Source organism: Lygodium microphyllum, chromosome 5 (genome assembly GCF_053477565.2).
Source record: "Lygodium microphyllum isolate KBCC chromosome 5, Lygodium_microphyllum_v1.1.10, whole genome shotgun sequence".
In the NCBI taxonomy this organism is placed as follows: domain Eukaryota; kingdom Viridiplantae; phylum Streptophyta; class Polypodiopsida; order Schizaeales; family Lygodiaceae; genus Lygodium; species Lygodium microphyllum.
This window is the reverse complement of record NC_141139.1, coordinates 99,421,146-99,493,234: the sequence shown is the minus strand read 5'-3', so window position 1 is coordinate 99,493,234 and position 72,089 is coordinate 99,421,146. Positions and strand designations below refer to the sequence as shown.

Sequence of the window (72,089 nt, the reverse complement as noted above, 5' to 3'; positions counted from 1 at the left end):
TTCCTCTCTAGTCTCCGTGTCATCAGTAATAACTAAAGCCCAGTTATATAACAAATTCAAGTCGTGGACCTTGGTCCATTTTCATTCTAGCTCAGCTAATAGATCACGTAGAGGTTTTAAGTTAGTAGTAGCCGAGTTGCCTTCCAGTTTATTGGTCAGATACTCTACGATTTCCTGAAGCTCTAGTTTGTTGTTGGGGATATGGAATGAGGCTGGTTTGCCTAGGGGCTGAGTGAGCTTTTTGCCATCATGCAGAGTGGCACAATTGGCTCCTCAATTGGCACGGTTGCGGCTTTAGCAGCCTGCCGATATAGTTCTTCCTCATACGAGATTGGTAGGTCAATGGTTGCCAAAACGTGCATCCAATCCCTCTCATCCTCAGGGCAAGGAATATATTTAGTGAGTGATCCATAGGGTTTGGTCGTTTGAGTACCGCCTTTCAGCATAGCTGAGATGGCATCTAGGTCAACAGGGGTCGTTTTCCAAGTGTCCATCTCTACCCTTACTGCACTAGTTCTGTTTCCTAGGAAAATCAAACCATTGCCCTAGTCCTCAATGACACACACATTCCTCATCCAAGGTCGGTCTAATAGTACGTCGTAGTCCACTCCCTTCATGACAATGAAGTTTACTGAAAATTGCACACCGACAATCTTTACTGGCCAATTCTTTAAGACCCTGAATGGTCTTACCTTCATTCCATTTGCTAATGTGACATTAAACCTAGCAGTCTCTACAGGAGGGTTTCCCCATGCCTCTAAGACTACATGGTTTAGTATGCTAACACCTGCGCCTGTGTCTACAATTCCTTTTCGTTTCATATCTCCTAAGGCTAGGACAGGCAAAACTGCGTGCATTTCAGTGCCTTCCCAAAAAGCATTGATGTGCAAAGACTTAGGATTTGAGTGTAGAGTTAGACTTAGGATCTGTGTAACTGCATCATGATCTTGCGGATCAGCACCCACAAGTCCTGTGTGTCCCTCCATCAAGTCTTTTAACTCTTGCCACAAGGAATGATTTTGCCTAAGCAGATCTTCCAAACTTAGAGTCAATGGAGTAGACAACAAGGTTGTGAGGAGGCTATTGGGCTCTTGTCTCCCCCTGAGGCTAGCATTTCTAGGCCATGCGTTCTGTCTGCCCTAGCAAGTTTCCCCCTGGCCTTGCTGCTGAGTTGCTCCCAGTGGTGCAGGTATGCTCGCAGCTTGTGGTTTTGAAGGTGAGACTAGTGTGCTCACGCTGGAGAAATCGTCAATAGGATCTTCTAATATGGGTTCAGCATCCTTGAGGTGCTTTTGGGCGTCCTTGACCCACTCCTTGACCTTGGCTATAGCCTCGAGCTGCCGTTTGGGGTGGGGATATTCCCCTACCTTGGCACTCCCTAGCTCGGCTGTCTTAGGAGCTGAGGTCTCCGCCTCTGCGTCTGTGACCTTCTTTCATGTTACTAACGTAGTCACTTCCTCGGTTTTAAGAGTTATCTTTGCATCTGTTCTCTTTTTCCGTCTCCTCCGGCTTTTCTTCCCTATTGAGGTTGCGTCAAGGTTACTTGGCCCTGGCAAGGAGATGCCTGCCTGTTTTGTTTGAGCTCGCGTCATAGCATGTAGTGGGATGGGCGTATCCTCACTACCAAAGGTTTCCACTCCAAAGAGCCCCAAAGGTACCGATGGCATGTTGGTAGAGCTGGTTGATGGCTTCCGCCTAGGACAATCAGGAAACAGATGTGTGATTCCACACTCTGTGCATCGGAGATTCGCTTTGTCCTTGTTAGCTTGTTCTCGTTCTGGGCAGCGTGATGAAATGTGGCCTGGGTGGCTGCAAGTCCAGCATGTGACTGGATCCTGGCTGGGCCCTCCAAAGCCTCTACCTCTTCCTCTTCCTAAAGCCATCACCGGCACTAGATGATAGTCCAACAGGACTGGGTTACCCTCCTCGTCATAGGATATGTACGGGTTGACATATGTTTCTTCCTCATTAGGCTCCTCCACAAAGTGAACAGAAGCATCGCTAGATGGGTGGGTTACAAAAGGCCCTGGTGGCCTGGGTATACCAGTTGGGTTCATCTCCAGCCTAGGCACGGCAGGTCTTGAGTTAATCGGTGCTGGAAGAGCTAACAGGGCTCCCCTCCCAAAGAAATTGGGTTGCCTATTACCTAAATATGGAGGGTTATATTGCTGTGCATATGGGAATCTCCTCGGCATTCTACAATGCACTGCATCATGCCCGAATCTACCGCAATTTGAGCACGGCCGAGATCTAGGATCTTGGCACTCAACTGGGAGGTGATTTCCGTTGCAATATATACATTGTACATGCGATCTCACCGGCTTTCTTACGAGCTCTTGCAACCATGCAATCTCCATTCTCATCTCTGCCATCCCCTGGTCGTGGTCTACACTATTTCCCTTATCCTGCACACTAGCAGTTGCTTTTTCCCCCGAAGTGGTTGATCTCTCAGGGTCCCTCTGGCTTGCACTTTCTCGGTTGGTAGTCCTCATGCTGCGTTCCCTGAGTTGATCATCCACGCGTATTGCCTCCTTGAAAACTCTAGCTAGCACGTCTCGTTGTAAGGTGGAGTTACTGGCCAAAGCCTTGTAGAGCTCCTCACACCGAATCCTGTTCATGAACACTATAGACACTGCCCTCTCGGTAGGTTGCTCATTGGCAGGGATTCTCTTGTAGAGGCTACGCACCTGAGTGACGTAATCCCTAACGTCCTCCTTCTCCCTTTGACTAATATTCATCAACCTAACGATGAGGTTATCCGAATACCCAGCCTCCGATTGTGCAGGGTCAGTAAGACCATTTGCCTCACATACTTGCTCGAACTATTCCATGAAGTTGTACGGGTCACTGCTAGGTTCGTATCTAGCTAGTTGTTTTGCTACTATGGGGATTCTAGCCTACCCTTTAACCCCTTGCGTGACTCCCTATCCCGATAGTAGCGCGGTGGCTAGGGCAGTAGCGCTCTGTTCAACGGTCGTGTTGTCCAAGAGTCGCTTTGCTACCAGTTTGCTCAATGTCATGTCAGCCTTTGCTGCCCGTTCCCTCTCTACATTCGGTCCGGATTTGGCCGCTCCAGCTAGGTCTAGCACTCGTCTAGCCTCGTACATATCTACGTCTTGCTGTAGCCTTCTAGCCCTTTGCTCATGGTTGTAGGCAATTATGCCTTCTAGCGCTCTCTTGATAGCTCTTCTCTCTTCTTCCAGGTTAGCTACCACTTCCTCTACAGGTCTGCCCTGGATCACGGTCCTGGTGAGTAAGTCGTAGTCGTGGACCAGTTCCTGGACTGAGGTCAGAAATTCTCCAAAGTCTAATTGGTCCTCTCCTCATTCGCCTCTTGATCCTGACATTGTTTCTGCTTCCAGCTCCACGAGGTTGTCAATCAATCCACACAGCTCTGGTAGCGTCCAATCCTCTATATTGTTGCTTTCCGTGTCTTCGTGTCTTCTCCAGGTCCTACTAGTAGGGCACTCAGGCACCTGTCTAAGTCTTGGGGTCTTCTCCTACTAGTGGGTTCCTTAAGCGATTTATTTGAGTGAGTTCCTTTGATTATTGAATACAAACCTCAATTTATGGTCACTCGGTGAGGGTGTTGTTTCTCGTGCACTTGTGCCCAATCAAGCTTTCAGCTTTCTTAAGTGTACTTCAAGTGCGAAAATTCAATGTGGGTGTCGCAAGCAATTCCCCATCCTCTTACTCACTCTCGCTCATTTTGGGCATGATAGGCTTGTAGGTCCATTTTCTAGCCGTTTAGTCAGGGTTTAGGGTTTCCTTGTACATTGCCTTGTTCGCTTTCAGTCGATCAGGTTTTACGGTTCAGCGGCTCGCGTCCGAGTCCTTGGGTCCCTCAACTGTCTACTGTCAACCGCTAAGCGGCTATGTACTACAATTTCTCTTATCACGTGTGCCAGAATCAAGTTCTGAGCACCCGAAGGGTTTCGACAAGTTGCGCTAATGCGTATTTGCCGGGTCAGGTCAAATTCCTGAAATATTTGACAAAAAGTTACACTCAAACCAATTGGTCCGAATTGCAGGGTCCGAGTGAGTCACTCGGACGGGCCGAGGCACAGGGTCGAGGGCCAAATTTTCAGATTTGACTCGGACGATTTTTATTTGGACAGGCCGAATGGCAGGTTCGGACGGGCCGAACAACTCTTGGCCGAGGGCCGAATCCCGGATGTGGGCGAGGGCCGAATTTGAGACTCAGACAGGTCGCTCGGACGGGCCGAGGGCCGGATGTGCCACATGGCAAAGAACTTTGACTCGGACGGCCGAGTGGGTTGACTCGGACAGTTGCCTCGGAGTCGGTCTGAGAGCCGACTAGGGTTTGGCCAAGTGGGTCGGGTGACAAGGGTCGAGGGCCCATTCTGGGAGTTGGCCCAGGAGAGGCCACTCGAACAGGCCGAACGCGGCGCACGCAACCCGTGCGAATGCGAATTCGATCGTTTCACCCAATGTAGGCCAGCGCCATGGTCATGCACTTCCAGATCGTATCTAGGGAAGTAGAGGGAGAGGTTTGTATACCTGAATGGGTCGGTAAGTGCGTCAGTGATGCGATCGAATCACACGGGCTGGGGCTCTCTAGCTCTCTCTCTCTCTCTCTCTCTCTCTCTCTGTGAAATGGCACAAATGAGCTCTCTGTTGGCCTCCTGGCTCTTATATGCCTTCCCAAGTGCGGCATTGACGCCCCCAATCGCTCTCTTGTCGATCTTAGGCCTCATTAACGAGCATTTTGCGCATTTTGCACGATTTTTCCCTGTTTTTCCCTGTATTAAAACAGTAAACCCTACCCTTTTCCAGTTCAATTTCCTAACTCTAACCTACGCTAAATGCAAAAAGATCGAAGGCAAAAAACTGAAATAGATCCTTCATGCTTTCCAATCATCAAACAACCAAAATATCCCAGAATACTTACTTGTTTTGAAGATTAAAAGCACCCAACTTCCTACCTATCTCAAGCTTCATTTCGGGGATGAGTACTCTACTTCGATGCTCGATATGAGGCGCGCAAGTGCTCAAGTTTGAATCCGTTGGTCCCAACAATGGAACCAAAATGTGGGAGCTTTCGCTCAACCGCCAAGACCCACGGACCGCTTATTGTTTCAAGTGTTCCAAGCGAGCTCTAATGGCTATCCCTCACCTAGCCAACGTGCCGTCAATCCTACGAGTGTAGTGAGCTTACCTTGATGCCCGATCGAGTACCCTCCTCTCTCTTGCACTCCGACAGCTCCACGATTATTGATGCTAGCTCAAGCATCCTCAAGCCTCCTCCATCTCCAAGCTCCATCCTCCATAGCCGCGCGCGCAAGAGAAGAGAAGAGAAGAGAAGAGAAGAGAAGAGAAGAAGAGGAGAGGAGATGATGAAGAGCTTCACCCTCTTGATCCCTCACTCTCACACACACTCACTCCCTCACACTCTCACACTCCCTCTCTCAAAAGCACACACAAGCAAGAAGGAGAGAAGAAGAGAGGAAGAAGAAGACTCTTTTTGCCACACACCAAAGAATGAGCTTCTCATTCACTTTTCAACTTTATATACAAAGCCCTAAATCCTTCTTGGGCGGTCATCCCCTTTTTCCTCTTTTACATGGCCGGCCGTAGCCTAGGCCCTTTTTCCCATTTCCCACCATTTTAATTTATCATATTCCCGGCTAATGCGTACACTTTGCATAGGAGCGAGCCTGGCACTCTTTTACAAAGATTCGGGGGCGCTTCCGCATTTTAATTCTTTTGTTGCCCCGGGCCGACACCGAAGCTTTCTGAGGGTTGTGCCCGAACATTTGAATTTTTCAGGGACTGGCTACCGGTCAAGGCGCCTTTTACTGCTTTTATCCCACGCCTTTTTTGCTATTTCCATTTTTTCCATTTTCCGCTCCTCTGTGCTGCGGGAACACGGTAACAGAACACATTCATTGTATTACAAAAATATAACAAAAGCTACACACATTATTATTACAAGAGTTCCAGATCATTGTTCAAATGATGTGTATTCTTTTAACTATTAAATTATAGAATTTGAAACCAAGATCCAATCCTAGGGATTGGCTTGGTGCCCAAAAAAAGTGGTTAGCTCGTAAAGGAAATGTATCAAGGAAGCAAGCTTCTGCATAACCCATTTGCATCCCTTTCATTTTCTCAATGCATATGGCCATTCTCAATCTGATGAGACTAAGACTCTCCCTTTGCATTGCTATGCTAGACCATAAGGCCTCTTGCTCCCATGCTACACACCTTTCCTTTGCCTTTGCAGACCAGTCCATTAACTACTTCGTAGTCTCTTCCAAATCTCTCCCTATTGTTATGCGGTTGGCCTTTCACCACTTATTTTTGTTGCTGCAGGCACCTTGGTAGTAATGGTTGCTTCTACATGGATAGATGCACCATTCTCGGCAATGTTCGCTGCTTTGTGACACATTGGCGATGCTTCAAAAATCATCAAAAATATTAACAAAACTCATTTTACTCTATGCTAAATTGAATCTCTAAAAATTGCAGTATAGGCAATAGCGTATCCATGGAGGTGTCAACTGCATTGTCTTTTAGATCAACTATACAATAGCCACTTGTATGGCTCTCAATGGCATCATAGATTTGTGGTATCGTATGAAACTAGCAACTTTCTGGACTCCTTCTCCCTTGACCTCATCTACCAATTCAACGGATGACTAGATAGGATCTATTGCTCATAATTGTAGATGATTTTTTGTTCTCGATGTACACAATTCCACATTGTCTTGTACTACCTAGCTATTATGTGCACATTTGGCCTTGCATATTTCTCGACCACATATTTGCATGTTTGGCCATTCATTCTCATGTGTGTTGGCAATCCCCCAAATTGCACACATATCTTCTAAGTCTAGCTTCACATTATGGATTAAGGTCTCTCTTACATCCTAGAGATTAGTGTTCGCGCTGCTCTAGAGTCCTCTATTAGAGCAACATGGTCATTATTATCACTAGAACCTGAGGAGGCAATGTGCCATCCAAAATAGGCTCACACTGAATTATAGAAGGCGAGGATGACTCAACCACATTGTCACTATTAGCACAACAATGACATGTGGAGGGTGGATATAGGGGACATGGAAATACCGGTGCCTTGTATCCCCAATCATCTTGCCACTAGTTTATGCACAAGAGAAAATGGAGCTCTAGGTTCTCCCCACAAATGTGCTAGTACTAAAGCAATATTCATCAGCTCAATGTGATCCATCACATCATGCCTAAACAATGGTAAACTAGGGTATTGTGGAGAAGAGAAAGGGACATGTGATGTTCCTAAAAAGCGGTCGCCCAAGTGTTGCATGGTGGGAGCTCTCCATGGAAGTTGTTGTTCCTTGTGGTAGGGAATGTGGAAGTAGAGGTATCCAAGGGAAGGTTCAACACCAAGTGTGCCTCCTAATAATTCAAAGCTAAACAACCTAACTACTGAGAATGCAATATTCGTAAGGTAGGGTGGTAGTGGCCACATAGTGTTTTGCGACTCAAACATGGCCAAATATGGAAATTTTATCTCTCATGCTCCAATTGAGATGATGGGACAAAGGAGTCATCAAGGCCATCCAAGTCTTCACTCTCAAACCACTCTTATGAAGACATCCTATTTCAATCTAGGAAACACTCGACATCAAATATGAATGTACTTCGATATTACAAATTGATTTTCTTGCAATATAACAATATTATAAAAAGGGAGATCATGAATGCTTAGTGTCATGCTGAATTTTAAGCATAGGAAATATACAAGTAGCTTTCTCACAATCTCATCTTTTTAACACTTAATGGAATAGATGTGATAAGGAAGGAAGCTATTAACATAGATCACTTCTTGGAGGAACTTCAAATAAATTAGTTCATGATATTTAAAGAATATGAAGACAAAATATGGTTTGTGTGCCTTAGAATCTAGCCCTAAGTATGTTTGGTTGCCTAAGAGCAAATTACAAATTTGTTTACAAGGGTTTCGATATTGAGAATGCCTAAAAGGTGAGATGCAAGGTAGAGGTTTCATTCACATACCTCTATTGTATGAAATCATGAATGACTATTTTGTAATTCCAACAATAGTTCATGCTTTGCTATTTCATTTACAATGTAAATACAAGGAACATAAAACTTGATTTTGCTAATTATATCTTGACAACTATAGAATTAGCAATCCATGGAACAAGTAAGAAATATGAAAGCAATAAATCATGTTAACACGATTGGTATAATAGAGAACACTATCCCATGTTTACTCTTGTGCATAGTGTTGAATCTAATCATGTGTGTTTTCATGAGTTATGCATTTAGTTAGACAAGGGAGAATTGTGTGGCAATCTTAGAAGTACAGATATACAATACATACATGCTCAAAACAAATAACCCCTCGCAAGAAATGAACATTGCATGGCATCTAGCAAATGATAAATATTTGTGCATCATAATAATTGCATGCAACTCTATGACCAAACAACCACCTTTGATTCCAATAGAGATAATATGACCACCCATGCTAAATATAATTTGAAAAGGACTTTGATAGTATGCAATATTTGAAGGAAGTACCAACTTGTAGTAAGTACTAGCATGCCTTCCAAAACCCATATATTTTTGGACATCATACATGGTTGAATCCATCGAACTTCAAAGTATATCGAAACACCAAATAGGGCCTTCTCATGTCACATTCTAGCGATTGCAAACTTAAGAATAAGGTCAATCATCTGTATGTATCTAGTTTTTATGGATGTGACTAAATTGATGGAGGATGAAAGTAGTGTCTTTGCCATCTCAACCACACAATTTGTTGCACATGGAAAATTCTTGCAAGGAGCATTACAATATGGTATGATGTTAATCCTAGCATTCACAAATCAAATTATCCAGAAGAAATAACACATGCACCATCAATTCAAAACACTTGTAGTTGAATACACTAATGCTCATAGTTAAGACAATCCACATGGACAAAGAAGAATGAGGAGGGAAAGCAGCGCATGCAAGTGCTAGAAATGGGAGCACAAAAAAAAGTCTAACAACGATTGCGTAACACCACTTAAATGGGAGCATTGATAGAATGGCAAGAATTGACAAATTAAACTAAAAGATGCCTACAATCTTTACCTTTTAGAGAGAGATGTTGGAGACTCTTAATAGTTTGTAGGCTATTATAATGGACAAGTTGCATGTAATATTCCGCGTTAAGAAAATAAATGGGACTTATGGAAAAAAAAATTTAATCCCCCCCTTATCCCTCCAGTCGACTGACGAGCTGGAGGGGGAGGGGAATAGAAGGAGCTCCTTGGTGGAGCCTTAGGAGGGAGGGGGACCATGCGTGTTGACACGCCGTGAGGAAAGATCCCCCTCCCTTCCACTATTTAAACGAGGCAGGGGGGGCAGGGGGGGGGGGGGGGGGGGGCGCTAAAAAAAAACGGAGGCGGAGCCGTTAGAGAGAAGGCCGAAGGAGACAAGGAGAGCACTGCCATGAAGCCGTACGCCGTCATACTGCCGAGAAGGAGAGAGTGAGTCTCTGAGTGCATCGTGAGGAGGAGTGGAGAGGAGGCGCTGCAGAGGCTGCTGTCATTCGTCTGCTGGCCCAGCAGCCGGATCTTAGCCGCCATCTGTGGATAGCCTCCAACTCCCACGTGCCTTTGTGAGGCTTCCAGAAGGCTTGGAAGCTTCCAAGGGGGCTTCCTAAGCCCCCTTTTCACACCTTTGTCCTTCCCCCCCCCCCCCTCCCGGGTTTTAATTCCCCCCCTAAGCCCTTGTTCCCCCCCCCCTCCCGGGTTTTAATTCCCCCCCTAAGCCCTTGTTCCCCCCCCCCCCTCCTGGGTTTTAATTCCCCCCTAAGCCCTTGTTTCCCCCCCCCCCCCCCGGGTTTTAATTCCCCCCTAAGCCCTTGTTCCCCCCCGCCCCTCCCGGGTTTTAATTCCCCCCTAAGCCCTTGTTTCCCCCCCCCCCCCCGGGTTTAAATTCCCCCCTAAGCCCTTGTTTCCCCCCCCCCCCCCCCGGGTTTTAATAACCCCCGTGTTTTATTCCCCTAAACCTTTTTTTTCACCCCCTTATAACCCTTTTTAACCCTTCTTCAACCCCCTCATAACTCCCATTTTCCCACAACTCCCTAAGCTTTCTTCCTAATCCCCCATATCCCCATTATTATTCCCCCCCCCCCCCCCCCCCCCAAATCTAACCATCATCATGGCCTCGGATGGTACCCCGTAAGGGAAAAATAGCCGTGAGATAATAAAAAAAAAAAGGGAGCGAAAGAGAAGGGAGTGAAAAGAAGGAGTGAAGGAGGAAGAGTGGAAAAAAAAAAGAGAGACAAAAGAAAGGGAAAGAAGGAGAAGACGGTGGAATTCCAAAAGGCTATCTCACATTCGATCTACGATGCCGCCGAAGAAAATCCAAGGTGTAGCTGCGGGAGGGTCATCCCCCGGTATCCATGTGGATATCTCACCTCAAAGCCAGGTTTTTCTTCTTGGCTTTAATTCGGGTTTAAGTCGATCATGTAAAGGAAAAATGTTAAGGATAGGATATATTTGTTCAAATTATTTGTAACGAAGGAGTTTAGCCTAGGAATGACAGTGTATACAACTTAGCTTTCTTCAAATTGCATCAAGCATTATAAAATTACAAACAAGATTAACCATTTACTATAGTAATATATTCCTAAAGTGTAGAAATTATATCTTGCACCATTAGTCTTATTCCTTTCGCAACGATTCATGGTAAATAGCTAAATTCAAGAAAGGTTTCTTTCGATGCTCAAATTACTAGGGAGTTATCTTTGCTAGTTGCACATCTTAGCAAGGAAATTGTTGTTATTTGGCATGAGTTCATCTTTAAAGAAAACGGAAGTTAAATGTTAGGAATTAACAAGTATAAAAAATTAGATATAAGAATTCATTTGGAAAGAAAATGTAAAAGGGGATTGCTGGATGACACTCTATTAACACTTTTCCCCTGCTATTTGAGGACTTGGGACTAATAAAGTGTGTATACACCAATTTCACAGCTAGGCCTTTTTGTCCCAAGGAGTATTGTCGCTCTTTGTATCACCTTGGCATTATGCTATATGCCAAATTAAACTGTATTGATTGGGAAAGTAAATTGTCACAAGGATAGTAAAACCGTGACAAGACGATTAATATCACCTTCCAAAAGTTAACTAAACCAATCTAAACATAGAAACATTCATACCCTAAACACTTGACTACTTTCCTTACTGTAGGGACAATAAATTCACAAAGATAAGAAACTAGGGTTTGTCCCTAAGGTTCTTAAATGAAGAAACCCTAGGCCTGACATTCGTCAGCTTAAAGAATCTAGACAAATTATTCCATTGCAGGACTTGCGCAACATGTATGAAATCATTTTGTGATTGATTCACAAGGAGAAAAGGGAAAAACCCTCATCAAGAACGCTAGATCCTTACGCAAGTTATCTTGCAAAAAGACGTATTTTTGGATATCCTTCTAAATAAGGAAAGTTGTAAACTAGAAACTAGCATATCTAAGGTACCTTAGGGTTAACCAAGTTGGGTATGCCCTACACCGGAATGTAAGAGATCTTGCCAAGTTACAAGACACCTTGGGAACGAGTGCTGATACACTCAAAAAGGAAAGAACACTTCCTTAGCAATTTGCCATACAACTGGGTTGATTAATGGAAATGTTTGTGCTTGCTAGAGATTTTAGGGCTTTGTTTGAATTATGAATTACAAATTAAATAAGTACATATACTTCAAGTTAAAGGCCTGAAGGGAGAGACAGCTTCAGTTACCCCTGACTGCATGCCTGACCCTAACCAAGGGGGTTGTTTGACCGCGCTGGGAACGTGGACCGAACCCGCCGCGAGAGGTCTCTCCGTTGAGTTCTACTTGGAGCAGGAGGACGCTTGGGTGCCAGGGGGGCTCTGGCCGTAAATCCCTCGCCTTCCGGGTCCTGCACAAGAGGCTAACGTGACTCGGGATTGGATCTCGAGGCCTGCATACTAGTTGACGGGCGGAAGCTTGGAATAGTGATCCCTGGAGATTATTGGTTAGCCTTCGGGCAGATTATGGAAAAGCCTACGGGCGGAACTCCTTGTATTTCAAAGATAAAATGATGAAATGTTAAAAGAACTTGCTTGATGTTGTTTTTCTATGTCTCGTGATAAGATTACGTGAAGGAACCAGTGCTTAACAAGGTTAATTAAAGAAGCTGATTGTTATATGTCAAATTAATGTGTTAGATAATTACATAACTAAAACAAACCGAGGAAAGTGCGGAGGATGGGCCATGGGTCCGTCCTACGGTTGGGTGGTCCCGGTTAGCCGGGAACTTTTCTCAAAAATCTCGAAGAACAACGGAATGATCATCATCATCAAAAAGAATAACGAGAACGATGACCTAGAGTTACGTCTTACCCGATTTACGCTGTTTTAGGGGAACGGAATGGGACTATGCCTTATGGCAGAGAGGTTGAGCTTTCCATCCCTCTCGTTTCCCATTCTCCTTGAACCAAGTGCAGCGTGAATCCGCTTCGGACCTGGCGTTTCTGCGCAAAGTAGTTCGCTCGGGTCTGACGCTAGTTGCTGTTAGCTAATGACCCATTAGGAAAACCCTAATTCCGATCGATCCTAAGTGGGAACGGCCAGGATACTTCAGCTACGTGGCAGACGCGGGAAGAACTAGATCGCAAAACCCGTAACATTCCATGGGAGTGCCGGGCGGAGCTTTCTAGACATTCTTTCCGATGGACTGCTAAGACGTGTCCTGGATGATACTAGGGGACACGTTACAGTTGGTATCAGAGCCGACCAACAACGGAATTGTTTTTATGAGATCTCAATAAAATGAATTAAAGAAATTGTTGCTGTCCAAACATTTCCTCATCTTTAATGCTGTCTTGCAGAACTATGTAGCATGGAACAAGTTTTTGGTGTTTCGGGTCATATTTATGACTGCAATGCATTCTCCCCTTTATAGACAAAGAATTGGGATGATGAACATCCTGGAGCAGATTTATAATCCATCACCTTTATACATAGAACGAAGATGGATAGGGTCTTCAGGAATCTACTACATAGCCGCCCACCGGTTTGCTTATCTACAGACCAACCTAAAGAGGATCAAGTGGTTGAAAGACTTGAAAGTCGTGAAGCTGTTCATTTTTGTGGAAGCTCACGTAAATTCGACTTTATATATTCAAGGTCGGAGGGTTGAAATGAACTCATATGTATACGAGGAAGTAACCCGTGTAATCCCAGCCAACAGGATTAAAGTGTTGGGCCGCCATGAGAAGTATGGATTCCAACGAAAGGGTATCCTGAACTTCCAATGAATTATCGATTCCTAAAGATCCATGACCCAAAACCCTACTATTACACAGTTCCTGTAGACAAATGCAATACAACGTTGTTCTCTCCAAACTGAATGTAATGATTGGATTATCATCACACGAGACGTTGTATAAGGCTACGCCCATGTGAATATAAATAAAGACTTCTTTTATCAATATCTGGTTGTGCATCAGAGTTGTTAAAAAGTTAAGTAGCTTCATGATTTACGAGATAGCTAAACTAAAGATAAGCTAAAGTCAATTATCATACAATAACGTTAAGAAAACTTTTATCCAGGCACAACCCCAGGTACAGGTTCCAAATTCGCCCCCTACATCAAGTACTGCTGTGACCCAGGAGAAGAAGTTCCTCCTCAAGCAGATAAAGCCACCCGAGTTTGACGAGAGAGGCAGATTCGTCCAGTCTGATGCTGAAATTTGGATTAAATCTATGGAGGATTACTTTGAAGCAGCTGGTACTGCACCTACCAATTAGGCCATGCTCGCCAAGTTAAAACTCACCGGCAAAGCCAGACTTTGGTGGAAACAATGGTGCAGGGATCAAGGGACTTCAGAGGGGTCCGTTACCTGGGAGAAGTTAAAGAAAGCCGTGCAGGGGAGATATTTTCCACCTGCATATCGTACACAGAAAATGAATGAGTTCTACGAGCTAAAACAGCTAGGACTCACTCTGGACGCATACTACTCTAAATTCGTCTCACTTTTAAAGTATGCGCCACAGATGGACATGACGCAGCAGGTGTCCAAATTTTGCGCGGGCTTAAATCCACCCGTAAATACCCGTCTCGAATCTATGCGTCTATCAGATCTTCAGGATGCACTCATTCGAGCGGCACCTATAATTCAGGAGGTGCAAGCTAGACCAAGGGGTAATAAAACTTGGTCCTATAGTGACCCGAACAGAGGAGCATTCAGACCTCAAGTGAAGAGAGTTCAAGGTCACAATCAGGGACAAAGGAAGAAAGCAAGGACAAATAACGTCAACAACTTTGTTCATACTCAAAGTAATGGCCGAAACCTCCGATGTTTCCACTGCAACGAACCCGGTCACTTCAAGAGGCAATGTCCCAAGCTCAGCGGGGGACATCGTCAAACGCCTTTCCAAGGTGCAGGCCGCGGTCAAGGAGCCGCCACCCGTGGAAGAGGAAGAATTGCCTGCATTGCCAATAGGCAAAGATGCGAAGAAGAAGATGAGGAAGATCCGACTATGGAAGCAGAATTCGAAAGAGCGACCATCCATGCCGCTTTACACAAGAAAGGGCCGAATCACCAGTTCTCGATGATTCAGACACCGTCAGACTATCAAGGTAAAGGTTTCAAAACCTTGATTGATTGTGGCAGTACGCATTCCTTTATCTCACCAGCATGTGCAAAAAGATTAGGAATAGCCACAGTAGAAGCACCTACCCTGCTTGTGGAATTGTCAAACGGTCGTGAGGTAGCTTGTACCAGGCAAACTGCTAAGGTGGAATTCTTTCTGGGAGGAAAGGAAACCTCAGTCAAATTCAGAGTCATGAATTTAGGTATCCATGAGTGTCTACTCGGGATGGATTGGCTTAAGCCTAATGACACCCACATCCACTGTGGAAAGGGTCAAGTTTCCTTTCAAAACTCTGAAAGGGAATTTGTCACAACTCAAGGTGAGGCAGGAGTGCCAAGAATCCAATTAGCCAAAGTATCTCGGATCATAAAAGGAGTCAGAAAAGGATTACCCGTTTACCTGATCAAACTCAACAAGTTAGATCAAAAGCAAGAGTCTCATGAAGGACCTTCTTGGCTAAAGGAATACGCTGACGTATTCCCTGAGGAATTGATTGAACTTCCGCCTCCAAGAGAAGTAGATCATGAAATTAGGCTAGTGCCTGGAGCTGCACCAATTGCAAAGAGACCTTATAGAATGTCCACACCTGAAGCAATTGAGTTGAAGGAACAACTCAAGCAACTGTTGGATCAGGGTTACATCTGGCCTAGCAACTCACCATGGGGAGCTCCAGTACTATTCCAGAAAAAGAAAGATGGGACACTTCGACTATGTATTGATTACCGAGGGTTGAATCAATCAACAGTCAAGAACAAGTATCATATTCCTAGAATAGATGAGCTTCTTGATCGTCTTCAAGGTGCAAATATCTTCTCCAAGATTGATCTCAGGTCAGGTTACTATCAAATAAGGATCAAGGAAGAAGATATTCCAAAAACGGCCTTCAATACAAGATATGGGCACTTTGAGTTCTTGGTTATGTCATTCGGGCTTACAAATGCACTTGCCACCTTCAATAGATTAATGCAGGATATTTTTAGACCATATCTTCATGATTTCGTGCTTGTCTTCTTCGATGACACTTTAGTCTATTCTAAACAGGAAGAAGATCATGAACCTCAACTTTGGATTGTCCTTGAGACAATGAGGTCCCATAAGCTGTATGCAAAAATGAAGAAGTGTGCATTCTTCAAGCGTCAGATTGAATATCTGGGATTAATAGTATCATCAGAAGGAATATCAGTAGACCCAGCCAAAGTCAGAGATGTGCTTGAATGGCCAATACCAGTATTCGTCAAAGAAATACGTAGCTTTCTTGGCTTGGCAGGATGGTATAGGGTCTTTATCAAAAACTATGCTTTGATTACAGCACCTCTTACAGACTTACTAAAGAAGCAGACTTCTATTACATGGTCAACTCCCGAACAAAATAGCTTCGACAAATTGAAGCAAAGTTTGGTATCATCACCTATTCTAAAACTTCCTGACCTCAATAAGGAGTTTGAGGTAGTAACTGATGCCAGCATTCTTGCCTTGGGGTGTGTACTTATGCAGGAAGGTCATCCAGTAGCATACTCTTCAAGGAAATTGAAGAGTCATGAAAAGAATTATGCCACGCATGATCTGGAATTATTAGCTGTCATCCATGCTCTAAAGCTTTGGAGACACTACCTGTTGGGTAACAAGTTTACTCTAATAACCGATCATAAGAGTCTCAAATGGATTTTTACCCAGAACGAGCTCAACATAAGGCAACGTCGGTGGATTGAAGTATTAGAGGAATATGATTTTGAAATCAAGTACCGACCAGGGAAGGAGAATGTAGTTGCCGATGCACTCAGTCGCAAGGCATTCCTAAATTCCCTAATCTTGCAGAATCCATCAACGGCCAGATCTCTGGCTACAAAGGTATCTATGCCAAACAACCCTATACTTGAACTAGCTAGAGAGGAAGCATGCCATGATTTGACCTACCAAACAATGATAAAGGAAATATCTACCAAGGAGCAAAATCAGAAGTTGCAAGCTAAGTATCAGGAATTTTCCATTGATAATGAGCTTGTCTACTACAGAACAAGGCTGTGTATACCAACAAGCCAGTCACTTAAGCAGAAGATATTATGAGAAGCTCATGATTCTCCTTTCGTAGGACATCCTGGCTATGCAAAAACTCTTAATGCAGTTAGGAAGAGCTACCATTGGGAGAGGCTTAAAGGTGACGTTCTCAAGTATGTCACTGAATGTTTGTCTTGCCAATGTATCAAGACCGAACATGTCATGATGCCAGGGAAACTGCAACCGCTTGACATTCCCCAAATGAAATGGGAATTCATCAGTATGGATTTTGTTGTGGGCTTACCCCAAGTCCAAGGAGGATACAATTCCATTTTGGTTGTGGTTGACATGCTTACCAAGGTTGCACACCTGATTCCAGTAAAGACAAACTATAAAGCCTCCGACATTGCAAGATTATTTATCAAGGAGATATTCAAGCTATATGGGTTACCTAAAAGAATCCTTAGTGATCGAGATTCTCTCTTCACATCACACTTCTGGAGAGCTATCTTTGAAGCTATTGGGACTCAACTCTGTTTTAGCACCGCCTACCATCCCTAAACAGATGGACAAACAGAGCGAGTAAATCAAATCATTGAAGATATGCTTAGGGCATACTGTTGTCGAGAGCCGAAGAGGTGGATTCAATACTTGCCATTAGTTGAATTTGCCTACAATGCTTCTTACAAGCACAGCATTCAAATGACCCCTTTCCAGGCATTGTATGGTCATGATTGTCGAAGTCCCCTAAATTTTTCTGATCCAACCCTAAGAGTTGAAGCTTCAAGACAAATGTTGGAGGACATGGATGATCAAATAAGGTCAATAAGACAAGACATACAAGCAACCAAGGATAGACAAAAGGCATATGCAGATTTGAAACATCAAGAAAGAGTCTTCGAAGAAGGAGACATGGTCTTCATTCGGGTACGCCCTAAAAGAGTTCTCTATCCCTAGGAGAATGCAAGAAGCTAAGTCCAAGGTATTGTGGGCCATATAAAATCCTCAAATGCCTAGGACCCAATGCTTATAGATTGCAACTCCCTGAGAACCTAAAGGTTCACAATGTATTCCATATTAGCCTATTGAAAAAATATGTACCCAATCCTAATCATGTACTTGATGACCAACAAATTGTAATGCCTAGTCAAGGAGTCCTTAAACTAAGGCCAGAAAGGATCTTAGATGTTAGGGAAAGACAGTTAAGATCTAGAACCTTAAGAGAATGCCTCGTCTACTGGAAAGATTATTCCGAAGAGGATGCCACCTGGATAGATGAAGGCACTCTCAACCATCAATATCCCCAGTTTATCTCGAGATGAGGACATCTCGATTCCTCCAAGGGGGAGAGAATGTAATATTCCGCGTTAAGAAAATAAATGGGACTTATGGAATTTTTTTTTAAAATTCCCCCCTTATCTCTCCAGCCGACTGACGAGCTGGAGGGGGAGGGGAATAGAAGGAGCTATAAAGCTCCTTGGTGAAGCCTTAGGAGGGAGGGGGACCATGCGTGTTGACACGCCGTGAGGAAAGATCCCCCTCCCTTCCACTATTTAAACGAGGCAGGGGGGGCAGAGGGGGGGGGGGGGGCGCTAAAAAAAAATGGAGGCGGAGCCGTCAGAGAGAAGGCCGAAGGAGACAAGGAGAGCACTGCCATGAAGCCGTACACCGTCATACTGCCGAGAAGGAGAGAGTGAGTCTCTGAGTGCGTCGTGAGGAGGAGTGGAGAGGAGGCGCTGCAGAGGCTGCCGTCATTCATCTGCTGGCCCAGCAGCCTGATCTTAGCCGCCATCTGTCGACAGCCTCCAACTCCCACGTGCCTTTGTGAGGCTTCCAGAAGGCTTGGAAGCTTCCAAGGGGGCTTCCTAAGCCCCCTTTTCACACCTTTGTCCTTCCCCCCCCCCCCCCCCCCCCCCTCCCGAGTTTTAATTCCCCCCTAAGCCCTTGTTTCCCCCCCCCCCCCCCCCCCCTCCCCCCCGAGTTTTAATAACCCCCGTGTTTTATTCCCCTAAACCTTTTTTTTCACCCCCTTATAACCCTTTTTAACCCTTCTTCAACCCCCTCATAACTCCCATTTTCCCACAACTCCCTAAGCTTTCTTCCTAATCCCCCGTATCCCCATTATTATTTCCCCCCTCCCCCCCCCGCCCCCCAAACCTAACCATCATCATGGCCTCGGATGGTACCCCGGAAGGGAAAAATAGCCGTGAGATTAAAAAAAATAGGGAGCGAAAGAGAAGGGAGTGAAAAGAAGGAGTGAAGGAGGAAGAGTGGAAAAAAAAAAAGAGAGACAAAAGAAAGGGAAAGAAGGAGAAGACGGTGGAATTCCAAAAGGCTATCTCACATTCGATCTACGATGCCGCCGAAGAAAATCCAAGGTGTAGCTGCGGGAGGGTCATCCCCCGGTATCCATGTGGATATCTCACCTCAAAGCCAGGTTTTTCTTCTTGGCTTTAATTCGGGTTTAAGTCGATCATGTAAAGGAAAAATGTTAAGGATAGGATATATTTGTTCGAATTATTTGTAACGAAGGAGTTTAGCTTAGGAATGACAGTGTATACAACTTAGCTTTCTTCAAATTGCATCAAGCATTATAAAATTATAAACAAGATTAACCATTTACTATAGTAATATATTCCTAAAGTGTAGAAATTATATCTTGCACCATTAGTCTTATTTCTTTCGCAACGATTCATGGTAAATAGCTAAATTCAAGAAAGGTTTCTTTCGATGCTCAAATTACTAGGGAGTTATCTTTGCTAGTTGCACATCTTAGCAAGGAAATTGTTGTTATTTGGCATGAGTTCATCTTTAAAGAAAACAGAAGTTAAATGTTAGGAATTAACAAGTATAAAAAAGTAGATATACGAATTCATTTGGAAAGAAAATGTAAAAGGGGACTGCTGGATGACACTCTATTAACACTTTTCCCCTGCTATTTGAGGACTTGGGACTAATAAAGTGTGTATACACCAATTTCACAGCTAGGCCTTTTTGTCCCAAGGAGTATTGTCGCTCTTTGTATCACCTTGGCATTATGCTATATGCCAAATTAAACTGTATTGATTGGGAAAGTAAATTGTCACAAGGATAGTAAAACCGTGACAAGACGATTAATATTACCTTCCAAAAGTTAACTAAACCAATCTAAACATAGAAACATTCATACCCTAAACACTTGACTACTTTCCTTACTGTAGGGACAATAAATTCACAAAGATAAGAAACTAGGGTTTGTCCCTAAGGTTCTTAAATGAAGAAACCCTAGGCCTGACATTCGTCAGCTTAAAGAATCTAGACAAATTATTCCATCGCAGGACTTGCGCAACATGTATGAAATCATTTTGTGATTGATTCACAAGGAGAAAAGGGAAAAACCCTCATCAAGAACGGCAGATCCTTACGCAAGTTATCTTGCAAAAAGACGTATTTTTGGATATCCTTCTAAATAAGGAAAGTTGTAAACTAGAAACTAGCATATCTAAGGTACCTTAGGGTTAACCAAGTTGGGTATGCCCTACACCGGAATGTAAGAGATCTTGCCAAGTTACAAGACACCTTGGGAACGAGTGCTGATACACTCAAAAAGGAAAGAACACTTCCTTAGCAGTTTGCCATACAATTGGGTTGATTAATGGAAATGTTTGTGCTTGCTAGAGATTTTAGGGCTCTGTTTGAATTATGAATTACAAATTAAATAAGTACCTATACTTCAGGTTAAAGGCCTGAAGGGAGAGGCAGCTTCAGTTACCCCCGACTGCCTGCCTAACCCTAACTAAGGGGGTTGTTTGACCGCGCCGGGAACGTGGACCGAACCCGCCGCGAGAGGTCTCTCCGTTGAGTTCTACTTGGAGCAGGAGGATGCTTGGGTGCCAGGGGGGGCTCTGGCCGTAAATCCCTCGCCTTCCGGGTCCTGCACAAGAGGCTAACGTGACTCGGGATTGGATCTCGAGGCCCACATACTAGTTGACGGGCGGAAGCTTGGAATAGTGATCCCTGGAGATTACTGGTTAGCCTTCGGGCAGATTATGGAAAAGCCTACGGGCGGAACTCCTTGTATTTCAAAGATAAAATGATGAAATGTTAAAAGAACTTGCTTGATGTTGTTTTTCTATGTCTCGTTATAAGATTACGTGAAGGAACCAGTGCTTAACAAGGTTAATTAAAGAAGCTGATTGTTATATGTCAAATTAATGTGTTAGATAATTACATAACTAAAACAAACCGAGGAAAGTGCGGAGGATGGGCCATGGGTCCGTCCTACGGTTGGGTGGTCCCGGTTAGCCGGGAACTTTTCTCAAAAATCTCGAAGAACAGCGGAATGATCATCATCATCAAAAAGAATAACGAGAACGATGACCTAGAGTTACGTCTTACCCGATTTACGCTGTTTTAGGGGAACGGAATGGGACTATGCCTTATGGCAAAGAGGTTGAGCTTTGCGTCCCTCTCGTTTCCCATTCTCCTTGAACCAAGTGCAGCGTGAATCCGCTTCAGACCTGGCGTTTCTGCGTAAAGTAGTTCGCTCGGGTCTGACGCTAGTTGCTGTTAGCTAATGACCCATTAGGAAAACCCTAATTCCGGTCGATCCTAAGTGGGAACGGCCAGGATACTTCCGCTACGTGGCAGACGCAGGAAGAACTAGATCGCAAAACCCGTAACATTCCATGGGAGTGCCGGGCGGAGCTTTCTAGACATCCTTTCCGATGGACTACTAAGACGTGTCCTGGATGATACTAGGGGACACGTTACATTGCAAGTAAACGACAATCAATTGTGCTCCATGCTAACAAAAATGGTGGCATGCAATGCTCATGGACCTACAATGGTACTGTCCATCCACAAATTTAGTATGGCATAATAATGGTGGCTCACAAGAAAGAATTTTTTTGAACAACAACATCATGAAGAAAATGGATTGATTGAATAGAAAATCCTCTGCAATATTTAACTTTCAAGGAGTTGCCATTCATTGCCATCAGTTTGCACTTGCATGTGGGGGTCAATTAGCACACATAGAGGAGCACTCGCATATGGGGGTCAATCAACACACAAATGAGACTACCTTAGAAGAGCCTTTTTGAGGTAGAAATGACTAGCACGACATGTAGCTTACGGTCACAATAGCCTACATAAACAACATAAAATAATGCAAATTTGCACTCCTTTGCAAATAGGGCAACGATAAGGATGGGTCAATGTTGCATAAATTTAGTGTGACATAATAATGGTTGCTCACAAGGAAGTAAATTTTCAAACAAGGATATCATAAATGGGTTGATTGAATAGAAAAGCCTCTGCAATGTTTAATTTCAAGGAGGTGCCACTCATGGCCATCAATTTGGACTTGCATATGGAGGTCAATCAACACACAAACGAGCCTGCCTTGGAAGAGCCTTTTGAGGCACAAATGGCTAGCTCGCTAGTAGCAGGTGGCTTATAGTCACGATAGCTTGCATGAACAACATAAAATTATGTAAAATTGCACTCCTTTGCAAACATGGTGACAACAAGCACGGGTCAATGTCCCAGAGGTTGTGGGAGCTTCACTACAAAAGCACAAAGAGGAACTGAACAGAAAGGAAATATTCATATGACAACTGCATATTTCGTAACTTAGAATTTTACGCTCACACTATATGTGGACAATATCTTAGTGGCCCACACTTTGTTGATGGGGATTTCTCCATCAATGAGTACATTATCGGGGATGGAGGTTTTGCTTGCAAGTCTACTAATGACACCATATTCATTGCCATAGACATAATTGAAAAAGGAGTACAATTACATTATTGCATCCACACACATTGTAGTGAAGGGAGCCTTTGGTTGCCTAAAACAACATTAGAGATATTTGGATGGAAAAATATCTAGGCCATCCTCAAAGTTTTTGGCAAAGTACATGGCCATGTGTTGTGCACTCCATAATATTTGCATTGAGAGAGACGAGATAATAGTATAGCTAAAAAATAAGGGCTTGCTATTAAGGATGATCTAATGAGGTTTCAATGACGTCTTCACCAAGATCCATAGCACATGCACCCTCTATTTGCTCTCTATTACATCATAAATACACGTTGATTTCATGACTTCCTCTCTCAAGAAATCATATTCTAGTACAGTGGATGACCACATTGAATTTGTTTTTCAAAGTCAAATGTTGTTTTCCATTCCCTATGGACTCTATTCCATCTTCTTTTGCATTTCTTGCTACTTTTATGAACATTAGACCTTGCACACTACTTCACGACAAAGTCCCATTTGTGACAGCCAATAGTTGGGATGTGTGCTGGTAGCCATCTTGTGTTTATCATGTCGTCTCGATCTTGCTTCACCCTAATAAGACCAAAGTCTTGTTGGTATCCCATGGGTCAATGTTTGAGATGTGGGAGTCATGCATGAGAGGTTGGCTATTATTACCATTCCCGTGGAACCCATTCATGTGCCATCTCTTTGATTGCTACGAAGGTTCCCTCTTTGTACATGCTCCTCCATGTTTGCAAAATGTATGCCATGATCTGTCCCTACATTCTCCTCAACTAGACATGTAGGAGTACATGGAGGGAAGCATACATGCACCACTACACACCATTCCTCAAGGGAAAATGCCTATTGTGGCGTTTTCAGGTGGGGGGAGAGTTTTGCCAAAAACCAGAAACCCACTCACATGGCTGGGAGGGGTTTTTGATTTTCTTTGAAAATTGTTTGAAAACCTCCTTGAAACACCCTTGTGGGTAATACCTCTTAGGAATTGGTCCTATGATGTAGATTGGTTTTTGTTTGTCATAAAAAATCGTCGTAAGAACAACTCCACACACATCTTTGATGAAAATTAGCTCACCCTTGATAGATTGTGCACATGGAGGCTTTAGACATGACAATGGTGAGTACTTTTGATGTGTCATTGGAATATTCATAACCATTAGTTAGCCAAAATTCTTCCCCAAAGCCATGGGGAAATTCTGCATTAGAGACCCTAACCATAGCTCAACCACCCTAACCATAGTTCAACTACAAAAATCTCAATGTGTCCATCAATGTTCAATCTCCCCTCACAAAAAGGCATTCTATTAATTGAGTTCTATTACTTAGGTTGATTACGCACAAAATGGCATACACCCAACCCTTGCCCAGAGTGTGGGCATGCAATTTTTGAAATTGGGTGTGGACATGGGCACAAAGGCATTACACACTAATATGACACATTTTGTAAAAAAATGAAACATTATGTTATAATTTTTTTGATTGGTTGCAATTGCAAAAAGTGCAGCCTTGTCCATTACTTTACAAACTCGATGGGGGGGACTCCCCGTTCAAAAGTGGGTAGGGAGTTCACTTATTTAACAAGTAAACAAGAGATCATGTTCTCTCTGGTGTGTAAAAGACTATGGATGCCCAACTCCTAAAGAAAATACTTTGATTGATTAATACTTGCAAAGTGGATGTACACCATTTATGGTGTAACCAGCCTTACATTTGCATAAGCCATCCTACCACAGTTCCTTTTCAAGATCACTATGAAAGCTCATGTGCGAGGGCTATGACGTCATTGGCAAATTTGACCATTTTTCGGCCGCCAAAATATATGGAATACAACAATTGCTACTACGCCATAATAACCTTAGAACGACAAAAACAATGACTCTTCTGGCAGTAGCAGCAACATGTGGAGGGTAGCGAGGCGGAAAGCCTGGTGGGATGGGGCGCGCTGCCTGCTGCCACGCCGCCACCTCAGTGGCTTCTCGGCGCCCGCTCCTCGCCGTCTCGATACCATCCTCGGCAACATCGATAGCCTTCGCAAAACCGCCACCCCCGAGGACCTCACCGCCATCTGGGAACGAGTAAGCTCCATCTCCCTCCTCTATCTGCTTCTTCCAACACAGTCATTCTCATCATTGCTTCCTCCGATTAGGAGCTTAGATCGCCTTTACTTCTAAGACTATGCTGGACAGGCACGTGTGCTTGTCCAATAATCTTCTTTCATAGGCCCTGCAAAAGAGGGTTGTCCTCGTATAAACGAGTGAGAAAAGGAGATTTACCAGTACTTTAATTACACGCCCATGTTTACACAACGAAGCAAGTGCACAACACCTGCTCTCAAAGGACGAATGGGAGAGGAACACATAAGCATCACGATGAGATAACATGTATATCCAAGGCAAATGGATGAAGAATCTGTCGTTAGGAAGCTGATACATGTTAATCGAGAAGGATACTACAACGCAGAAGATTCTGACTAAATGCGGATGAGGTTCTGAACTCATCCTTTATGTGTAGAGGCGTTCAACATAAGACCTGACTTGGACCATCGAGGGGTATTAGCGATGATGATCAAGGTGATTGGTAAGCTAATGGCTAGATTTTTCTGTGGAGGCCTTCCTTAAAATCAGCTGTTTCACTGTTGCCGCTTTCGACTGTAAGGTGAGATAAGATGTATGAAGATATTGTACAAGGAAACCTAATTTTCCAAGTATAAAGAGGAGGATATTAAGTGAGAGACAAGAAGGGGGAGGTAGGTGAGTTTGCTGATTTTGAGATGAGACAACCAGAACCGATATGCATGATCGGATCTAGGGGGCAATATTGACTACATTGGTCTACTCTTTAGCATTCACACAAGAGGGAAGCAAGCAGCTTCTTAGGACGAGGGAGCTTTCTGACTAGCATTGCCATCCTCAAAATTGGTACAATAAGTGGCAAAGGATCCTCAGTTTACCCTATTTTGAATTCTCTGAAGAAGAATAACAAGGGCAAGAAGAAGAAGTAATCTTTTACATGTTTGGGACAGCAAGATGCATTGAAGGTAATGCCAAAGCTTTCACTTGAAGCTCCCAAAGATGCTAATGAAGCAAAACAATTGGTATCTATGAGGCAAGGAATGCGAATGCAAGGCCATCATGAAAGTGCCAATCATGCATGCTATGATGGGGCTGCTAGGATACTTTGGTGGAAGTACGATTTTTCATGCTATGGTTGGATAGGGACCATATACGGGAATGTATGGCACAAATCCCTATGGTATGCAACAGCCAATGCATGGTGTGCAAGGTCCAATGTATTCAGTATGACTGGAAATGTGCAAAACCCTATGTATGGCAGTATTGGCTTGATGCTTGGGACACAAAGTAGCATGTTTGGTAATGCATTTGTACCCCCAAATATTTATGGAGCTCAAGAAATGAGTGTTGATCATACAAATGCTTTGTTTGATATTGGTTTGGATATATATTCAACAAATGCACCCTTTTTGTAGCAACTAGTGTATGACAACTTGACATCCAAAGGGGTAGCAAAAGACTATGATGAGAGTGGAAAAGCAGTGAAGTTTGAGTCTTTTAGTGGTGCACAAGATAGGCTGAAAGCTTTGACTTTCATTCAGTAGTTTGATGTAACCTATTTAGGGGGAAACTTCATCAAGTCCTCAAAGATTCGAAAGGCAGTCATTTTCTTGAAGGGGAATGCATTGCAGTGGTAGTCCATACTTTTGATGCAAGGTTGAGCATTGTGGACGTGGACACAATTCAAGCAAATGTTTGTATCGAATTGATTGATAGGTACCTTTGAGGTGGACATCATGACAACTTGGAATAAGTTGGCTGCAAACAAATGTTTCATTTGTGAACAAAAGAGCCACATTGCAAGGACTGTTCCAATAGGCAGCAAGCAAGGAAATCAGAAAATGAGGGAGATCCTAAGGGAAAGAAGCCCAAAATATCAGTGGGATTGGTGCTCGATGTTGTTAGTGATTAGCTCAATGATGATGTTACTAAGTTGTGCTGAGATGGGGTAAAATTAGGGATTAACATGTATCGATTTTCTTTGATAATGATGCACAAGTCAACTTCATCTCTGTGGACATGATAGCCTGTTCAGGAATCAGAGAGGATGAGATGGAACCCACAAGGAAAGTTGGAATGACATGTAAAGGCTATGTAGAGCCTATCACACCACTCATTGGAAAGCTTCGGTTGTATCTATAGGGATATGTGGACAGCAAATAGTTCTTCATTGTCCTACTTGAGGGTTGTGATGTATTGCAAGGAATGCTATGGTACCACCGTATACATACAATGATTTATTCTCGTGCAAAAGAGATCACTATTTAGCATAAGAGAAAGACACTCATACTTGATGTAAAGTTAAAAGGGGAATTTGTCCCTGTTGTATTTGCAACTCTTATTTCTAAAGTAATGAAAAATCATCTTTCAGCGTGCTTGGTCTTTACCAAGGATAAAGATGATAGTGAGAATGTTTGGAATATGTCTAAGGTAGAGGAGGATTGCATGTCATATTTAAAAATGTATGTTGATTGCTTCTTTCAGTTGCTTTCAGGGTGACTATTGCTTGAACGGCTTGAAGATCATGACATTGATCTTATTTTGAAGTAGCCCATCTAATAAGCCGCCCCCAAGTTAGTGCAGCCCAGCTAGGAGGAGATAATGAGTCAGGTGAATGAGCTATTAGAAAAAGAGTTGATTCAACCCAACTTATCTTCTTTTTGTTATCTAGTGCTTTTGGTACAAAAAAAAGATGATTCATGGTGTATGTGCATTGATTATCGAGCTCCGAACAACATCATGATAAAGAATCGGCTACAATCCCTCAGATTGATGATGTTATGGATAGATTGCAGAGGGCAACCTTATTCAGCCATATAGATTTGAAAAGTGGGTGTCATCACATACGCATTAGACCGGAGGATGTGTCTAAGAGAGCTTTCAAGTCATCTTTTGGGTTATGTGAGTTTCTTATCATACCTTTTGGGCTTATGGATCACATCTTCAGGCTACATAGAGAATTTGTGGGCACTTTCTTTGATAACATGATTGTCTATTCAAAGAATGAGATAGAGTATAGAAGACACTTGGATATTTTTTCAATGGATTGCGTAAGCATAGGCTAGTTATCAATGACAAAAAAGTGAATTCTTTTTATATGAAATCCATTGTTTGGGGTATATTGTATCGGCTGATGGCATTTGCATGGACCTTGCAAAGGTTGAGGCAATACGATCATGGCCACATTTGAGAAATATACATGAGATCCACAACTTCTTAGTTTATGTTCTTACTACAGGAAGTATGTCTACGGGTTTGTTGAAATTGCATTTTCATTAAATGCTTTACAGAAGAGAAATGTGCCATTTAGATAGACCGTAGTGAAAATTTCAGCATTTGAAAAATTAAAGGAAAAGACTTCAAATCTTGTGCTTGTATTGTTTGTTTCAAGGAAGTCATTTGTTACTCAGTGTGATGCACGTGGTAACATCATTGGGGCCATTCTTATACAGGATGGCCATGTTGTGGCTTATGAGAGCCAAATTCTCCACGATCTAGAGAGGAATTTGTAGGTGTACGAGAAAGAGCTCTTAGTTGTAATTCATGCATTGTCTATGCGAAAAGTAAAACTAACCTTCCTCCTCGGATAGGGTGGTAAATAACTTGATTAAGCACTAGTTATAGTAAGCATAAAATTCACGTAAATTAAAAATGCACACTTTACCGCTTTAATCTTGGACATTAGACATCCCGTTGGCCCCAAAACCAATGCTCCTTGTGGTATTTCTTTATCTTATATTGCAAATGGGAGGAGGACAAGCTAAGATTCCACAATCTCCTTTGCTGATCCAAAAGCCCCTTGCTATATAAATAATCAGCAAGCAATTCGGGCCAATGGCCCCTTGATTTTCACCTAGGACTTGCAATAGGAACTATCAACTAGCCAAATGGTGCCCCAATTTACAATGGATGGCCTGGCATGTGAAATCTTTGTCAATTCCATGAATCTCAGGTGCTGATCTCAGTGTACGATGCCTTCTTTTCTTGGCATGGATCTCAAGGCAGCAGCTAAACCCTAATTTTTGCAAAAATTTAGGGTTTATAGTAGAAATTCTCTCGATGTCCACTAGATTTGAGTGAAATCTACTCCAAGTGGCTAAGATTTGCTGAGATAACATGAGAATGGGCTGGAGAATGTGAGAGAATGCTAGAGAGAGAGAAAATTTATGAATTCTTTGTGAAGAAACCCTTCAGAATGGTTGCTGCCTGTCTAAAACTGCCCTAGGACCTGTCGTCTACTACCAAAGATGCCAGATTTTGCTGTTGCCAGCCATCAACTGCTGTCACCAGCTCTTGTAGACTCCAAAATTGCTGTTGCCTGCATCAGATGGGGATGTTCCAGCCTCCAGAAGGTCACCCATTGGAGGAAAATCAGGCCAGCAACCTTTTCTCTTTCTCTTCCTTAACATGAATTAACTGAATCCCTTTCTCCAGCCTTCAAAAACGTTTTTTAGTCTTGCATGGGCATTTTTGCCAAGTGACAACCTTCTAAACCCATTTTCCAGCATTATTCAGCCATTAATTTCAACCCTTCTAACCTTGCCCAAAATTAAATGTGCCCATCAATAATTAAATTGGCTAGGCCATTTGCAACCTAGAGTGCTCCCCAACCTAGGAGGAGCAGCCACATACTAAATAGGACAAAAATATGGAATCAATCAATGCTGGTTAGTTGGCCGACTAGCAACAATAAATGCCAATCTGCATGGAAAATGCCCACAGAAAAATGCCTAAAGTACAGACTAAAATGCCTAGTCCATCTGGCATTCATAGACTCATATATGATCTGACAAATACTTTGCCAACACCCTTTCTCAAATCATGGGTGATCTAATACAATTCAATGATACAATGATAAAGGGTAATCATAGTCCATACAACAAAAAACCACCAAAGTAGAATCATGGATACTTAAGCAATGGGTGATCAAGCCACTATCAAAGTGCCTTGGAGAGAACCTGAGGTCAATGTCGATTATACTGTATCTTGAAAATAGAGAAGAGTCATAACAGATCTTTGTCTTTGTCAACAATGTCTCGTAGTAGCGTACAAGACCATCCTATAAAAAATGCCTATGAATATATGCGACCATGGATTCCTCGCCTTTGGCCAAGACCACCAAAGTGTCCCCTCATGTGAGCTTCGACTAGGAGCCAATCCCGCTGTCTGTTAAATAACAGTTTATTAAAGAACCTGGATATCAAGTCTAGCTCCAGGATTTAAACCTGCTAGACTTTGGTCGATGCCTTAGAGATGTCTCTCTCGGGAAGCTGTGCACCTGTATACCTGTATAGATGAGGCTCGCTAGCCCTATCTCACGACCCTCTCACACTTGCTCTCTGGCATTGGAAAGTTGTGAGGAATGACCGCATCACTTGGACTAGAAAGCAATAGATGAAGGGGGTAGTCAAGCCCTTCCCTCAGTTTGAAGAAGTGGATTTTATTAGTGCCTTGGACTTCTCTGTGGTGGGAGGATCGGAGTCGGAGTCTGAGGAAGAGGATGACTCGTTAGAGGAGTTCGCATTTTACTTGGTCTTCTTCTCTTGCTTCTTTCGTGAGGCTATGAATTTCTTGTAGTCCTTTCACAAGTGTCCCTTCTTACCACAGTGATAACACTGGGCCTTCGACTTCTTCTTTCTGTCACCCTTGTTGAAGCTGTAGAGGCCTCACTAGAACCTCCATAATGAGACGGAAGTCTTCCTTGCAAGTGTAAAGATGCCTCATGCTCAAGCAACATTGAGGACACATGTGTGAAGCTTATAGGTGTAGAGGATGTCTGTGTCAGAGTGCAGCGGTGCGGAAGCGTAGGACTGAGAGAGAGAGAACGCAGAGAGAGAAGGGAGAGAAAGAGACAATGTACAATGAAGATCTGCTGTATAAAGAATGCTGAATACAAAGATATACACGGGCGCAGTGCGCTAGATTGCGTGTCTCCACCTCGACGATGCGACCTGCTGTCCACCTCGAAGTCTGCTGCAGTCTGCACTGTCTGCTGTCTGAAATCTGTGAACAGAGACAGAAAACTGCACAGCACCGGTCTGTAATCTGCGACAGAGAAGAGTGGGCAGACTGCTGGAAACGTCGGCAATATATAGCCGAAAAACTGCCTGAAATGGGGTGCCAGAAATAGGGCGCAGCCTGGAATAAGTTGGCTGCAGGCAGTCGGACTGCCACGTGGTCCGACTGTGCAGGCCTGCCCGCCCACCAAACAGGCTATGATCTCTAACACCCTCTCTCAGAGCCTGGGCAGGGCAGAAGCCTGAGGGATCTGGAATGTTGCCGAAGGAGAGCCTGAGGAAGCGCCTTTGTAAACAGATCCGCAAGATTGTACTCCGTCTTGCAATACTCCACAGTGATGGTCTCATCCAGAAGCTTTTCTCGGATGAAGTGGTACTGGATCTCAATGTGCTTCGTCCGGGCATGAAAAACAGGGTTCCTCGCCAAGGCAATGCAACTCTCATTGTCACATCGCAGCAATGTAGGACGAGTCGGGGGGCACCCAAGCTCCTCCAACAATCTCCGAAGCCACACAACCTCGCATGTGGTGGAAGACGCGGCCCGATACTCCGCCTCAGTAGACGAAAGGGCTACCGTGGGCTGCTTCTTGCTACTCCATGAAATAACACCTGCACCCAAAGTAAAGCAGTAACCTGTTGTAGACCGCCTGTGGTCCACGTCACCGGCCCAATCCGAGTCGCTCCAACCTGCAAGTACAAGATCTGACCCATCTGTCCCTGCGGGATAATGAATCCCCAAATCAGACGGCCCCCTTAGATACCGAAGTATCCTCTGAGCAGCCTGCCAATGCACCGTCTTAGGTTCACTCATGAACCCTGCCAAGAGCCCAACAGCAAAACATAGATCAACCCTTGTGTTGAGAAGCCAAATCAAGGACCCTATCAACTGTCGATAGCGGAAAGCATCCGCCAAAGGAGAAGCTGAGTGGAAAGTGGCCTTCCAGTTCGGATCCATAGGAGTAGAGAGGGCCCGACAATCGTCCATCTCAAAAGACACCAAGAGCTCCTGTACATATCTCTGTTGGGAGAGAAAGATCCCCCTCTGAGACTGATAAATCTCATGGCCTAAAAAGAAATGGAGTAGCCCCAAATCCGTCATCTCGAACGTCCGATGTAAAGCTAACTTTGTCTCCTGGACGTGCTGTGCATCATCACCTGTGACAATCAAATCATCAACATATAATACAAACAGCACACAACCATCCTCGGAAGTGTGAATATACAGCTGCGGATCGGCCTTGGACCGCCAATATCCCAACTGAGACTGGAGGTACGAATCAATCTTCTCGTTCCAAGCTCGCGGGGCCTGCTTGAGACCATACAGGGCCTTCTTCAACCTGTAGACTTTCCCATCTGAAGAACCAAAGCCAGGAGGCTGCTCAACGTAGATCTCCTCCTTCAAATCACCATTCAGAAAGGCCGACTTCACATCCAACTGATAAACATGCCATCTCCTATGGCCAGCCAAAGCAAGAACAGCTCTAATGGTTGCCATACGAGCGGTGGGGGCAAAGGTGTCATGACAGTCAATCCCTGGGCGCTGGGCAAAACCCTTAGCAACAAGGTGAGCCTTGTGCTTATCCAAAGTACCATCATTGAGATATTTGGTCTTGAAGACCCACTTGACTCCAATCACCTTCTTCTTTGGGGGGCGTGGCACAAGTGACCAAGTGCCATTCCTCTCAATAGCCTCCAACTCAGCTTCCATAGCTTTCTTCCATGGGACGGACTGTAAAGCCTCCTTCACGGAGGTGGGCTCTTGATCCTGCATAACACGGGACATCAAACAATAATTGGAGCAAACAAGCTCCGAAGAATGCACCTGGTGCCTCCGTGACCGCCGCGGACCATCCTGCAGTCCCCACTCCTCAGGAACCCCCTCGATCCCTGAATCACGGAGTGTGTCACGGGCCCAGCGAGGAGGAGGCCGAACCTCCCCTCGTCATTCTCCATCAGTAGAAGACTCTGGAATATCCACCGGTGGTAACTCCTCAGAAGGGTCCGGTGGAACAATAGACTCTGTGTCAGAAACAGAATCATACTCAAAAGGCACAGGCTCCAGTGGAACTGTAGAAGGAGCCAAACTCTCCCCTGGATCTCCAAGAACGGGATGCTCATCACCCGTTGAAGAAGCCGGAACTTCCACAAACCGCACATCACGGCTAGTATATACATCCCGCTTGACGGGATCATACAGTCGGTAGCCTTGGGACTGGGAGCTGTAGCCAACAAATACCTGTTTTTGGGAAGCCGCTTCAAATTTGTCACGGTGAGTCTTGGGAATGTGAACATAGGCATTACACCCAAAAACTCGAAAGTAAGAAACATCTGGCTTCGTCCCAAAATAAGCCTCAAATGGAGTCATCCCTTCCACGGCCGAAGTAGGGGATCGATTAAGGATGTGGACTGCAGTAGCCACAGCCTCGGCCCACAGAACCTGTGGGGTCTGTCGGTGCTCCATCATGGTGCGCGCCATCTCGATCACACTACGGTTCTTCCGTTCTAGAATACCATTTTCTTGAGGAGTATTGGTATTGGCAAACTCCTGGTGAATTCCTCTATCTGCACAAAACCGAGCAAATTCATTAGACACAAATTCACCTCCCTTGTCGGATCGCAAGGTCTTCAACTTCCGGCCTGATTGGTTCTCCCCAAAGAGAAGCTAATCCTTGAAGTGCGAGAAAGCATCTGACTTTAGTGCCAAAAAGTAGGCCCATGTCATCCTGCTATAATCATCCACGATCAGCATGAAGTACGAGCTCCCACGCAGGGACTCATTCCGCATAGGGCCACATAGATCCGTAGATACTAACTCCATCGGTGAAGTAGACCGCCGCGAAGCGGTGTGGGGAATGGCATCTCTATGCTGCTTCCCCCGTATGCAGGAGACACATGGCTGCTGGCTCACCACTATATCCGGGAACCCTCGAACAAGCTGTCCACGTGACGCCTTCCGAAGATAGTCATAGTTTAGGTGACCAAACCGAGCATGCCATAGCTCAGACTGTGACTGTGAGGTAAGAAGAAGAGAAGAGAGGGCAGTGGAAGACTTCAGTTTGTAAATGCCGTTCTCCTCATATCCAGATGATAGAACCTTCCTCGATTCACGATCAAGGACTCGCACAGTAGAACTGTCAAATTCCACCAAAAGACCAAGGTAGCAAATCTTATGAACTGAAAGGAGATGGTACCCTAATCCTGGTACATGCAAAACCTCTGAGGTATGGGTGCCACCTCGTCCATCCGGAATAAGCTGCATCTTACCCCGACCTGCAATAGAAACTGAAGAGCTGTCTCCAATGAGAACCTGCCACGCGAAGGTCGCAGCTGGGCAACACCATCTGATGAAGGAGTCATGTGCCGTGAGGCACCACTATCAATAATCCACTCTCGAGCTTGGGGAGCCGCCATCGCAGCATCAGAAGCATTCGGTGAAGCGTCCTCAATGACAACTAAATGTAGAAATGCAGCTGATGAGGGTGCAGCCACCGCTCCAGAATCCTTGGTTTCCTTCTTCTTGGTGTCCTTCGAGCCTTTGTCAGGGCAATCCTTCTTCCAATGGCCAGTCTTTCCACAAATATGGCATGTGGAGTCTTTGTCCTTGTCCTTGTCCTTGTCCTTCTTGGACTTGTTATCCCCCTTCTTCTTCTTTTGGTCCTTCCCCTTCTTCTGAGAGGCTTGACCTGTCAACGCCTCCGTCTTGGAAGCATTCTGTCCCTTTAACTGTTCCTCTTGGTCCAAGACCATAGGAACCAACTCTTCCCACCGAAGAGTAGACTCTCGCCCCGAAGCAATAAGGGCAGAGTAAAATGTACCGAATCGTGGCGGCAACTGGGACAAGAGTGTGATCGCCATGTCTTCGGAGGAAATCGGCTTCCCCGCATTCTGAACCTGCATCTATAGCTGCCTTAGCTTGTTAATGTGTTCCCTTAGCGAAGAAGACTTATTGACGGACAAGGTCCGCATCTGTACCTCCAAAGAAACCCTCTGCATCAGGGTCATCCGATTGTACATTTGATCAAGCTCCAGCCATATCTCACGAGCCACCGTCAAGTGCTCGATGTGAGCGATCACGGCTGTAGTGCATGATAGAAAGAGAAAGGATCGAATCCTGGCATTCAGTTTGTCCCAATGAGACTGGGCCCTGGCCAACTCCGCACGAGCATCGGAAGAGAGTTTGGACTCATCTCTTACCGAGGGCCGATCAATATCTTCGTGGACCAACTCCGCCAAATCATAGGACTCAAGGATGGCCAACATCATAACGCGCCAAATGCGGTAGTTGTCGCCGTCGAGCTTCTGATCTGTAGGAAGAGCCGGTAGGTCAGGCACCTTCCGGTCCATAATCGCCTGGAACTCCAAGTCCATCTCTGTAGACATCTTCACCTGCAATGCCTTCTCAAACGCAAAAGCAGCCCCCTTTGTCTGGGTAAACTCAGCCTGCTAAGGCTCTTCCGCGTCCCGAAGCTTCTTCACCCGCCGGAGGCGATGAAAAAGCAAAACCTGCACTTTTAGGTTGAAAACTCAAACTTTCTCCGCGTCAAACAGCAGTAAACAGCAGCAAATCCACCACCTGTACTCCTTTCCTGTGCGCCCACACTCGTTTCAGCCTTGTTCCAAGGCGCAGCCCTCTTGTCTGCCCTTAAACGCAAAAAACGCAAATTTGTGTCGCGATGGAAACTCCCCTTCAGGTTAATTCTGCGCTCAGTCAGCCCTCAAACACTGCTCTGATACCATGTCAGAGTGCGGCGGTGCGGAAGCGTAGGACTGAGAGAGAGAGAACGCAGAGAGAGAAGGGAGAGAAAGAGACAGTGTACAATGAAGATCTGCTGTATAAAGAATGCTGAATACAAAGATATACACGGGCGCAGTGCGCTGGACTGCGTGTCTCCACCTCGACGATGCGACCTGCTGTCCACCTCGAAGTCTGCTGCAGTCTGCACTGTCTGCTGTCTGAAATCTGTGAATAGAGACAGAAAACTGCACAGCACCGGTCTGTAATCTGCGACAGAGAAGAGTGGGCAGACTGCTGGAAACGTCGGCAATATATAGCCGAAAAACTGCCTGAAATGGGGCGCCAGAAATAGGGCGCAGCCTGGAATAAGTCGGCTGCAGGCAGTCGGACTGCCACGTGGTAGTCCGACTGCACAGCAGTCCGACTGTGCAGCAGCCTGCTGGTCCGACTGTGCAGGCCTGCCTGCCCACCAAACAGGCTATGATCTCTAACAGTCTGCACCCACCAAGCAGTGGCTACTCCATCAAACTTTGGGGCAAGCTTGTAGAGTACCATTTCCATGAGATGTGTCTGTGGAAGGGCAGATTGTATGTGGTGAAGTTGGTCCTATACCTGTGTAACATGAAGCAAAAAGGACTGAATGGTTACCTATGGCTCAAGCTTCAACTGTTGAAGTTGTCCATAAAGTGTCAATGCACGCATGGGGGAACGTGCCTCGTACAACATCTGAAGCTTTAACCATACTTTGGGAGATGTCCTACAAGAGGTAACTATTGATAGGACTTTTTTAGAAATACACCAAAGTAGTGCAAAATATGCACGTGCATCGATCGAATCCCATGTAAGCACAACTTCCTCACGGTTGTCCTCATTAAAATATTCGAAAGGCCAAGGAATAGCTTCACAGACAATGTACCAAATCCGCTTGTGCACAAATTAGGCTATTACCATAGCACTCAATATAACTTATCATCTATAGAAGTGCACAGAGGAGCCATCGGGAGAGGAGGAGAAGAGAAGATGGAGAATAGAAGGTATACAGAGAGGGAATATAGCCAAACCAATAGCAAAGACGTCACAAAATGAGAGTTGACATGCAGTGTAACAAAAAATCTGATAAAAAGGGAAATTGCTGCAAAATGAAGAAAAACCAGTCAAAAATTGCCAGAAATAGCAAAAATGGCTTGTACAAGTAGGTGCCCAGCCACGGTTAGGGGTAGAAAACCAAAAACCTAGGTTGGTTGAGCATTTAATGCAGCAGATTGATGATTGCAGGCTGGAATCTAGGCACAGGCCGAAAACGTAGGTTGCTGGTCTGAAAATGCAAGTAGCAGCTGAGTATACACATGCTAAAAACCACCAACAGCAAAGTGCTTGATCAGCAAGGGAAGAAAGACATGTAATCGGTAGAAAAATCGCACCAAGAACTTAGATCTTGCAATTTGATACCATGTGAGAAGTAGTGCAGCAAAGGAAGCATAGACAAGTGTGGAAATGAACTGCTGAACACAATATAGAAGAGAAAGAAAGTAGAACAACATTGCAAAAGAAGAAAACTTAGAGATGTGCTCGGGAAATGGAATCCATATACCAAACAGGAGAATGACAAGTATAATAGTGAGTCACTGGCTGTGTGGGCACTGGCACTGGATCCTCTCTCCAGGAAGTTGGCCAGCATAAATAAATAGGACAAAAATATGGGATCAATAAATGCTAGAGTTGGCCAGCATAAGTGTTGGCCGAGTGGCATCAATAAATGCTAATTTGCATGGAAATGCCTATAGAAAAATACCTAAGATACATACTAAAATACCCAGCCCATCTAGCATGCACGCCACACATGAGTTGACAAATACTTTGCTAACAAGGCTGACATTAATTTATTAATAAATTCTAGTCCCTAATGTCACCATTGACACTTATTGGCCAAACAATAGTCTTAGGGTCAAATTTGATACCAATTGACCCTCGAAACCCAATTGGCATAACTTATCACTGCCTCCTTGGGTTCCTTGGCCTGTTACCATGAAATAATTGCTACGTGCATCACATGTGCTTAAATAGCCTTGCATATTTAATTAGCAACTTAATTAAATGTTATCGGCAAGATTAAAGCATCTCAAAATTTCAAGTCCCTATAACAAACCTCCCCCTTGAAATCCCTGCAATCGTCCTCGATTGCACTGCATTGTGCCAAAGAAGAAGCATATTGTACTGGAATCTCCATAAGGCATCACAGTCACAACATTGGCCACTGTTGTCCAACCATGCCACATGTCCCAAACCTTGTTGAAAATTTCCAGCCAGCATAAACGTAAGATAATATTGAGAATCGGCCTAGAATTGTTGCTAGAAACCCATTGGATGCATCCATAACTCGTGTTTCTTAACTGTAGAAAAGCATTAATTCAGCATAAACCATGGCTGAAATTGCCACTGGCATTTACTAACATGCTGCTGTGCATGGAACCAGCTGTAGACCATTGAAAACTGAGTATCATCTGATCATGAACTGATCACTTGCTAATCTGGGAACTGACCACAAACTGCTGCAAAGGTGATCCCAAACTGATTGCAAAAATTGATCAGTAACAAATGCAAAACTACTCCCAAAAGTGACCATAAATGGTTCTCAAACTGATAAAAAACTGAGCTGAAATTGATCAGAATTTTGGTCTCAGAATTGAGGCAAAAACTCATGCCAAACTAATCATGAACTGATACAAAAGTATAGTTTCAATGCATGGGTGAAACTCATACTCATCTGCATACATCCCATAGTGACCAGTACATTGAGTAATGACCTTATGGTGGACATATTGTTAGTATAGTACCTTGGATGCATGTTGAATACATCCGAGATCCACTACATACAAGGGCTGTCCACAACTGGTGGAGTGGAAGTATTAGCCTTCCCCTTGAGCATAAGGCAATGCTCTAGATCCTTGCTTTTCTGAATTTGACTGAGCCCAAACCAAAGTCGGCTCTAATTGAAAGGCATCTCAGTATTCCCCTTGAGCATAAGGCAATGCTCTAGATCCTTGCTTTGCTGAATTTGACTGAGCCCAAACCAAAGTCGGCTCTAATTGAAAGGCATCTCAGTAAAGTTGCAACAAGTGAGGATGGCTTGCCAAGTCATCGTCTTTCATCCACTTTGCATTTGGAAACTTTACCTTTAACTTTACTTGCCTCAAAACCTCCACTAGGTTGTAGACCTCTCTTCCCCTTAAGCATTGTGACATTGAATACTCTCACATTGTTGTAATTTCAACTTAACTGATATACAACATTGCATCTAGTTGACTAGTCCCTCATGTGTACCTAACCCGCTAGGAGCACTAGATGCATTAGGAAACATTATTGTTTGCATACTTTGGACCATTGCAATGTGACTGTGTATGGGAATTTGCATACTACTAGCCATACCAAGCTACATTTTCCCATACATTGCATGCATTACTAGCTGCATTTTTCCTCATGCAAGCATTACTGGTTGGAATTTTCGTCATGACCAACACTATACAGAGCATTTGCATAACTAGCATTAATACCATGAGTTCCAAACACAGGGGGCTACATATATGCATTGCCAAACTTGCCACTTTGTGCCCCAGCATCATGCCAACATTGCTGCACGGGGTTATGCATATTACCAGCCATACTTGGTTACATTGGGTCTTGCACACCATGCATTGGTTTCTACATACCATAAGGAGTTGTACCATACATCTCCGTATGCGGTCCCCAACCCACCATAGCATGGAAACTAGTGCCACCACCAAAGTACCATGGCTGCCCATCATTGCATGCATGTCTTGCTATCCAAAAAGTATTGGATTGGCATTTCCAAGTTGGCCTTGCATATGCATCAATTATCCTAGTGGCATCATATGCTTATGCTCTCTGCCCACATTTGGAACATCATGCTACTGTATGGGCTCTTCATTCAGTGCATCTTGCTGTCTCAAAGCTCTTGACGACAATTTCCTCTTGCCCTTGTTGCCCTCCTATAAAGGGTTCAAAAACTGCATGAACTGAGGATCATTTGCTAATTGCATAAACATTTCAGCTGCTGTCCTTAGGTGATGTCATCAAATTCTTCTTCCTCTTGTTGATCATCAGCTTCTAAAGGCTTAGAAGGACTCACATTTTAGTCTAGACCAACATTATCAGCTTGTTGTCCATGTTGCATGCCTTGTCCAAGATCATGCATTGCATTTTTCTCAACACTTTTGTGAATTTCCAGATTGAGAAGTATCATTCCTGCTTGATCCCATCTCACTATTTGAAGACATTTTATTGTAATTTCTCAGCTGAGAGCAAAAATCAGTACTAGCACAAAGCTTTGGCTTGCAATCAGGTGCCTCGGGCCACCAAATCACGGGATTGAATGGTATTCTAGCAATGGAACCATGAAATCAGCCTTCCTCCTCAGATAGGGTGATAAACAACTTGATTAAGCACTGATTACAGTAAGTATAAAATTCACCTAAACTGAAAATGCACTCTTTACCAGTTTAATCTTGGACACTGGACACCTGTTGGCCCCCAAACTGACACCCCTTGTGGTATTTCTTTATCTTACATTGCAAATCAAAGGTGTACAAGTTGAGATTCCACAATCTGCTTTGCTAATCCAAAAGCCTCTTGTTGTATAAACAATTAGCAAGCAATTCAAGCCAATTGCCCCTTGATTTTCACCCAGGACTTGCACAATTGGAATCAACAATTGGCCTAATGCTGTCTTAATTCACAATGGATGGTGTGGTATCTAAAACCCCTGTCAATTCCACAAATTTTAGGTGCTGATTTCAGTGTACAATACCTTTTATTGTTGGCACGGGTCCTAAGATGACTGCTAGGGTTTACAATAGAAATCCTAATGCTATCCACCAAAATTGACTAAAATCTACTCCAAGTGGTTGAGATTTACTGAGATAACATGAGAATGGGCTAGAGAAGGTAAGAAAATATCAGACAACCTTCTAAACCCATTTTTCAGCATTATCCAGTCATTAACTTAATTTTTAGAATTAAATAAATTTAAAAATTAATTTTAGTCCTTCTAACCTTGTCCAAAATTCAATATGTCCATCCATAATAAATTGGCTAGGCCATTTGCAACTTGGAGTGGTTCCCATTCTCCGTTGATCCTTAGATGAGCATTAATTTATTATTAAATGCTAGTTTCTAGTGTCACCATTGACACTTATTGGCGAAACAATTATCCTAGGATTAAATCTGATACCATTTGACCATCGAAACCCAATCGACATAACTTATCACAACTTTTGCCTTTGACATCCATTGCCTCCTTATGGTCCTTGGCTTGTTTTGATGAAATAATTGCCATGTGCATCATATGTGCTTAAACAATCTTGACATTTGATTAGTAACTTAATCAAATGCTATTGGCAAGATTAAAGCATCTCAAAATTTCATGTTCCTGTAATAGAAACATTATTTGTTGGGAGCCAAAATTTATAGTGCAAACAGACCATCAAACTTTGGGGTACTTCTTGACGCAGACAAATTTTCTCTCTATGTTTCATTTTGAAATAGTACATGTTGATGGTAAAAAGAGTGTTGTGGCTAATGCGCTGTCACGTAAGCCATAAATTTCAGCTATCAGCATGGTTTATCACATTGAGTTGGACGCCATGAAAGAGTAATATGCTACTGATTTGGACTTTGCTAATGTTTATGATCAGTTGTGCAATGGCCAGAGGCATGAACACTTTGTGCTTAAAGATGGATTTTTGATGATGCATGGATGAGTGTGTATCACAAAGCAGTTGAGGCCTAGAGTTATCATTGAAAGTTATGCTCCTCAGTATATAGGACACAGAGGTATTGATGCCACACTCAATGCAGTAGAGTACTTGTTTTATTGGCTAGTTTTGAGACATGATATAGAGCAGTTTGTCAGGACATGCATGGTATGTCAGAAGGTTGAGCATGATAGGCAATAGACATTGGGCTTGTTGCAGCCCTTGTCTATTCCAGATAGGCCTTGGTAAAGCATCGCAATGGATTTTATTTTGAGCTTCTTAGGACACCTATAGGAAATGATGGGATGTGAACTATCATTTGCAAGTTTAGCAAACATGGCTATTTTATTCTGGCGAGGAAAAAAATAAAGGTTGATAATTTGGCATGATTGTTTTTGTAGCACATCTTTAAGTATTATGGTATGCTAGAGTCGATCGTCAGTGATCGAGACCCTTGGATGATCAGTTTATTTTGGAAGGGGTTGTTTGAGAATATGGGTTCCACGCTGAAATTCTCATTATTCTTCCATCCGCAAACAGATGGTCAATTTAAGGAAGCAAAGTCCATAGTATTGGATCTTTTGAGGTGCCATGTTTCAAACCATAAGACGTAGTGGGAGTAGTATTTGCCATCAGTTAAGTTTGCTTACAACAATATAGTGTATAGTTCCATTTGGTAAAGCTTCATTTGAGGTGGTTGAGGGTGGCAAGAAGGTACCGCCTATTTGTACAATGTAGACTAAGGATAAGATCTTTGAGGCCGATTGTTACGTGGAAAACTTAGATGTAGCTTATGCAAAGATAAAGTATGCACTTCAATGATCACAAGAAAAGCAAAAGAAGACAGCTTATCGCCATAAATGTGCTTTGCAGTTTGTAGAGGGTGATTATGCATTGCAGCATTTTGAAAAGGCAAGGTTAAAAAAGAAGAAAGGAAGAGAGAGATTGTATCCAAAGTTAACTATGAGATACTATGGGCCCTTCCAAGTGTTGGAAAAGATGAGCGATGTGACATATCGGCTGAAATTACCTTCACATTAGTGGATACACAATGGCTTTCATGTTAATTTATTGAGGCCTCTTCATGGTGATATGCTAGAGGGTATGTCTGTTGAAATTCAGCTTCAGGTTGAGGAGTTGGATGAGATTTTGGTACCTGAGTAGATCTTGGCATATAAGGAAAGAAAGGTTAGAGGTAAAGTTTCTAGGAGATATTTGGTGAAGTTTCAGAATTATTCACCAAGGGATGCAAAATAGATGGAAGAGGATGACTTGGTAGACCATCCTAAGTTGTTGTAGCTTTACTAGATGTCTTTCAGTTAGAGCCGAATCGAGCTCAGTCTTGTTTAGCAGAGCAAGGGTTTGGAGTATTGCTTGATGCTTAAGGGGAAGATAGCACTTCTACTCCTCCAATTGTAGATAGCTCTCGTATGTGGTGGATCTCAGATGCATTTAGTATGCTTCCAAGGTACTGTGTTGACAATATGCTTGCCATGAGGTCACTACTTAGTATACTAGTCACTATGAGATGTATGCAAATGAGTATGGTTGTTACCACGGCTCTGAGACTATACTTTTGCATCTGTTTGGGATCAGTTTATGTTGAGTTGGGCATGAGCTTTTGTCTCAATTTTAGATCGAATGCTAATCAGCTTCAGCTCAATTTTTGATCAATTTGAGAACTGTTTATGGCCACTTTTGGGATCAGTTTTGCATTAGTTACTGATCAGTTTTTGCAATGAGTTTGTGATTAGTTTGGGATTACATTTGTACCAGTTTGTAATCAGTTCTCAGATCAGCAAATGATTAGTTTATGATTTGAATTATGCTCAGTTTTCAATGGTTTATAGCTGGTTCCATGGACAACATTATGTTAGTCAGTGCCATTGATAGTTTAAACCATAGTTTATTATAAGTTTATGCTTTACTATGGTTGTGAAGTTAAAACAGTTGAGAAACATAAGTTATGGATGCATCCGATGGGTTTCTAGTAACAATTTGGACTATTTCTTAGTATTATTTGATGTTTATGTAGATTGGAAAATTTCAGTAAGCTTTGGGCCATATAGCATGGTTAGACGATAGTGGCGCATGTTGTGACTATAATGCCTTATGGAAATTCTAGTGCAGTATGCTTTTTCTTTGGCACAATGTAGTGCAATCAAGGGCGATTGCAAGGATTTCAAGGAGGGTGGTCTATCACGGGGACCTGAGATTTTGAGATGCTTTAATCTTGCCGATAACGTTTGATTAAGTTATTAATCAAATGTGCAAGGTTGTTTATCACATGTGATGCACATGGCAATTATTTCATGGTAACAAGCTAAGGATCCGGAGGATGCAATGGGTGTCAAAGGCAAAGGTAGTGATAAGTTACGTCGACTGGGTTTTGGTGGTCAGTTGGTGTCAGTTTTGATCCTAGGATAGTTGTTTGGCCAATAAATGTCAGTGGTGACACTAGGGACGAGCATTAATTAATTAATACCAATCTAAGGGTTAGTATAGGTTCGGGGCCACTCGAGGTTGCAAATGGCCTAGCCAATTTAATTATGGATGGGCACATTAATTTTGGGCGGAGTCAGAAGGGTTGAAATTAATTTTCAAGATTATTTAATCTTGAAAATTAATTAAATGGTTGGATAATGCTAGAAAATGGATTTTGAAGGGTGTCACTTGGTAAAAATGCCCATGCAAACTGAGAGACGTTTTCGAGGGCTAGGTCTTAGTCTTTCAGTTAGTTTATAGCCTGAGAGAGAGAGAGAGGTGATGGTCCATTTTTTGATCAAAGAAACAATAATTTGTTGTAGAAGGCAACTGTTTGGGAGCCTTAGTAGTAGGCAAGGGACAGTAGGGAGACACCTTCTAGGGGTTGGCAACAGCATTGTTGATCAGGTGACAACATTTTTGAGGTGGTTGGTAGTAGTAGGTGACTGCATTAAATGCAGGATGGAGCAGGAGTAGGCAAATTTTAGGGTTTTTTTTGCGAAGAAAATCAGATTTCTCTCTCATCTTGACTCTCTCACCTTCTTCAATCGCTTCTCAAGAGATCTCAACATTTCTCAACCATTTTGAGTGGATCTCAACCAAATTTGGTGGATAGTAGAGGGATCTTTGTTGTAAACTCTACTTTTTTGTAGAAATTAGGGTTTAGGAGTCACTTTGGTACCCGTGCCAATAGGAGAAGGCATTGTACCCTGAAATCGGCACTTAAAATTCGTGGAATTGATAGGGATTTCAGATGCTAGGCCGTCTATTGTGAATTGGGGAAACATTTGGCCAATTGGTGGTTCCATTTGTGTAAGTCTTGGGTGAAAATCAAGGGGCAATTAGCCCAAATTGCTTGCTGATTGTTTGAACAACATGAGGCTTTTGGATCAGCAAAGGAGATTATGGAATCTCAACTTGTACTCAATCGATCAACAATTAAAGTTGAAGAAATACTTAAAGGGGCACCAATTTTGGGGCTAACCGGGTGTCTAATTGTCCAAGGTTGATAAGGTAATGTGTGCATTTCAGTTTATGCTCATTTATTAATTGCTGTAATTAAGTGCTTAATAAGGTTTTACCACCCTCTCTGATAAGGAAGGCTAATTTCATGTTGTATGAGGCTCCATCGACTATGCGTGCAAGGACTCTCAATGGACAACTATGGTAGCTGAGGTGTTTGAGCCTAAAGATATTGTACATGTTAGAAGTGGATGCAACAATTGAAGCATATACGTATATTGAAATAGACTATTGAATACAAGACAAAGAGAGAAGAAGAACATTGCAAAAGAAGAGAACTTAGAAAAAGACTCAAGATATAATCCATATACTAAGACATGAGAGAATATGGAACCAATGTCAGTCACTTGCTATGAAGGTACTCACACACGAACCAGGATTTCATAATAGTACCATGTAACTTATCATCAGTAGAAGTGCGCAGAGGAGCCATCTGGAGAGGATAAGGAGAGAAAATAGAGGATAGAAGGTGGATAGAGAGAGAAGATAGCCAAACCAATAGCAAAGACTACACAAAAGGAGAGTTCACATGCAGTGGAAACCAAAATTTGATCAGAAAAGAAAGGTGATCGCTGCAAGAAGTCAAAAAGATCTTTCTTGTTAAGCTCATACATTTGCTCTGCAATGCTGCATTGCGACATGGTATTGGAGGAGTGAAGGGCTGATCCGAGGTGCAAATATCCGAAAAGGAGGCTTCAACACAACACAAAAGTCGTACTTTCAGCGTACAAGTGCGAGCTGGCTGACTGCACGAGCTGATGTAGACAGGTCTGCCTGACCTGCCGGTGATACTGCCCACCGATGTGTCCTGCCACTCACACTGCCCGTCCTGCCTGCTGGAGTGCCGGCACTTGTTTGTCTGCTTGATTTTCCCACCCAGCCTGCCTGCCTGTCTGGGAGGTGACACTAACAAAAGCAACCTTAGTGATTGGGCATAGCTGAATCGGAGTCAGAGGAGGCTACCTGAGAAGTGTGACCAATTCAAGGGTTGAGAAGAATGCATGGCAACTTAGACATGTATTTCCAGGCGATTATGGGCCACAAGGTCCCTGTTCTAGCTTCTATTCGTGCTTCCCAAGGATCAAAAGCTTGATGGAGACTTGGGAGTCCTATGACCGTGTGGATCTGGTGACCAAACAGATTGACTGTCCAATAGTCAAATATCCCAAAGCTCTTTTCTAGTATTGAGAAATCTGATTTGAGAAGGCACAAGCACATTGGGACAAGTTGAATGCTCGCATATGCCTCTCTCTCTAGCAAACTGGCAGTTAAGAGAGAAGTTTGTCCAATTTGCCAAGAAGAAAGAAAGATGGGTGATGGGGAGTCAACCCTTGAGCCAATTTGTCAAAAAAGATAAAGTCAAACAAACCCTTGCAGAAAAGCCATGAATATTTCAGCCATTCTGGGAAGAGGAAGGAGAGTTCAGCTAGGGTAATAGACAAACTTGGAGTGAATTTGTATAGGTGAAACCCATGGAAACCAAGTGATTATTCATTTTTTGTATAGGCAAAGCCTGTGGCAAACATGTGATTCGGTTTCATTGCATAAGACTCATGTTTACTATGTGACTCTTAGTAGTACAGCAAACTTTTCAAACTCATCTTCACATCTGACAGGCTTACGTCCTGTACAGCATAATACAGGGAGAGGCGTCATTGGTGCTGTTATGACAAAAGAATCTTTCAACAAACTACATTACAGGGCAAAAGCTTGGTATGTTTAGAGTCTGTTTAATGCTTGAAACGTCATATGTTGTAATGCTTGTCTTGTTATGCATGCCTTGCAAATTTTTTCATCATAAAGCTTATTTGTGCATCTTTTTGGTAATGTTTCTGTTGAGTAATCTCTCTTCTTGCAGCCCCTTATTTGTGTTTCCTATACAGCAAAGGAATGGATACATTTCTTATTTCCTTCAAGGTTAGATGTCTATTATTGCCTTTATATATATGAGTTTTGTGGTGGTAATGCTAACTAGTCCCCAGAAATTTCACATAAGGCTGAGTTCAATCTCTGTTTTTATGCAGCACAAATGCCCCACTTACTCTTTACTGGCTTAGAAGACTATAAGGTTAGAGGAACCAATGCCTCTCCATACTTTACTGTTGCTCACTACAGTGAACTTGCTGAAACTAATGGTGTGGTACTTGTTCGTGGGGATATTGTCTTCACCAGTAAGCTCAGTGATCAAGAAGTAAGTATGCACTGTTCATTTAGGCATGATTTTATAAATTATTTCTTAATGATTTTTTGGCATTTGATTCGGTGAGTGGATTAGCAGGCCAGAATTTTTAGCAGGGCATTCCAAAAGAGATGTTTGAATAGAGTTTACGAATAGTCCCTTGATTAATGATTGAGACTGGACCAATCATGTTCCTGTAATCCGTCTTTACAGCAGAGAAATTTGCTAAGCAAACCTGTTCTGTCTGATTTTGTGTGATACTAGAGACTCCAGTCACATTCTACTTATGATCCAATCAACACGGAATAGAGTCCTTTGCCAGTAAACCTGTAATAGGCCAATCCACATCTAAACCACTTGGGGAAGACTCAGAGCAGATTTGCTCCAAGAGACACATGAACAAATCTAACGGTAGCAAAATCATAATGGCATGTGTACTTCAATTCAACCAAGAAATTAAGTTACAGCTTGTGAACCTTTTTCAGGGTGGCAAGCAGCAAACAAAGCCTCCCTTTTGTTAGTTGGATCTTTTCAAAATGAGCCGCTATAGCTTCCAACAAACATGGGAGCTCATTGGCGAAGGTATTGTTTATGAAACTTGAGTGCTTCAGCATGACTCTTCATCAATGGTCAGTTTTACAGGAGTCCTTTGAGCTAAAGGGATCCATTAAGCAAGGATGCCCCTGGGCCTTTTGCGTTTTGCTATTGTTTGATGTATCCTTTTTGAAGGTGCATGGACTTGCATCTCAATTCATAAGGGCTTGGCATAACTAGGTTTTCCTGGCTGAGCAGAAAATCAAAGCTAAGTTGGATCCTAGGAAGAATGTTAATTTGTCATTTTCCTGCAAAGCTATTGTGATCAAGCAGAGTTTTGAATCTTCAAGTTTTTGTAGCTATGTCTTCCCATTTAGTAGGAGCTTGTGAGAGCTAATTCAGAAGGGTTCTAGAGACTTTGGGTAAGTGGCATCCATCAAAGTTGGCATTCAATAAGCTGGATGCCAATGGCTGCAGTTAAGAGTGAGGGTGTCATTGACATTACTGGATTCATCAGCAGCAGGTGGATTAAGAACATAGAATCCTCAGCCCTGGCCTGTCATGTTGAAACACTGGATTAGTTCAGTCCTTGAAAGGGAAGGAAGTGGTCTTATGTGAACTGGTTTGAAAAACTCATCCTTAGACCCTGGAAGTTAATGATTGAGGACTGAGAAATCTCCAATTCAATTGTTAATGCTTGGAAACAGTTGCTCAAACAAGTAGAATGGATAGGCTTTGTCATCAGGGAAGAAACATCACTTGCTCTTTCAATCTGGTTTAATTTGGTTGCCTTTGATAACCATAAGTCAGTAGTCTATTTAAACCCAAAGCTTTTCTAAAGAAGTTGCAGCATGAATGAGCTGAAGGGAAACTTCTCCTTGACTGAACACACGGCTGGTGATTTGTGATAGGCATTTGTAATGGTTAAAGATCTCTTGCCATGAATTCCCTAGACCCCAATTACCAAAGCCAAGAAGTTCTAGCAGAGAGTCTCAGACCAAGGGATTTTAAGGTCAAGAAAGATGTGTTTGTATCAAACAAGAGTTGCAGAAGGCTACCTTAGAAGCCATTGTCAGAAGTGGGTGCAATGATGGAAGGGTAGAAGACTGCTGTAATAGACTGCACAACACAAGAGAAAAGAGAAAACAGAAGAACATTGCAAAGAGAACTCAAATATATGCTTGGGAAATGGAATCCATATATCAAACATGAGATAGTCACATACAAACAGTAAGTCACTGGCTGTGTGGGCATTGGCACCAGCTCCCTTTCTCCAACAAGACCTACTTTGGAAGGTTGCAAGTGAACGAGTCACTAAGGATGAGCAAACCTGAATAAATAGGGATAAAAGAATGCCCAAAATGCATTAGGTCAGCCACCAATAAAATAATCATAAAATGTTGGTCACTCATAAAATAATGTCAGAAAACACAAAAATAAGCACAAAAAAAAGCCTAAAATAATCCCAGCCCACAAATATATATACATAAACTCACTCATGAGCTGACTAATGTCACAGGGACGTGAATTTTGAGATGCTTTAATCTTGTCGATAACATTTGATTAAGTTATTATCAAATGTGCAAGGTTTTTTAGTACATGTAATGCACATGGCAATTATTTCATGGTAGCAGGCCAAGGACCTCGAGGATGTAGTGGGTATCAAATACAAAAAGTTGTGATAAGTTATGTTAGCTTGGCTTTGGGGATCAGTTGGTGTCAGTATTGACCCTAGGATAGTTATTTGGCCAATAAGTGTTAGTGGTAATACTAGAGACTGGCATTAATTAATTAATTAATGCCAGTCTAAGGGCCAACAGAGATTGGGGACCACTCCAAGCTGCAAATGGCCTAGCCAATTTAATAATGGATGGGTACAGTTAATTTTGGGTAGGATTAGAAGGGTTGAAATTAAATTCCATGATTATTTAATTAATTAAATGGTTGAATAATGTTGAAAAATGGGTTTAGAAGGCCGCTACTTGACAAAAATGCCCATGCAAACTGAGAAAACGTTTTTGGGGGTTGAGTCTTAGTCATTCAGTTAGTTTATAGCTTGTGGAGAGAGAGAGAGAGAGAGAGAGAGAGAGAGAGAGAGAGAGAGATTTACGAAAAAAGAAAAAAAGAGAGAGAGAGAGAGAGAGAGAGAGAGAGAGAGAGAGAGAGATTTACGAAAAAAGAAAAAAAGAGAGAGAGATGCTAGTCCATGTTGGTGTCATTTCTGGGTAGTCCCATCTTTATTCTCTCTGTCACATCCGTCAATATTTTCGGATGTCTTGTGGCTATCATGACATTTGGTTGCCCTTATAGGAGCAGCTTCTAAGTACCTGATGATTTCGAGAACAACATGTCAACTAATCAGATCTATCATCAGATGGTCGAGGTCAAGAGATGGGTATTGGAAAGGCCAATAAAATATAGTATATTCGAGATAGCAAAAAGAAGTGGCAGGAAAGATTTCTCCAACTCTGGAAGCCTAAGATTCCTTATCAGGGTAAAGTTTTCATATGGAGGTTGCTTATTGGGGGTCTTCCAATTGGGGATGTGTTGCGTTCTCGCAAGATCTCCCGTGGTCGCTATGTATTTTGCACTGCATGTGATGAGATTCTTCATCTCTTCGTCTCTTGCTCTGTTGCTCGATAGATTTGGAGTTTTGTTTTGCGTGTGTGGTTCTCAATGACTTAGCAGCGGATATCAGGTTGTTCGTAGATTATGGGAAGAATGTCTTCTATGTCTGCCTTGGAACAAGATCATTCCTGTCTTTTCCATTTTCTTAGATGGACAACTTTATGGCATATTTGGCATACTCGGAATGCCTTCATTTTTTATTTTGCCTCGGGTATCCATGGTCATGCGGCTCGTGTTTGTGGTTTATTGTTATGGCAGATCTATCATCTCCTCTATGGTTTCAGCTGACCTAGTTTTTCCTGACATTGCTGCTCCTTGGCTGGATATTGTTCACTCCACTTCGGCTGTCCTTTTTGTGTAATATTTGTGTGCCATGGTCTTAGAGGCCTTTTGGCTTGTTTTGTGTTTGTTCTGTTTTTCTTAGCTTAGTTGATGGTTTGATGTAAATATTGCCTTTTAATTCAATTATCTTCACGAAAAAATAAGAGAGCCACTGGTTCATTTTTTGATCAGAGAACAACAATTTGCTGCAGAAGATAGCCATTTGGGGGGCCTCAGCTGGCAGGGGACATCAAGAAGTCACCTTCCAGGGGTTGGCAATAGCATTGCTGATCAGGTGACAACATTTTGGAGGTGTCTAGCAGTAGGTGATTGCATTAAATGCAGGCTGGAATAGGCAGTAGGTAGAATGTAGGGTTTTCTTGCGAAGAAAATAAGATTTCTCTCTCAACTTGGCTTTCTTTTATCTTTTCTAATCCATTTTGAGGAGATCTCAGCATTTCTTAGCCATTTTGAGTAGCTCTCAGCCAAATTTAGTGGACAACAAAGAGATCTCTACTGCAAATCCTAAATTTTTACAGAAATTAGGGTTTAGCAACTACCTTGGGACCCGTGTCAACAAGAGAAGGCATCGTGCATTGAAATCAGCACCTGAAATTTGTGGAATTGACAAGGATTTCAGATGCCAGGCCATCCATTGTGAATCACGTAACATTTGGCCAGTTTGTGGTTCCATTTGTGCAATTCCTGGGTGAAAATCAAGGGGCGATTGGCCCAAATTGCTTGCTGATTGTATGTACAACAAGGGGCTTTTGGATCAACAAAGGAGATTGTGAAATCTCAACTTGTACTCAATCCATTAGCAATTAGAGTTAAAGAAATACCGAAAGGGGTGCTAGTTTTTGGGCCAACTGGGTGTCTATTGTCCAAGATTATTAAGATAAATTGTGCATTTTAATTTATGCTCATTTGTCGATTGCTGTAATGAAGTGCTTAATCAGGGAATTACCATCCTCTCCTAGAAGGAAGATTGGCTGCATGACTCCATTGCTAGGATACCACTCAATCCCATTATTTGGTGGGCTTGAGGCACTTGATTGCAAGCCAAAGCTTTGTGCTAGTGCTGATTTTTACTCTCAACTGTGAGAAATTACAGCAATATGTCTTCATACAGTGAGATGCAATCAAGCAGTGATGATGCCTCTCAGTATGAACATTCACATGGGAATGAAGAAAATGCAATGCTTGATCTTGGACAAAGCTCAAACCATGGACAACAAGTTGAAAATGTTGTTGTTCAGCAAGATGCAAGGGCCTTCAAGGCATAATGAGGTTGATGACGAGCAAAGTGAAGAGGAATGTGATTACTGGTTTTAAAATCAGATGAGGATAACAACAAATCTCTTTTGTGAATTGGCAAAGTACCTACAGGGCAAGGAATGCAAATGCAAGGCCATCATGGAAGTGCCAGGATGATGGGATATGGACTATCGTTTGCAGGTTTAGCAAACAAGTCCATTTCATTCGGGTGAGGAAGAAAATAAAGGCTAATTATATGGCACAATTGTTTTTACAGTACATCTTTAAGTATCATGATATGCTGGAGTCGATCCTTAGTGATCAAGACCCTCGGATGACCAATTTATTTTGGAAGGGGTTGTTTGAGAATATGGGTACCACACTGAAATTCTCATCATCCTTCCATTTGTAGACATATGGTTAGTTTGAGGAAGCAAATTCCACAATTTTAGATATTTTGAGGTGCTATATTTCAGACCACAAGACACAGTGGGAACAATATTTGCTCTTGGTTGAGTTTTCTCACAACAACACTATGCATAGTTCCACTGGTAAAGCTCCATTTGAGGTGGTTGAGGGTGGCAAGAAGGTACACCTATCTTGCAAACTAAGGATAAGATCTTGACCGTTATGTGAAAAACTTGGATGCACCCTATGCAAAGATAAAGTATGCACTTCAGAGACCACAGGAAAAGCAAAAGAGAGCTGTTGATTGTCGTAGACGTGCTTTGCAGTTTGAGAGGTCGATTATGTATTGCCATGTTTTGAAAGGGCAAGGTTGAAAAAGATAAAAGAAAGAGAAAGGTTGTATTCGAAGTTGAGTATGAGATACTATGGGCCTTTCTAGGTGTTGGAGAAGATCAATGATGTGGCATGTCAAATAAACTTATCTCCACATTGTCGGATACACAATGCCTTTCATGTCAATTTTCATGGTGATGTGCCAGAGGATATGTTTGTTGAAATTTAGCCTGAGATTGAGAAGCTAAATGAGATTTTGGTACCCGAGCAGGTTTTGACATGTAAGGAAAGAAAGGTCAAAGAAAAAGTTTCCAGGAGATACTTGGTGAAATTTTAGAATTATTCACCAATGGATGGCAAATGGATGGAAGAGGATGACTTGGTAGACCATCCTCAATTGTTGCAGCTTTACCTAGATGCCTTTCAGTTAGAGTCGACTTTAGTTCGTACTTAGTGAGGTTCAACAGAGTAAGGGTTCGGAGTATTGCCTGATGCTCAGGGGGGAGGTAGTACTTCCCACCTCCAGTTATGGACTGCTCTTATATGTAGTGGATCTTAGATGTATTCAGCATGTATCCAAGGTATTGTGCTGACAGTATGTTTGCTATGAGGTCACTACTTAGTGTACTAGTCATTGTGTGATGTATATAGATGGGTATGAGTTTCACCCGGGCACTGAAACTATACTTTTGTATTAGCTTATGATTAGTTTGGTATGAATTTTGCCTCAATTTTGAGACAAAAATTTCTAATTAGTTTCAGCTCAGTTTTTGATCAGTTTGAGAACCGTTTATGATCACTTTTGGGATCAGTTTTGCATCAATTTTTACATTGATTGCTGGTCAATTTTTGCAATGAGTTTGTGATGAATTTGGGGTCACATTTGCAGTAGTTTGTGATTAGTTCTCAGATTAGCAAGTGATCAGTTTATGATCAGATTATGTTCAGTTTTCAATGGATTACAGCTCATTCCATGGACAACAACATGTTAGTAAATGCCATTGATAGCTTCAGCTTTATGCTGAATTAATGCTTTTCTATGATTGATAGTCAGAACACTTGAGAGAGATGAATTACGGATGCATCCAATGAGTTTCTAGCAACAATTCTAGATTGATTTTCAATTTTATTATGTATATGCTGATTGGAAATTTTCAACAAGTTTGGGGCATGTAGCATGGTTGCACAACAGTGGATAATGTTGTGATTGTGATGCATTATGGAAATTCTAGTGCAATATGCTTTTCCTTTGGCACAATGCAATGTAAACAAGGACGATTTTAGGGATTTCAAGGGGGAGTCTTGTCATGGGGATGTGAAATTTTGAGATGCTTTAATCTTACTGATAATATTTGATTAAGTTATTACTAAAATATGCAAGGTTGTTTAGCACATGTGATGCACACGGCAGTTATTTCATGGTAATAAGCGAAGGACCCTAAGGACGCAGTGGGTATCAAAGGCAAAAGTTGTAATAAGTTATGCCAGTTGGGCTTTGGGGGTCAGTTGGTGTCAGTTTTGACCCTAGGATAGTTATTTGGCCAATAAGTGTTGGTGGTGATATTAGGGACTGGCATTAATTGATTAATTAATGCCAGTCTAAGAGTCAACAGAGGTTGGGAACCACTCTAGGTTGCAAATGGCCCAGGCAATTTAATTATGGATGGGACATTTAATTTTGGGCAGGGTCTAAAGGGTTGAAATTAATTTTCAGGATTATTTAATTTTGAAAATTAATTAAATGGTTGGATAATGCTGAAAAGTGGATTTAGAAGGTTGCCACTTGGCAAAAATGCCTATGCAAATTGAGAAAACGTTTTTGGGGGCTGGGTCTCAATCATTCAGTTAGTTTATAGCTTGGGAGGGAGCGAGAGAGAACTGTTGGTTTATTTTTTGATCAAAGAATAGCAATTTTTTGTAGAAGACAGCCATCTGGGGGCCTTAGGAGGCAGGGGATAGTAAAGAGTCACTTTTCAAGGGTTGGCAATATCATTGCTGATCAGGTGACAGCATTTTGGAGGTGTCTGGCAATATGTGGCTACATTAAATGCAGGCTGGAGCAGGCAGCATGCAGAATTTAGAGTTTCCTCATGAAGATTATCAGATTTTTCTCTCAACTTGGATTGTTCTCTCCTTCTCCAACCCATTCTCAAGAGATCTTAGCATTTCTCGGCCACTTTGAGTAGATCTCAACCAAATTTGGTGGACAACAGAAAGATCTTTGCTGTAAATCCTAAATTTCTGTAGAAATTAGGGTGTAATAGCCACATTGGGACCCATGCCAATAGGAGAAGGCATTGTACACTGAAATCTGCACCTAAAATTTGTGGAATTGACAAGGATTTCAAATGCTAGGCCATCCATTGTGAATTGGGGTAACATTTGGCTAGTTGCTGGTTCCATTTGTGTAATTCATGGGTAAAAATCAAGAGGCAATTCACCCAAATTGCTTGTTGATTGTATGTATAGCAAGGGGCATTTAGATTACCAAAGGAGATTGTGGAATCTCAACTTGTATACAATCCATTAGCAATTAAAGTTAAAAAATGCTGAAAGGGGCGCCAATTTTGGGGCCAATAGGAGGGTGTCTATTGTCCGAGATTATTAAGGTGAATTGTGCATTTCAATTCATAGGCTGGTTGCACTAATCTCCTAACATACTCTCTCATATCATGGGTGATATGATATGATACAATGATACAATGATAATGACTTATCATAGTCCATACAACAAGGACCATCACAATAGAACCATGGATACCTAAGCAATGGGTGATTAAGTTATTACCAAGGTACCTCGGAGAGAACCTAATGTCGATGTTGATCATATAAACTCTTGAAAATAGACAAGAATCAAAGAAGCTCTATATGTTTGTTAACAATGCCTCGTAGCAACATACATGACCATCTTGTCAACAATGCCTTGAGCATACGTGGCCATGCGTTCCCTACCTTTGGCTAGATCACTTAGCCGAAGGTCTGCTCATGTGAGCTTGGACTAGGAGTCAATCCCACTCTCTGTCATAAAACAACCCATCATGAACTTGGATATCAATCCTAACTTCAGGATTTTAGAACTTGCCAGACTTCAGTCTATGTGTGAGAAAATTCCCTCTCTAGATGCTTTGCACATGTATACTGGTATAGACGAGGTGGATCTATCCCAACTTGCCACCTCTTGTCAGAATTGGTGCAACAATGAAAGCATAGACAATGCCGAAATAAATTGCTGAACACAAGATAGAAGATAAATAAAGAGAGAGAACTTAGAGATGTGCTTGGGAAATGGAATTCATATATCAAACTTGACACAGCACGTACAACAATGAGTCATTGGCTGCATGGATCACTGGCACTATCACCGGCTCCTTTCTCCAATAAAAAGTCCACGTGGTGAATGATGATGATGATGACTAAGGAGGAGAAGGAGCCCCACAATTAATAGGCAATAAATATGCCTAAAATAGTAGTCGGTTGGCCTGCTAGCCCACTAGCATAAAATGTTGCCAATGCCACAATAAGTTACTATAAAAATGTCTAAATAAAAAACAATGTGTCGAGCCCTGACAAGCATGCACAGACTCACACATGAGGTGACAGTTCTACTAACACCCTCTCTCAGATCATGGGTGATTTGATACAATACAATGATACAATGATAATGACTCATCACAAGCCATACAACATAGAACCAATAGAGTAGAACTATGGACACCCAAGCAGTGGGTGATCAAGCCACCACCAAGGTGCCTTGGAGAGAACTTGATGTTGATGTCGATCATACCAGCTCTTGAAAACAGATTTAAGAGACAATATTCTCAATGTTCTTCTCCTTTTTTTTGAGAGGCTCGCGCAACTCTAATGATTCACCTCTTTCATTTCCTAACGATGGTGTCTACACCAATTCATGTCTTAGATAGGCTCTATCTAGTTTCCTTGTCCTATGATAGTAATTGGTAAGGGTATTATGTGTAGATTGAGTGCAAAATCAATTGTAGCATGGGCTTGCTTTTTATAGCTTTGCAAGTCATGAATATTGCTTGGCCCACATGAAACTCAGTGACTGCCATCGATGTCTTGCACTAGCATATAAGACCATCCTATAAAAAATTCCTTTGAACATATATTACCATGGATTCCCTGTGGATGGCCAAAGTGTCTCCTCATGGGAGGACAAGACTAGGAGCCAAGCTTGCTCTCTGCTAATAATAGCCCACGATGAACTTGGATGGCAATCCCAGCTTTAAGGTTTGAATGTGCAAGTCTTAGGTGAATGAGTTAGGGACCTCCCTCTCTGGAACTTGTGTACTGATCCCATCTCACCATCCTCTCATACTCCCTCTGTGGCATTGGAGAGTTGTGAGGGATGTCTCCATCACCTGGATTACAAAGTAGTAGAAAAAGGGGTAGTCAAGCCCTTCCCTTGGTTTGAAGAAGTGGATTCCTTTCGGGGACTTTTCCTTGGTTGGAGGATCGGAGTTGGATTTTGAGAAAGAGAATGACTCATCAAAGGACTCTGCATCCCATTTCTTCTTCTTCTTCTCCTTCGTTTGGGAGATTGCAAACTCCTGGTAGTCCTTTTGCAAATGGCCCTTCTTACCATAGTTATAACACTAGGCCTTCGACTTCTTATTCTTGTCACCCCTCTCTAAAGTTGTAAAGGTCTCACTAGAACCTCCATAATGAGATAGAAGTCTCCCCTGTAAACGCGAAGATGCCTCACGCTCAAGCAACATTTAGGACATATGTGTGAAGCTTATAGGTGTAGATGATGTCTGCACCCTCAAAGCATTCACTACTCCATCAAACTCGAGGGATCTTGTAGAGTAGTGTTCCCACGAGATGTGCCTTTGGAAGGGCAGATTGCATGTGTCGAAGCTAATCTTGTAGCTATGTAACACGGAACAAAAATGATTGAATGGTGTCCTTAGACTCAAACTTCATCTACTGAAGTTGGCCATAAAGGGTCACTGCATGCATAGTGGAAGGTGCCTCATACAACATTTGAAGCTTCGACCATACTTCGGGAGATGTCTTACAAGAGGTAACTACCAATAGAGCTTCTTTAAAAATACATTGAAGAAGAGCAAAATAGACATGCACATCATCCATATCCCATGTAAGCACAACTTTCTCATGGTTGTCCTCATCAAAATCTTCAGGATGTGGAAAAGGATACTAAGAGTGTGGAATAGCTCCACAATCAATGTACTAGATCTGCTTCTGCATAGACCAAGCTTTCCTGATAGCACTCCAAGTTAGATAGTTAGGGCCATGTAACTTATCATCCGCAGAAGTGCATGGAGGATCCATATGGAGAGGATAAGAAGAAGAGATAGAAAAGAGAAGGTATAAAGAGAGAGAGTACAACCACGCCAATAGCATAGATTGCACAAAAATAGAGTTCACATGTAGTATTCACAGGCTGATCACAAAAACACAAGGCTGCCAGTACCAAAATCTACAAGAAAATAGTCAGAAGATGTCATCAAGTAGTAGAGAAGTGTTAGATGCTGAAAACGCAAGAAATATGGGTAAAAAATAGTAGGCAACAACAATAGAGGAGCTGTCAGATGGAGCAACAGGGTTGCAGCTTGAAAATGCAGGTCGACTTGGGGCAGAAGTTCACAGACGTTGCATAAATGCAGCAACTGCAGGAAGCGCAGGCAACAAACATATCGTTGAGTAGCAACAGATTGGTGCCTGATCAACACATGGAGGAAAGATCTAAGATCAACAGGAAAAATTAGCAGCAGGAACCTAGATCCTGCAATCAGATACCATATCAGAAGTGGTGGAGCAATGGAAGCATAGATAAGGGCTAAAATAAATTGTTGAACGCAAGATAGAACAAAAAGAAAGAGAGAACACTACAAAGAAGAGAACTCAGAGATGTGCTCGGAAAATGGAATCCATATACCAAAATTGAGACAGTCGTGTATAACAATGATTCACTGGTTGCGTGGGCATTGGCATTGAGCCCCATGATAAATAGACAATAAATATGCCTAAAATAGTAGGTGGTTGACCTACATGTTATGCCGGCCAATTGGCATAAAATGCCACAAATGCCACAAATAAGTCACTAAAAAATGCCTAAATAAAAAACAATGTGCCTAGCCTTGTCAGGCATGCACAGACTCACACATGAGTTGACAATCACGCTAACACTTCTCACATTGTCTCTGTAGGACTCGAGAGTTGTGAAGGAGGATTGTATCATTTGCACTAGAAAGTGGCAAAAGGGGGGCAGCCAACCCCTTGCCCTTCCCTAAAGAAGATGACGCCTTTCGTGCCTTGGCCAGAGGATTCGAGTCGGAGTTAGAGGAGAATGAGGATGACTGGTCTGAAGAGTCCATATCTTGCTTCTTCTTCTCTTTCTTCTTTGTTAAAGCCGCTAACTCCTTACAATCCTTTTGTAGATGTATCTTCTTATTTCGTCCTGATCCATGCCCGTGGTCTTTGCCCCTTTGGTTTTGATCGGCTTTGCCTGCTTCTTTTGTAACAGGATATTGTATGCATGCTCAACCATAGAGCTATCGATTTTTGATGCCTTGCTCTTCAACATTGAAGGTTTGGATTCTGCATATGCTATATGGACTAGATTGGAAGAACTGTATGTACAAAAGAGTGCTGCAAGCGAAGTGTATTGGCTGAAAAAGCTTATGGATTTGCGTATGAAAGAGGGTACAACAATGTCTACTCACTTCAGTGAGTTTAACTCCATTTTCAGCCAGCTGGTTGCCTTGAAGTTCATGATTGATGAGGAATTTAAGGCTACTTTCTTGCTTTGCACTCTACCAGAGAGTTGGAATATATTCAGGACTGCTATGAGCAATTCTAATGTAATCCTTTTGTATGTTGATGTAGAGAGTGCTCTACTTATGGAAGAGATGAATCGACAGAACAATGCACCCAGCAAGTCTTCCAGTGCTTTGCATAATAGGGGCAGATCACAGCAAAAGGGCAAATATAATGGCAAGGGACGCAGTAAATCACATGGCAAAGATGTTGAATGCCATCATTGTGGCAAGAAGGGTCACTTTAAACGTGACTGCTACAAATGGAAGAAAGAGAAAGGAAAAGGCAAGAAGACAGATGATAGCAAGGAAGAGAAGGACAATCAGCCTAAGAAGAGCAGTGTAAAAATTAAAGAGGTGAATGTAGTTACTCATGATAGTGATAGTGGGAGTGACGTACTCTTTGTCTCTTCACACTTTGGTGCATATGCTTTACTTGCAGATACAGATGATGACATGCATACCTGGATTCTCGATTCAGGTGCTTCCTTTCATGTCACCCCTCATCGTGAGTGGTTCTCCGTCTATACAGGGGGTTGACATGGTGTTGTCCATCTTGGGAATAACTATGCATGTGAGATTGCAGGTATTGGCAGTGTGCAGTTATAGTTTCAACATGGCTCTGTCTTTACACTTCAGCATGTATGGCATGTATCTCAGCTCAAGAAGAGCTTGATTAGCACAGGGCAGCTAGATGATGATGGTTTTCATACCACCTTTGGTGATGGAAAATTGAAGATCTGTAAGGGATCTAGGGTTATTGCTAGAGGTTTCAAGAGTGATACTTTGTATTCACTTCATGTATCTAGTGTCCGTGACCATGTTGTTGCGGTGACCAAGTAGCCAAGTGTTTCTTTGTGGCATGGCCGGTTGGGACATATGAGTCAAATAGGAATGAAAGTGCTTTCTCGTTTGGGTTACTTGCCTTGTCTTCATTATGCTGATTTTGAGCATTGTGATCATTGCATTTATGGCAAACATGCATAAATGTCTCACAAAAAGTCTCTTTCTTTGAAATCTTCTCCTCTAGAGTTAGTACATTCGGATGTATGTCAAATGCCAGAATTATCTTTAGGGGGAAAGAAATATTTTGTCACCTTTGTCGATGAAGCTATACGGAAAGTATAGGTTTACCTTATTCGTAGCAAGGATGAAGTGCTAGACAAGTTTAAAAAATTCTTGGCATTGGCTGAAAATCAGACAGATAAGACACTTAAGTGTCTTCGCTCTGACAATGGTGGGGAATATGTGTCCAAGGCCTTTCAGGCATTTTGTGATAGCAAAGGGATAAAAAGGGAGCTCACTGCCCCTCATAATGCGTCCCAAAATGGAGTTGCAGACCGTATGAATCGGACCATACAGGATAAGGTCCGTACGATGCTGTCTCATACTGCATTACCCCATGGTTTTGGGCAGAGGCTGTTATGATAGTCGTTCACTTGATTAATTGGTTACAAAATATGTCTTTTGGGGAGGGGGGTTTTCCAAGAAGCGTGGTCGGGCAAGCTACCTTCATATGCTCATTTGAAAGTGTTTGGCTGTGAGGCTTTTGTGCACATTTGTAAAGAAAAACACAGCAAACTTGAGCCAAAGTTCTGTAAATGCATTTTACTAGGATATGGTGATGAGGGTGAAATGGGGTATAGATTGTGGGATCCTGAGAAAAGGAAAGTAGTACATAGCAATGATGTTATCTTTCAGGAAGATTGCATACACAAATAGCTCGAAAAGATTGAGGTGGTCCGTAGGGTTGTATTCTGGGAGAAATACCTTTTGGACAGCAAAATGTGCCCGCTGTACAGCAGCAAATACCTGCTGTAAATGAACGTGTAAATGTAGGAAATGATGCTGGAAATGATCAGCCCGCTATTGCCCATGAAAATGAGCCATTACATGTGCAGAAACAGCCAGGACAACAAGCTGTTAATGCTGATTTGCAGGTTGAATTGCCAGGACAGCATTCTGAAAATTGAAATTGCAGGAATAAAAGCAAACAATGACCATTGGGTTAGGAGATCGTCTAGGGCTACTAGACAACCTAATCGATTTGTTCCTAGTGCAATTAATATTGCTGATTATGTCATGATGTCAGATTGTGGTGAACCGTCTTGTTGCAAGGAAGCAATGGACAGACATGACAGCAATAAATGGTATAAAGCCATGCTGTCAGAGATGGAATCTCTTGAAAGAAATGGCACTTGGGACTTGGTGCAGTTGCCTAAAGGGCAGAAAACCCTTCCATGCAAATGGGTTTACAAGATGAAGGTCACTTCTGGTTCCTCACCAAAGTACAAAGCAAGATTGGTTATAAAAGAGTACAAGCAGAAGCATGGAATTGACTTTGATGAGATTTTCTCTCCTATAGTCAAGATGACTACATTGAGAATCATTTTGGGCTTGGTTGTAGTTGAGGATATGGAGCTTATACAGATGGATGTAAAGACTGTGTTTTTACATGGTGATCTACATGAAGACATATATGTAGCAGCCTGAAGGGTTTATTGAACAAGGGAAGGAAAAAATGATATGTAAACTCAAAAGAAGTTTGTATGGGCTGAAACAAGTACAAAGAGAATGGTATCATAAGTTTGATATATTCATGCAGTCCCAAGGCTTTCATAGAAGTCAAGTGGATCACTGCTTGTACAAAGAAGGCATCAGATGACAGCCTGATTATCTTGGTTTTGTATGTTGATGACATGCTGATTGTTGGTAGGGATACTCATGCCTTGGATTCATTGAAGCAAAGTCTTCATGGCAGCTTTGACATGAAGGATCTTGGTGATGCAAATCACATTCTTGGCATGCGAATACTCAGAGATAGATGGAAAGGCTTACTCTATCTATCTCAGCAGGAGTATATCTCCAAAGTTTTGCAGCGTTTCAATATGGAGGGGGGAAAACAATTGGGGTTCCATTGCCTCCATATGTGAAACTTAGTGCAGAGGACAACCTACATCTGAAGACGAGAGGGATGAAATGGCCAAGATACCATATGCTTCAGTTGTTGGCAGTTTGATGTATGCTATGATTGCTACACGTCCTGACATTGCCTTTGCAGTGGGAATGGTTAGCAGATACATGGCAACCCCTGGCAAGAAGCATTGGGATGCAGTGAAAGGTATTATGAGATATCTCAAAGACACATAGGAGTTGTGCAACTGCTTTGGAAAGTAGAAGGCATATGTTGTTGGCTTTACGGATGGAGACTATGCTGGTCATGCAGACTGTAGGAAGTTCACTTCTAGGTATGTGTTTACTTTCATAGGAGGAGCATTCTCTTGGATCTCCAGGCTACAAAAGTGTGTTGCATTGTCTACTATGGAGGCAGAGTATGTGGCTGCCACTAAGGCATGCAAGGAGGCTTTATGGCTTTTACGTCTGGTGGGAGAGCTTGGTATCACAGAGTTACATGTTCTCCATTGTAATAGTCAGAGTGCTATCATGCTAGCACGGAATCCTGTCTTTCATGCAAAGACAAAGCACATACAGGTGAAGTACTACTTCATTAGAGATGTACTTGACAGCAAAAGCATTGAGCTTATCAAAGTGCATACAGATGATAACCATGCAAACGTTCTCACGAAGGGTCTTCCAGCAGAGCGGTTTGCTCATTGCCGAGAGATGATGGGAGTTGGATAGATATATGTATTTCAGCTTTGTATATACCTAGACTTAGCTGATTCTTTTCTCCTCTTAAGGCACATTGCCTTTAGGTGGGAGGTTGTTGGGAATAAAGGCTCCGTGCCTTTTAAATGTGCTCAGGTGTGAACATACCCTTAGCACTTGTACTTACACTTATATATCTATCTAAAAACCTAAAAGTACTCTCTCGTCATTGTACTTGAAAAACATGCTCACTCTCTACTCTGCTCTCTCTCACTCTCTTTGTCTCTCACTACGTGCAGCGACATTCTGTCTTGATCTCCGTGCCTAACCGGTCCCTACAGTGTCCATATTGAGAGGTCTCATCATTACCTGGTTTCATTTTATTGTATGAAGACATCTTGTTGTAATTTCTCGACTGAGCAGAAAAATTAGTACTAGCTCAAAGCTTTGGCTTGCAATCAGGTGCCTTTGGCCCACCAAATCAAAGGATTAAGTGATATTTTGGCAATGGACCCATGGAATCAACCTTTCTTCTCTGATAGGGTGATGATTCTTGATCAAGCACTTAATTACAACAATCGGTAAAGAAATATAAACTAAAATTCACACTTTATCTAAAATTTCTTGGACAATGGATAGAGTGTTGGCCCCAAAATTAGTCCCCCCTTTTGGTATTTTTTAAACTTTATTGACTAATGGATTGGGTACAAGCTGAGATTCCACAATCTCTTTGGCTGATCCAAAAGCCCCTTGCTATAGTTGCAATCAACACACAATATGGGCAAATTGCCCCTTGAATTTCACCTAGGACTTGCTCTAATTGGACTCCAAAGGCCAAATGTTGCCCCAAATTCACAATGGATGGATTGGCTTTTGAATTCCCTAATAATTTCACAAATTTCGGGTGCTGAATTCAGTGTATAATGCCTTCTACTAATGGCATGGGTCTTGAGGTGGCTGATAAACCCTAATTTTTTTAGAAATTTAGGGTTTACATTAGAATTCCCTTTGTTGTCCACCAAATTTGGTTGAGATCTGCTTCAAATGGCCAAGGTAAGCTGAGATCTTCTGAGAATGGGCTAAAGGAGGTGAGAGAATGCCATAGAGAGAAAATTCAAAGATTTCTCACGGAGAAACCATCCAATCTGCTTGTCTGTTTCAACCAACAAGAAAAGCGGTCGCCTGTAGCGTGGGAATACGAGAATGCTGTCACCAGCCAACTAATGATGTCACCAATCCTTGATGGGCCTTCTCCTACTATGGCTTGCCTATTGATGGCTCCAGATGGTTGTCACTTGTTGTAATCTATTGTTTTTTGCTCAAAAAATGGACCAACAACATTCTCTCTTCTCTTCTAGCTAAAAACTGATGTGAATGGTTGAGACTAAGCCCCGAAAACGTTTTCTCAGTTTGCATGGGTATTTTTGCCAAATGGTAACCTTTTAAATCCAAATTTCAACACTATCCAGCCATTAAAGCCCTTTTAACCTTGCCCAAAATTAAACGTGTCCATCCATAATGTAATTAGCTAGGCCATTTGCAACTTGGAGTGGCTTCCAACTTGTGTTGATCCTTAGACTGGCATTAATTAACCAACTAATTTTAGTCCTTAGTATCCCCACTGACACTTATTGGCCAAACAACTGTCCTAGGGTCAAAATTGACACTAATTGACCACCATAGCAGAACTAGCATAACTTATCACAACTTTTGCCGTTGATACCCATTGCATCTTGGGGTCCTTGACTTGTTACTATGAAAAAACTGCCATGTGCATCACATGTGCTAAACAACCTTGCACATTTGATTAGTAACTTAATCAAATGTTATCAACAAAATTAAAGCATCTCAAAATTTCATGTCTCGCTGTGACAACCACCAAGGTGCCTCAGAGAGAACTTGATGTCGATGTTGATTATATGAGCTCTTGAAAATAAAGAAGAATCATAGTAGCTGGCTATGTTTGTCAACAATGCCTCATAATAGTATACATGACCATCTTGTCAACAATGGCTCTGAGCATGTGACCATGGATTCCTTGTTTTCAGCTACCTCACCTCACTACCTTCTCACATTGTCTCTTTAGCTTTCGAAAGTCATGAGGAATGACTCCATCATCTGCATTAGAAAGTGGTAGAAGGAGGGGTAGCCAACCCCTTGCCCTTTAGTGCCTTCGCCTTTGCGTTGGCCAAAGGATCTGAGGTGGAGTTAGAGGAGAATGAGGACGACTCACCGTACTAAGATGAAAGCCATTCGTGTAATCTCAATGACGCCTCATGCTCAAGTAACATTGAGGACATGTGTAAAATTGATTGGCATCAATGATATTTGGGCCTTCAAAGCATTGGCTACTCCATCAAACTTTGAAGGAAGCTTACAGAGAACAGTCCCAACTAGATGAGCCTTTGGAAGAGCACATTGCATGTGCAAAAGTTGATCCTATACCTATGTAACACGAAGCAAGAAAGACTCAACTCCTTTATCCATAGAGGGTAACATCATGCATGTTTGAGGAGCTTGGTACAATATTTGAAGCTTCTTTCAAAGTGCCAAAACTATCTTGTAGGAGGTAACAACAAGTAGAACCTCTTTAGAGATATGTCAGAGAGGAGCAAAATACATACGGGTATCATCATAATCCCATGTAAGCACAACTTCCTCATGGTTGGTAGATCCGAATGATTTGGAAGGGGAGTAGGAGGTTGGGGCTGCTCAAGAGCTTCGGAAACAATGTACCATAAGCACTTTGCACAAACGAAGCTACACTGCAAAGAGAGAACTCAAATATATGCTTGGGAAATGGAATCCATGTACCAAACATGAGACAGTTACATACATCAGTGAGTCATTGGATGTGTGGGCACTGGCCAGTGGCACCACCTCCCTCTCTTCAATAGGAATTGCTCTAGAAGGCTACAAAGGGAATGAGTCACTGAGAGGAGGAATCCCGAATAAACATTCATAAAATGTAATCATAAATGTTGGTCGGCCATAAAATAATGCTAGAAACCACAAAAATAAGCACTAAAAAAATGCCTAAAATAATCTCCTATGTCGAGCCCACAAATACACATACATAGACTCATGAGCTGATTAATTTGCTAAGAGCAACTCCCTTTGTAAGAAAAAGTATTTTGCTTTGGTGAGTTGTGTTGCTGAAAATGCCTATGAAAGCTAGGTTGTCAAAATGGACGAACACTATACATGGTTGCCTGTTTTATAAGATATGAGATGAGAATTCCTTTCACCTGTTCTATAAATGTAGATGTAATAGGAGTATTTGAGATCGGATCCAAAAATGACTTGGAGAGGTTGACCTAGCTAATCACTTTGATAAGTTACCCTAGTGGAATTTAAGGATGGTGAGTAGTGTTAAGAAGAGGGATGAGAGCATGAATGCATTCTTCAAGAGTTTGATAGCCTTTCTCAAGGGTTGTAAATATTTTTCTTGGATTGATGTGTTTCCTCATAATAAAAATAGATTCAACTTAATTCCTTGAAATAGATTTGGTCAAGATAATTGTGAGATTGTTGAGTCCTTTATTATATTCATATAAATAGCAACATAATACATTCTTTACAAAGACAACATTATCACCTAATATCAATGCTTTATCAATTACTTTTTTTGGGTTTGAAGGTGTTAAAGTTTTCCTCATTTTTCAACAATACTGTGTTTCAATGAATCTATATAATATACAAAGTATCTTTTTTTTAAAAAAGTTCATAATTGCTAGGGATATTGGCTTGATTATTCAAAGATGCACAAAACTATTCTTTATAAACCATTTATTTGTGGGATAATTGTATTAGTTTTTTAGAAAAGCTATTGGTTGATTGATTAGGTGATCTTTTTGACACATACATTTATCTTTTCAGGCCACACAACTCATGGAGGTGTCCCACTCTTTCTTCCTAGATGATTCTAGATACAAATTGGTAGAACAATTTAACAAGCAAAGTGCGGATTTTGAGTTTCAAGATGTTTTAAAAGAATTAAATCTTCCATTAAGTGTTTGATCTTTAGAGTTGAATGTCTCAAGACATGGAATTTTTAAAAGCCTTACATGGGATATTAGATGACTTTGGACTTGGTATTTTACAAACACATGCACATGCTTCCATTTGCGCGCGCGCACACACACACACACACACACACACAAAATAAACTAATTTAGACTTTACAAGTTAAACATTAGCAAAGGCATGGCGACTTTTTTGAGAGAGGGATCACAGAGATTGTAAATAATCTTTTTGGTGTCCTAAATCCCTTTCCAAAAGGATGCCATTTCATAGGGATAACATTCATGTATATTATACATTGGTGGCTAGTGAGTTTGTTTACTTGGTGGGTAGGATTGCCTTGGTAATGCTTGGCTTTGATTTCCCTTAAATGCTAAACAAGAACATACATTTTTATATATATGTTGTGAGCTCAAATGTGGTAAGATTGATGTGATCCTTAAAGCAAAAAGGAAGAGAAAGTGAACACAAACACTCCTATAGTAGTTACAAAAGCTTCACCTTTTCAATGATTTATATGTATATGCATAGAAAGGTGCAAGTCACAATACACTAGAGAAAATTTGAAGTATCTCACATATGAATGGCCATCTATGCTCCTCATATACAATAACTATTAAGGTGACGTTCGAGATTCTACATCCATGTGTGTACCACTAGCAAAATTGGAACAAGATGCTAATGATACACACACACACATACGTGTATATATGTATTTTGGAAGTGTGTGTGTGTCTTTTTTTTCTCTTATATCGTGCATTACAATACAACATGGTTTGCTAATACTTAGATATCACTCAAACTAAGTGGAATCTAGTTATCAAGTTAGGTATTGTGAAGATTGATACATATCATGCAGGGTTGTGTTCCCCATAGGTTCCTTGGCACAAAGATGATATAATTAGGCTAGTATACATGGATGGTCATCTTTTCCATGGGATATATAGTGCCATTGGGTAGATATGAATATCACACTAGTTCGACATTGAGATAGAATGGTATGTATACATGTTTGAGGGTGCATGCATTTACTAGTTATGCTATAAGGAGGTGGTTATGGACACTAAGAAACCTAGTATCTTGTAGGAAGTTCTAGAATGTTCTTATGTCAATAATAACCTCCTCAACTTTGCATGAATAAGGGTCTTAGGCTACAAGCCCTTCAATCTTTCCAATGTTGGTTATAAGACTTTTGTGAGGTAAATTCTCTTCAGTTTCAATTCGAGCCATGTATTTTTAGTTATTGTGTTAACTTACCTTGTCTTATATTCGTCGACTTAGTCTTATATCAATATATTATCTTATCTCGAGGATCTAGCCTTGTTAACACGATTGTATCAATCTTGTATCAAGAAGTATGTTGTGGTAATTCCTTATATTGTAATAGTGAGTTTTTTTCTTTTTTTTTTCTCATTCTTTTTAAAGTTAATCTCTCGTAAGTTGTGAGGCAATAATCCTTGTCCTTGTCGTCCTCATCATGACAATGTGGCAAGACTTCATACTTTGGTAATGCTTAGTTGTGATGGATGCAGTGATGGAAAGTGTCATCAACATCTTGAAAAATATTCTAGAATAAATTTGAGAATATCATACGAGTAATATGTGATTACAAGTGGAGAAACCCTAAGCTCTAGGATGAGCCATCCAAGACCTTTAAAATTAACTTTAAGCACTTTGAGAGGCAAGTCTACATTAAAAAGTCCTTTAACATCTTGTAGCCTTCCTCCTAGCTACATGATGAGCATAAGGTAAGTCTACTTGAAATTTTCAATGGAATCAAATCAAAGATCGAAGGCTTTTGATAGTAGGTGTACTTGTTTACTTGCATGTAACTTAAGCGATATGATGATCATGCTTCAAGTGGGACTTATTGGTCCACTTCTCTCAAGTATCTCTCTCTCTTGGTTTGCACCCTTACTTGAGAGGGAATCTTCTCTACTTCATAATTTTGAAGGTTTTGTTTGAGAATTCTCAACTAGGCTTTAAGATATTGATAGAGTTAGAGTTGTTGAGACCAAAACAAGAAGTCTATCAATTTATGCATTTGAATTTTGGCAATTCACATGCGATTTGACTTGGCATGAGGATTCTTTTGTTAGTCGATTTCCTTGGGGTTGATTGATGATGTGAAGGATCTTCTATTGACAATGCTAGAGCTTTATAGATTAAGTGACTTCATTTCTCAAGCAATAGAAAGTGACAGTCACTATTTAAGAGATACCCAAAAAAGCGCCATGAGGCTTCATTAAGTTTAGATACCATGACAACACAATGATCTACGAAAAATAAAAAATCAATGTCAAGCCCATGTGAATTGATTCAACTCAATTCAAGTCATTGTTAGCTCAAGAGAAGCAATAATAATATGCTCTTGGATTGTGTTTGTATTGTGGAGGTCTTGGACATATTGCTCATTGTTTTCATAATAAGAGCTACAAGTTCGAAGCTCCATAGTGCCTAGCAATCAATAAGGGAACCAAATGCATTGTCTCAATGCTCCGTTCTTGCATCTTAAAATGAGATATTCTCACGACAACCAGTATTATGGTCTCTTGAAATCAAGAAAATTTCAACTTTGCACAGTAATAAGAAAGAGCTCCAAATGATCTTATCTTTCTTCTGCAAGTCAAAAAAATATTTTTCTTGAACTTTCCAAGGATCATTTTGTCTAGAATGTTAATCGAAAAATTCAAGATAAGTGTTGAAGGCTTTGAGGAAGTTAAATGCCTACCCTATTATCAAGGGCTATTGTATATACCACTTTGATCACTCCAATTACATATACTCCAAACATGGCACGACCTTTCAATTGCATAACATTTTAGGGTTAATAAAATAATATAGCTTATCTATCAATACTATTGGTGGTCTTAAATGTGAAAATTAGTGAAAGATTTTGTATGAAAATGTGCTATATACAACAGAGAAAAAGTTCCTTGCCGTTGATCTCATGGGTTGCTTCAGGCCTTACCTATTTCTAATTACCCTTGATCATTTGTGTAATGGACTTCAGGCCTTACCTATTCCTAATTACTCTTGATCATCTGTGTAATGGACTTCATCATCACATATCGACCTTCCTCCAAGTTCGATTCCATTCTTGTGGTGGTCAATAGATTTATTAAGATGTCACACTTTATTGCAACCCATAAGACAATTTTTACTGGTAAAGGCATGACTCGATTTTTCCTTGGGACATATCTACTTGTTATCATGGGTCACCAAATGATATTGTTTCAAATTGAGGACCATAGCTTATCTTAAGTTTTTGGAGAAGTCTCCTCAAGCTCCTAGGTATCCAAACCAACCTCTATTCGGTCAATCACCCTCAAGGTAATGTATAAACAAAGAGAGTAAGTTAAGTATTGGAATAATATTTCCAATCTACAATCAATTGCCATTAAGATAATTGGGTGGATTCATTACCCTTGGTTGGATTGGCCTACAATAATGCTAATCATACCTCTACTAAGCAAACTCCATTCTTTTCCAACAATGGATGACATCCTAAAATGGATATTTACATGAGTAATCCAATAAAGAATCCAATAGCTATTGATCTAACTATCCATAATGAGTTAAAGTTATGTATTCAACAAGCCTAGGAAATATATAAAGACAATGCAAATTGACAAAAGATGCGACATCCAACTTACAACATCGAACATCGAGTTTGGATTTTACAGAAAGATTTATGTTCTTTTTGCCCTTAAGAAAAGCTAGATTATCAAAGATTTAGGTTGTTGAAGATCATTAGCTAAGTGAACCGGCTCATCTCCAAGTACCACAATCTATGAGAACTCACCGAGTATTCCATGTCTCAGTCTTGGAGCTTTGCCATGTATTCTCAATAAGTGGATGGAATATACAACCACCGCCATTTGTTGAAATTAAAGATCACCTAGAGTACAAAGTCGAGACTATCCTTGATTCCAAAATCTATGGTGGAAGGCTTGCATACCTTGCCCATTGGAAGGGCTACGATGCTAGTGAGCAAACATGGAAACTAGCCTCCCATCTTCATCAAGCATCTACTAAAGTGGCTTGTCTCACTAAAGGAGGGGGGCAATGTCATGGACCTAAGAAAGCTAGTATCTTCTAGAAGATTCTTGAAAGATTCTACAACGTTATTTACATTATCATTGCATATAACATTACTTATGTGAGCTTTGCTTATGTCATTAATGATATCATCATCTAGAAGCTTGCCCTTAACCTCCTCAACTCTAGTTTTAGGGGCCTTGGGCTACAAGCTCTTTAGTCTTGCCAATACCAATCATGAGACTTCTACAATGTAAATCCTCTCTAATTCTAGTTCAAACCTTCTATATCTAGTTCTTGTGTTGTGTTATATTGTCTTGTATTTGACCTAGTCTTGTATTAAGATATTGTCTTATATTGAGGATCTAGCTCTATTGTAAGAACCATTGTATAAATCTTGTCTCAAGAAGTATAATATGTTAAACACTATTGTATCAATCTTGTATTAAGAATTATATTGCTATAATTACTTAGCATGCAATAAAGAATTAAATCATTCTTCTTCTTCAAGTTAATCTCTTGTAACTTTTGAGGTGACAATCCTTGTTCTTGCCAAGTTCTTATCACCCTCATAACAGGTGGAGTCTGAGGAGCACTTATTTGTATATACACTGTATATAGTGAGATTAGAGGGAGATTTCATTTTCCAAGAGGGATTTGGGTCTTTGCATGGTGATGGAGTATGAGGATGAGAGATGCCTAGGACTATTTTTATCAAACCTCTGGACATACAAAGAGAAAATTTTGAGAAGCAAGACAAAGATTGTGGTAGATCTAGTGAATCGAAAAGTTCTTACAAATTTCTAGCTCTAGGGCTAGCATCACCTCATCACCATGCTTGATATCCTTGCATTCAACATATTTGAGCCATCATTGCTTAGCATTAGAGACGAGTACCTCCTCTCAATGTATTCCTTATCTTAGATCATCCCTTGATAGAAATTTTTGCCTTGACAAGAGCACATGGTTTCTAGAGAGTCCTATTAATTAGGGTGGGATACTATAGGTTAGTTAAAGGTTCATTGATAGTTTATTTTATATATGATGTTAAGCTTTTTGGAGATGTAAATCTCTCTGGCTCTCTCTCTTTCTCTCTCTCTCTCTCTCTCTTTGTGCCTTCAATTGACATCATCAAAGTGCATTACACAATAGTTGGACACACAACAACGCAAATGTAATGATGAGACACCTAGTATCTCCATAAGGAATATATTTAAGTGGCTCCAAGTCAAGATTGTGGAAACATTAATGAGTTGAAGGGATTACGATACTCTTTTGAATGGAAACTTGTGAAGGTCTTGGTAGCCCCCACAAGTTGAAGCATGTGGAGATGTAAAAATAAAAGGAGAGACCAACATATATTCTCTAATAGGATCTTTTTGGCCATCTAACTAAAGTGGAAATGCCACTTTTCTTAACCAAGAGTAAGACTTAGAAACATAGAGA

General features: G+C 41.9%; 1 protein-coding gene across 2 annotated transcripts; it reads left to right on the top strand.

Moving 5' to 3' along the window:
- The first annotated feature begins 24,244 nt into the window (after positions 1-24,244).
- LOC148036189 (ATP synthase F1 complex assembly factor) lies at positions 24,245-66,737 on the top strand. Of its 2 annotated transcripts, XR_015690921.1 has the most exons (6): positions 24,245-24,483; positions 46,144-46,223; positions 46,369-46,427; positions 46,535-46,701; positions 47,175-47,271; positions 66,459-66,593. XR_015690921.1 is itself a non-coding variant. In XM_087678196.1 (5 exons), exons 1-5 carry the CDS (start codon positions 24,307-24,309, stop codon positions 66,597-66,599), a joined length of 624 nt encoding a protein of 207 aa, XP_087534322.1. In that variant the 5' UTR covers positions 24,246-24,306; the 3' UTR covers positions 66,600-66,737. The 2 variants fall into 2 exon arrangements, 1 of the variants encoding a protein (XP_087534322.1); XM_087678196.1 differs by lacking the exon at positions 47,175-47,271 and having other exon boundaries at positions 24,246-24,483; positions 66,459-66,737.
- The last annotated feature ends 5,352 nt before the right edge of the window (positions 66,738-72,089 follow it).

What these genes read in the sequence shown, in the direction of transcription:
- LOC148036189 (XM_087678196.1), top strand. Translation starts at nt 24,307, where the DNA reads ATGTGGAGGGTAGCGAGGCGGAAAGCCTGGTGGGATGGGGCGCGCTGC. An exon ending in TCACCGCCATCTGGGAACGA is followed by an intron (nt 24,484 to 46,143) that starts GTAAGCTCCATC and finishes CGTCCTGTACAG; the next exon opens with CATAATACAGGGAGAGGCGT. An exon ending in CATTTCTTATTTCCTTCAAG is followed by an intron (nt 46,428 to 46,534) that starts GTTAGATGTCTA and finishes GTTTTTATGCAG; the next exon opens with CACAAATGCCCCACTTACTC.